Genomic DNA, 69,145 nt, shown 5'->3' on the forward strand with positions numbered 1-69,145 from the left:
ACACGTTCTGAAACTGAGCAACTATAGCGTGCACACTACACAGTATCCAAGACACTAAAAGACAAGTTCGTCCTAAATAAATGTCGAACGTGTCAGCAACAACAGTAAATTCTTTGTATTGTGTCTGTGCGAACGGAGCAAGAGGAGGCCTGGACGTAATGAAAGTGTTAACGCTGGCTTCCTAATAAAGTATCGCAAGGTGATTTAATTGAACGCAAGGTAACGAGACAAGTCAGGGCGCCACATGAATGTATGACATGACATGACATGACATGACATTGCACGTAATTTAAGCCCTCGGCATTTGTACACTAAGAACAGGGGACGCTGTGCTCTGTGGAGGAAACGAGTTCTTTGTACATCACGAGGTTGCATGAAGCATACTTGACGGCATTCGATGAAAATCGTAGTCGAGATCACGGGACGGCGAACCATGCCACGCTTATACGTCGCAACATTTAATACATAAGAAAACGGACCCTTCAGCGAAACGTCCTTAACTCATGTCACGATCGTATATTCAGTGAAGCGTGTAGCGGACTCTTTAGTCACGGAGGTTAAATGAGCACGTAAACTCGTCGCACACGTCCCTGCCCACACACACTTCAGCTCGCCACCAGAGAGGACCGGCTTCAACGTCTTGCAGGTGGGTCAACTGTGAACTGGAGAACCACTAAGCGATTAAGAATCGCGACACCAAGGCTGCATAGGCCGTTTTTCCCCTCTTTTTTTGGTGATGCAAAAGTACATAAAAGAAGGCTGTAACTTACATCTTGTTAAACAGCGCGAAACGAGACAAAGGACGGCAAAAGGGGGAAACGAAGACGAGCTCTGACTTTCATCTAGCTTATATTTTATAAATGAACACATATATGCATGTATGTTAGCACATGCGTGATTTCAGAATGACCTAGATCTGTTGAAATGACAACACTATCGGAAGAATTCAAAACGTTCTCAAGTTTCTAAGTCTATGGGCACATCACTTCCCTCACATCCCCCCCCCCCCGAAAAGATAGGTCCTTATCCGAGAAAGTTATGCAAGAATTGCTTATATACGGCTATGCGATTTGTCATGGTGGCCTATATATATATATATATATAATAAAGTTGCTCGTTTTAAAGTGCACGCCATTTTTTTTCTAACTTTTTCGGCTATAGGAGAACGCGCAAGTGTTGAGCTTTCGGCACGTGACCAAGATAGGCCCCTGTCCTGACCACGGTGTGCGCATCTGCGGCGTCACTTCGTCGCTGCTCTTGCTGCTGCGGTCAGCGGTGGTAATTCTGTCCAACGACGTGCGCGCCGCCAGTCTGCTCGAGGGCCGCCAGGTGGACGCGCACTTCTGGCAGGGCGTGCTCAACAAGACCGTGGAGGATAACATGGAGCAGGCCTTCGCCATGGTCCTCGGCAAGGACTCCGCCGACCTCGCAGGCGCCGTGGGTGAGCATACTGCGAGAGGCCTTTTTGCCTCTTGGAGCGCAAATATACGGGAATGCTTGTCGACGGTCGGTGCATGTCTCATTGTGACCACGTATTGAATATCCGGGCGGCATCCACGATATTTAGCCCGAGTTCTCGCTGAAACTCTCGGCTCTCGCACAGGCTTGAACGAACAGCGGTCTGTCGGGTGGTAAAGCAATGCAAAAAGTGCACTATTTACGAGTGGAGAAGTTTGGGCCAGTTGGTCCGACATGTTTAAAGAAAAAAAAAACCGCTACTTCAGACGGGACGTAAAAGGAGAAAGTGGACAGGACGAGTGGTACCGCTCGTCCTGTCCACTACCTCGTCTTACGGCCCGTCTGAAGTCGTGGTTCCAATGCACTATTTATGGTCAAAATTATGATCGAATAGTTGATCTGTCATAAGGAAATTGGCGGACTATTTCGTACCAGGCACGAGCCAGAAGCATATACGGGCCTGATAACAAATAACAGGCCCGTATATGTTTGAATTCTTTTCGCTCAAATCTATTCCTTTCCTGTAAACTACCGTTCCCGGCCAGCCGATCCCAGCCGCCACTTGGTCCACCGAAGAAGTGCGTGAAATAATAGCATCTGAATAGAAGCGTTACATATTATCCCGCCCTAGCTTTGCTTTGTGAAAATGCTATAGGTGTTACTGACATAGATGTATTGAAACTCCACCGCGACCACATAGCCGCTTAACATGCTGATATATTTCTGAGGAGGACGAATAATACCAGCTGCATGATGCTACACTATGCTGTATGCAAGTATGCATTCATGTACACACAATGCATGAGTATGCACGAGCATACATGATGACGGCGCGAAATGCTTTCGATTATTTAAAGTAGGGGTGTCTGAACCTTGGAAATTTCGAATACGAATGGAATAGTGCTTGTTATTCGGCTCGATCATGTTCGATTTGGGAGTTCGCAATTTGAAGTTGTCAAATATTCTTTTTTTTTTCTTTTTTGTCTTGGAATAGACGACACTTTCATGTATTCTACAGGAAGGACAGATGCAAGCGGGGACTATTTCGAACGATGGACCTTGCAGGGGAGCCGCAGTTTTTGCGGAGAGACACGAGTTTCTGTTCAATGATTCCAGTCATTCAACTAACGACGCCTCGTCCTTAGAGGGCCTGTGAATTTCTTTTATTGATTTAGTCAAAACAGCTTTATTAACTGAAAAAGCTCACCGTGTTTCATTACCGTAATTACCACCAGGTACCATCACCTATTAGTTGTTTCTCATGTAAAAACTCTTCAGATGACGGGAAGTCACTACCCTACTGGAAAAGACACATATGCCTCGTGCCATGATTCTGTACGATCGTATGGGTTTATGTGGGAACGTATAGGTTTTCATACATGCAGGATCGTATAGGATTATGGATACAGGACACATGGGGCGTACGGGAGTTTTCAATAGGGGTTGTAGACGGCATTACATGCATGAGACAGTATAATAATATGTCTTAATAATATGCCCGTCTTTTGATGCACTCGAAACGCAAATTTCATCATGAGGATCTAAAAAAATATTGTTACGTGTAGCTGAAGCCCAATGCTATATACACGTTATCTACAGGGACACTAACGGAAGGCCAAAATGACGACGCTATATCAAGCGGGCCCACGTCGTCTTCCTCTTCCTCAGTGCAGCCACACTGTGGCGGCTGTTCCGTAGCAATATCATTAGTGTTAACCGTAAAAAAATGTTGGAGCATCTTAAAACCAAAGAATCAGTCCCATAACATTGCACTTGTCTATCCAGACGGCTCTGACGTTCCACTTGATCAGCGGGCTTATGTCATGAACTCCTATTTCTCGTCTGTTTTCACCTCCGAAACTGTTCATTATGTACCGGCGCTTCCTAGGCCAAATTTTGGTGCAATGCCACCGGTCGTCATCACAGTTGAAGGTATTTTGTGCCTCATTAACAAATTAAAAATTTCGAGTGCTCCGGGACCTGACAATATTCCTGCAAAGTTCCTTAAAAGTACTAAGGACCTGTCGAGTGGCATCTTGCAGATAGTTTTTGCGCAGTCCCTTTTAGAAGGTGAAATTCTGCACGACTGGAAGACTGCGAAAGTAACCCCGGTTTTCAAAAAGGGCAACCGCTCTGACCCGTGAAATTATCGGCCTATATCGCTGACATGCGTTGCATGCAAACTAATGGAACACATCATATATTCCCACGTTGCCAGTCATCTCGATAATAATTCTTTCTTTTTCCGCAAGCAGCACGGCTTTCGCCCCGGGTTATCATGTGAAACACAACTATTCGAATTCACTAGAGACCTTAACTTGAACTTGGATTTGTCTTTTCAGACCGACGTCATTTACATCGATTTTTCAAAGGCATATGATCGTGTTGCTCATCGTCGTCTCTTGGCCAAACTGAGTTGTCTTAATCTTGAGCCGCTTACCTTGTCATGGATCAAAAGCTTTCAAACAGCACGATCTCAGTTCACAGTCATTGGCGGTAAGCTCTCAACAGCAGCAGTAGTATCCGGCGTCCCTCAGGGATCAGTTCTTGGCCCGCTTCTCTTTCTTATCTTCATAAATGACTTGCCATCTGGAATAACGTCATCTATTTGCCTCTTTGCAGATGATTGCGTTGTATATCGTCGAATCTCAAACAGGCGGCCGCATTTCGATGGGGGCGAAATGCGAAAACACCCGTGCACTTACATTTAGGTGCACGTTAAAGAACCCCAGGTGGTCGAAATTTCCGGAGTCCTCCACTACGGCGTGCCTCATAATCAGAAAGTGGTTTTGGCACGTAAAACCCCATAATTTAATTAATTTTTCGAATCTCAAACAGTAGTGATCAATCATTACTACAACGCGACCTAAACATAATTCAAACGTGGTGCTCGCGCTGGTTGATGGAGCCTAATACCTCAAAGTGCAAATGCATGGTTGTGTCACGCAAGAAAACTAATCTGATTTTTCAGCATTCCCTTAATTCGACAGCTTTATCACATGCTAGCTCTTACCGATATCTAGGGGTCCTCATTAACAGTAAACTGACATGGTCAGCGCATATCTCGAACGTTGTAACTGATACCTCAAGGTCGCTAGGTTACTTAAAAAGAACACTATGTCTGTCCCTCTCCCTCCCGGAAATCAGGAAAATAGCCTACGAAACCTTCGTTAGGAGCAAACTCGAATATGCCTCTCCCATTTGGAGCCCTTACCAAGATTATCTGTCTCGAGTCGCTCCAAAATTGTGCTGTCCGATTAATTTCATCGTACTGTAATACACACGTCAGCGTAACCCCCATTAAATCAACTCTTGAACTACCCCCTTTAGCAGTAAGACGTAGCATCTCACGTCTCAGCCTGTTCCATAAGCTATATCACAACTTTTCTAACCTGCATGGTACACTGTTACTGCCACCCGCTCGAACTTCTCGCCGCCTGTTCAATTCCAACAGCGTACAACGCCTTCATGGTTCGACTCTTGCATTAAATAAATCGTTTCTTCCCGCTGCCATTGAAGACTGGAATTGCCCTCCCGAAGCAGTTGCTCTTGAGAGAAATCCGGAAAAATTCAGGCAGTCCTTAGCTGAGCTTTTTGTTAAGTAACTTGAACTATACGCATTTTTGTTTTCTCACACCATTTTTACGATACAGGCGTTGTCCAATTGATTTACATTATGCTTTGTATACTTTGACTTGTATTTCAATGTCCGGTTGGGTGTCAATCTTTTATTACAAAGTATATCTTCGTTTATTAGCTTATTCCTAATTACTTGCTCCATCCCATCCTTCTATGGAAGGATGTGTGTTCTACCTTCTTTTTTGCCTTGTGTTTTCCACTGCTCTTTACTGTATCCTTCTTGTGTGTGTGCGCGCTCTGTACTTGTAACGTAGTTCACTCATTGTTGCATAGCATTCGCTCCTTTATATGTTATTTCAATACTGTTTCCCACCCCCCTTATGTGATGCCCTGTTAAGGGTCGTTAAGGGTTAATAAATGATAAATGATGATGATAAGCCGACTTCCTTTTTTTTTTTCAACCGCACGAACTCAGCGCCTATTCGTTTCTACTCGGAAATTCCGGCATTCGAACAGCTGGGGTCTTACAGCGCAAGATGAGATATGGGATAAGAAGGATAAAACATGAGCGTTTGTGTGTACAGTGCTTGTGTTGTGTCATTTCTATTCTTCTTTGGGCGCTTGCGCTACAAAACAAGCAAAATGCCACACCGCCGAGACCTAATAGCCCCCCCTTACCGGGAAGGTGTTAATGTGCAAAACGTGACGGACGCAAGTCATGGCCATTGACGTCGCAGGAGGAAGAAAGTAGAAGTGCGTAATGAACATTATTTTATTCTTATGTTCAGCACACAGCAATGAGGAAGAAGCTTCAATATCGACGGCAGCGCAGGCAAGCGAAGTCGCCGATTAATGAACCACGCTGTCAACAATGACAGCGCGCATATACCGTTTAGGAAACCAATGATCGAGGACAACTGACGCCGTTCCGTTATATCGCTACTTCTGAGTACCGCATAGTTTATGACCGGGCATTAGCATGTGAAGCTCAATGTGAATCTGAGCGTCGACAACGTTGCTTTCATGTGGTTGTAGTGGGGTGCACGTGATATTATTAAACCAATATAAAAATAGGTTTAAGAGATTATTAAAGCTAGGCGTCGAAGTCTTTATAACGAAATTATTTTTGAACAGTTCGGATAGCGTCCACGCAACAATGGTTCCCAGTGTACTGTCAAATGCTCATATGCTGCGGCCTAAAGCTCACGGCACGGTGCGAAAACGCGCTCTCAGTGAAAGGAAAACATTGTGCGTGTACATGAATACAGACGCGCAGCGAACCCGTGCGATCCCTGCATTGAGGCTTAATTCTGTTATGCCCCATTTGGTTATACAGACAGCCCACTATGAGAACGTATTTCACATAGTGTACTTTCAGCGTTTGCCTACCTTTCACACAAGAAGCCGGTTCGGGAGACTCCATCGCGGCGACCGCACGTAGTGGCGTTCACTCTATGTATTCGGTAAAAAGATAGCGTCTGTAAACAATTCTGTGCTTTCAGTTTGCCCAAGATTAGTATATCGACAGTAAAAACCTCCCTCGTTTTGAGAGCACCAACATAAATGTCCAGGGAGGCTGCCGCGTGGTGTTTTATTGAGCGCCGTACGCGAAACCTATGAGGAGCGCGCCGCGTGATCTCTCGTACTATATGAGGCGCAAGTCGCGGGGCGCGTTAGTGCTGAACTTAGCGTCGCAAGTTGGCGGCTGGACGCAATTATATTTATTCAATCGTGTTTTTTACTAATTGAAACGTGTCACTATTTCGCATTATTGGCTGCGCCTCCAGGATACCAAAGCGGCAACGGGGACATCAAAAGCTGGATCCCGGACTGGTCCGTGGATTGGGGCTCGCCGAGGCCTGCGCGTGCCAGGGGTATATAAGATCGGCTGTCCGCGAAAGCTGACAGCCAAGTTTTTATGCGAACAGCCCTTGGTACACTTCGGCCTCCGCTGCCCCAACCCACGGGCTGCCCTGCCTCCGGCTTTGAGATCCCCCCGGTACCCGTTGGGTGCCCTGGAGATCCTGCGCCGCTTCTTTATTATAACCTTAGGTGCTCAGCTGAGGCCTCCGTTTGCCTGTTACATGTGCCCTCCTGGAGCAGTGCTTGCAAAAAACGCAATATATCGTCGCGACAAAATAGCGACCCGCGACTAATACAACGCCAGTCGGAACGTTGCCTCTTCAGACACAACGATCACCAAATGGGCCGTCCGTGCCCTCTACCTCACCGCGCGAGCAGCCAGCCTCCGAGCGTAAAGAAACTCGACCGCACTCCGCAATGTCGGCATGTTTATCGGACAAACGCATACAACACGCGCTAAGAAACCTGCTCCGTAGTGTGTAGGCAGAGCCACATATTCAAGGAGCAAAGGCCCCCAGATTTTCTCTCTTGCACCTGCGCAGAAACGTCGCGTGCCGTGAGATACGCCGCGCCCCGCTGTACCTAATAGCAATTGTAAAACGCTACCGTTAAAGTGTTAATGTGCAAAACGTGACGCAAGTCATGACCGTTGGCAACGCCGAAGGAAGAAAGTAGAAGTGCGTGATGAGCATTATTTTATTCTTATGTTCAGCACACAGCAATGAGGAAGAAGCTACAATACCAATGGCAGTGCAGGCAAGGGAAGTCACCGAATAATGAACCATGCTGTGAATGACAGCGCGTTTAGGAAACGATGTTAACGATCGAGGACAACTGGCATCGTTTCGTTATATCGCTAGTTCTGAGTACCGCATAGTTTATGATCGGGCATTAACATTTGAAGATCAATGTGAATCTTAGCGTCGAGACCGTTGCTTTCATTTGCTTGTATAGTGGTGTGTACATATTATTAGACGAATAAAGGTATAGGTGCTAGAGCATTTGCCTGATGATGCATGAACACCGCGTATCTTGTGGAGCGAAGCCGCTGAGAGAATTTACCGGCATGATATTGCAGGAAAGGGAACCCACCCTTCGTAACGACGAAAACGAAGAGAGAGAGGGAGAGAGAATCGGGGGCAGTAAATGCAGCAGCGCCCAAAAATTTGGCCAACCGGATTTACAATATACATACACTGTAATAGCAACAACGCAAACCACCCACGACCGAAAGGACAAAATCACCACCTCGATCATTGTACAGTGCCTCATTGGGCCGAACGCACGCTTGAGAGCAGCACAATACCACTGCGCAAACGCTCCGTCACGTGGCATTTTTTCATATTTCGCGGACTTTCTTCGCAACCCGGAAAAAAGGACCGAGTGAGACGTATCGCAAAGGAAACAAGTCGATCGGTGGTTTCTGAAGGTGCTCTACAAACCTGCGTATCATACTTGGGGTCCTCAGACAATAATTAAAAAGTTGGGTAACTAAACTTAATTAATTAGTGAGTTATGGGGAAAACAAAAAAAAATTGTCTGAGTTACTACAGGTTATTGCGAATAGTATGCGTTCGGTTCAGTTCGTTTCCGACGCACCGTTCATTTTTAAATCCTTAGCTCAAGTTATGTGGGACATCCTCTATATAAACTCGTTTTCCCAAAGCAATGATCCAAACCTGCGCGCATTGCGTTGAATTGTTCCTCTGTGATAAACCCCAGCGCTGACAAAACCCAGCGCTATGACTGACCAAATGTTCTGCGCATAATGCGGGATCAAAGCTTTGGGGTATCCGGTGTGGTTAAGCGGAAACGCACCGTTGATAGGGAAAAGACGAAGCACGTCTTAGGCGGAAGGGGGGGGGGGGGGAGGGGGGCTATCCTGCAAGTGTCCACCTAGTGGACATGTCTCTGTCATTTGCCGCTGATGTTCTGATAGACTGGGCTGGGGTACGCGTCAGAAAGAGACAGGCGCACTCAGCCAATCAGCTCTTCAACAGCGGACGAAATGGACATGTCCAGAGTAGGTGGATGCTTACAGAATACCTTCAAAGATCAATGCGTCCCGTCGGTCGTCCATGACCAACGACCTGCACGTGCGCTTGATCAAACAACAACGGCATGAGACATAAGGAACAGAGAATGTCAGTGCATGGTTGGCCAGGAGCTCGTTATTGCCGCAGCCGTAACATGACCGCGTAGCATATATCCAGACTGTACAACTCACCCTTTGTCGACTGTAGTGACTGATGCGGAACCAAAACCAAGGTTCTTTTCTTTCCTGTAAAGTCCAGAGATCGTGTTTTCACACACTCCTCACCTGTTTCTTTCGCTTCCGTGTTCACCTTTTGTTTCATTTCTTACATTTCAGTCGCTTTCTGCGTTTATCCACAAGCCTAGTAGTGTGGATTGTCATAAATTTTCTTGTGTTAATAAAATGACGTAAATTACGAAGTAAATGATGCATATGCATGTCGAGTCATGCACTCATCGCATACTTGTGTACGAAAACGTTAAACACTAAAAGATTACAAACTTCACGAAATAATACCGCATTCGTGGTGCTCCGACGCTTCGACCTTATAGTGAAGACTCCAGCAGTGGTACCATATACTACGGCTGCAGAATGAAATTACGTACCAGTGACCTTTTCAGTAAAACGTGTCAACGATAAATATCACACACCACTGGTCTTGCACCCATCTGGACGTTCCGCATAAAATGCCAGCTGTTCAAGGGCGATTTGGATTGTAGTGCAATAAGCAGGGCACGGATGGTGTTTGAGCGATTTTGACCAATGCTTCTATGCGTTCCTGTTACGGCTACAATTCGCGTGTTACGCGGCGCATTCAGTGGTTCAATTTCAGCTCCAGTGCTTCGATTCCGACACTAACTAAACTAAGTTGCTGCTTGTGCGCTATTGCGAGTGTTTCACATCCTGCACAGTCAGTGTACACAGACTGAGCACGGGTTCCGTGTACTCATTCTGATAAAAATAAGAAACAAAAATGAAGATGGTTAATGATCGATTCGTTCATGGTATTAGACCTGCCAATGTTATACATGTATGCTAAAGATTATAAGGTATGATTAATGCTTGCGATGGGGATAGTTGTGTTACACTGCCGCTGTGTTCTTTCCTTATAAATCAGTCGATTGAAGCGCTTCATCGTCTGCGCTCGTGTTCGCGTTTTGTTTCGGTCTTAACGCTGTAGCACTGTATTCTAATTATAAGGGATGGGTGCCGCAGTGGAGGCCTGCGGATTAAGTTTGGCCGCTTGATATTGTTTTTTTAGCACACCAACTTTAAGTACATTTGCATTTCGTCCCCATCTAAGTGTGGCTGCCATGCATGACTGTGTATCAAACCCGTGACCTCATGCTAATGCAGCAGAACGCCAGTGAACAACCTCGAACAACCTCGACGAGTTCTAAGATAATGATTAGTAAACGCCTTCATCTAAAAGGTAACGCGGGAAGGCTCTCGCGCTATCACAGAAAATGGTATTTCCGCAGCTATAGTTGCGGAACCAAGCGGGTGGTTTTCTTGCTTTTTTTTTATTTCAATATCAAACGGAACTTTTCAAAAATGTGCCTGTGGCAGATAGCATAATTCTATTTCACTCAGTTGGTTATACGAGCGAATAACTGATGACATTGAATTAGAACTGAACATTTATAAAAAAAAATAACAAAAAAAAGGAATGAAAAGGAAAAAAAAACAAAAGCGTTATTTATGCGCGAATGGAAAGTGAACCCTAACGTTACTATTTCTTTCACCCCGGAACAGAGCCTTTAAAATAAAAGGCATTGCTTTAGTTGGCAGTGGGACATCAACGCCAATCCGCCAAGTTGGGTGACCGCCACGGTCACCCAACTGTCGGTCAGGGTTGAAGCTGAGCCACACTCGGCATCCTGCCAAGCGCGTCTGGCCAGCGACGGCGCACCTGGATCCCAGTCACTTACGAGGCCGAGCACGCACACCATCATCCCACCGGCTAGCGGATTCAAATTCCGGCAACGGCTTTGTGGGTGCGCTACCATCAACACACCCCCTACACCTAATCTAGCTTTGGAATTTAGACCCACCACCTGGCCAGAGCCGAGGAGAGTGCTTGGAATCGCACGGTCGCGGCTCTGGTTATTCTACGACGAGTCAATCTGCTATAAGTTTATGCGGTTCCGCGCGCTATACATGGGAATGGATGAATGGAAACAACTTTATTTTAAATCCATCCAAGTTTAACTCGTCGCTCAGCGAAAAGTTGTCGCTCTCGAACACGCAAATACCACGCATGACGACGAAGGAAGGCGTGACCAAGACGGACCGACGACGGAACGATGATGACGGCATGGCAGCGAAAAGAGAGAAACGAAGAAAGGAAAACAAGGCGGTGCCCGATTGATTTTCCTACACCCGGAGAAGGGGGAAAAGAAAGACAATGAAAAAAGAAAGATCACCGACGATTACGATACCCCCCGATGCGAAATTTGAGCGCAGCTCTATACGTGTTTTCATTTCGCGATATGTTGGCTGGAGCGGACAATCTGTCTCGTGCGGCACGATCCAAACGGAGCGAAGTGTGGAGCGTATGCCTCGCTAATCGGGAGATCGCGAGAGGCAGCGCGTGGGTGACGCGTGGGTGCGATTCACAGGTGCCACCGCATATAGACTTCCGCTCATGTAGCGCTTTGTTTCCGTACAGATGACGCGCGCTACTCTGGCGCCATATCGTAGCCATAGTCGCCGCACAGCCCGCCTTGCGCGGCCCTACGCTTCTCGCGCATTCGTTCCGCCAACGACGAGAGCAGCTCTTCGTCGCGGGTTAGTCTTATCACCTATGTTAGCTGCGACAACACCAAAGGGAGCGTCACATTAAGCCCGACTCGAAGTGGCTCGCCATCGCCCTTTGCAGAAGCTGTGATACCCACCACACACGCTGGTACCATATGCTGGTACCGCGGACTGACCTCAGCAGCTGACGCCGCGGACGAGCGTAGTGCCGTAGCGCTTCCCACCTCACCCCAAACTGGCTCCCCCTCGCATGCGCTGAGTTGCCGCTGGCCACTCAGCGCATGCGCGGGCCGCTATGCGGGCCGGCTCCCCTCCACTCCTCCTCTGCTTGCAGCCTCATACTTCCTCTGAACCCTCCTCCTGCGTAGTATGAGGGATCACGCGGCGCGCTCCTCATAGGTTTCGCGTACGGCGCTCAATAAAACACCACGCAGCAGCCTCCCTGGACATTTATGTTGGTGCTCTCAAAACGAGGGAAGTTTTTACTGTCGATATAATAACCTTGGGTAAACTGAACGCACAGAATTGTTTACAGACGCTATCGAACACGCTTTTGAAAATACAAGTTAGAACCTTGCGCCATGATCATGGAGTCGTTTATAGCGTCATTGTTAATTTCGATTTCGGTCAACTGATAATCTCTGGCCTAGAAAATTCCAAAATATTTAGGCATCATTTCTGACAAATTCGGGGAGCGTCGTACCAAAATCATGACGCTTTGCTAACTTTAACTTTGAGGCAAGTTCATATTTAGTACGTGGAACTGCTGAAGGCAAGGTATTTCCTTTTTCCTACATTGCTTCAGCTTGCGTTTCATTGAATAATTTGGCGACTTATCCTAGGATTGCCACGATTAATACAAATCTAGCTTGTTTTTTCGGTGCTGAGTTAGTGTTATAAAGGTTATAGTTTTATTTTTTAAATATTGTTATATTCAACAATATATTTAAACAAGTTCATAGGCTAAATCACAATTCCGCTTCCAGAAGCCACTAGATTATAGCACTTGCTTTTAAATCCAACAAGCCTAATAAATTTTGGTGTTATGATTGCCGGCAAAATCGATTTCTGTTTTTCCATGTATCTATATAGAAGTGCACGAGCTAAAGCTTCCTAGTTTTGGGCTCTTTTGGAATGCCGTGTAGTTCGTGCCTACCGGTAAAGAAATTAACTAGGCTCGTGTGGACCCTGTCATAATCCGTGACGTCGCAACGCGGCGGTGATTGAATTTCAAGGCAGTGTCGCCACGTGGTCATTGTTTCTTGGTAAAGGAGGTTTACGTTGCATTATGAACAATACCTAAAGACTTATCGAATTTCGAGACGCCGAAACTCCCCCCCCCCTTATTATACAGTATGGGAAGGCACTTCGGAGAGGGGACAGTGAGGTGACATTTTCTGCACTAATAATCAGCGTTTTTACGCTGTGAATAAATGCAAGTGTTATATAAGTCTGTATAATTTACAGCTATAAAGCCGATAAAGTAATCAAGATACGTCTGCGTCGAAGGGCCGCTCTCGTCGTTGGTGGAACGAAAGCGCGAGAAGAAAAGCGTAGGGCCGCGCAAGACGGGCTGTGCGGCGACGACGGCTACGATATGGCGCCAGAGTAGCGCGCTTCGTCTGTACGGAAACAAAGCGCTGCGTGAACGGAGGCCTATCTGCGGCGGCACCTGCAAATCGCACCCACGTGTCACCCACACGCTGCCTCTCGCGATGCCCCGATTAGCGAGGCAGACGTTCCCCACTTCGCTCCGTTTGGATCGTGCCGCACGAGAGAGATTGTCCGCTCCAGCCAACATATCGCGAAATGAAAACACATGTAGGGGGTGTCGCAAGAAAGACAAACTTCGCATTAGGGTGTGTCGTAATCGTCGGTGATCTTTCTTTTTTCATTCTCTTTCTTTTCCCCATTCTCCGAGCGTAGGATAATCAATCGGGCACCGCCTTGTTTTCCTTTGCTTCTTCGTTTCTCTATTTTCGCTACCATGCCGTCGTCACCGTTCCGTCGTCCGTCCGTCTTCGTCACGCCTTCCTTCGTCGTCATGCGTGGTACTCGCGTGCTCGAGAGCGACAGGTTTTCGCTGAGCGACGCGTTAAACTTGGCTGGATTTAAAATAAGGTTGTTTCCATCCATCCATTCCCATGCACATCGCACGTGTACGGCATAAACTTATAGCCTAATGATTCGTCGTAGAATAACCAGAGCCGCGACCGTGTGATTCCAAGCACTCTTCTCGGCTCTGGCCAGGTGGTGGGTCTGAATTCCAAAGCTAGATTAGGTGTAGGGGGTGTGTGATGGTAGCGCACCCACAAAGCCGTGTCCGGAATTTGAACCCGCTAGCCGGTGGGATGACGGTGTGCGTTCTCGGCCTCGTAAGTGACCAGGATCCAGGTGCGCTGTCGCTGGCCAGACGCGCTTGGCAGAATACCGAGTGCGGCTCAGCTTCAACCCAGCCCAGCTGATCGACCGACAGTTGAGTGTCCGCCACGGTGACGCGACGGATTGAGGTTGAAGTCCCACTGTCAATTTTTATTTATTGCGATACCTTCTTTTTTATAGGCTTGGTTCAGGTGTGAAAGATATCATTCAGGTTCAGTTTCGATTCGCGAAAAATGATGCTTTTCTTCTTTTTTCTTTTCTTTAAAAGCGAAAGTATCAGATGGCTCATGGGTAAAAAATTCGGTGTCCAGCGTTAGGGCACCAAAATTCAGGCGAATCAACTTGGAGATGTGGGCGAGAGAGACAAAATGGAAGGAAAGACAGGGAGGTTAGCCAGTGTAAATACCGGCTGGCTACCCTGTGCTGGGGAAAGGGGTAAAGGGAGTAAAAGGAGAATTAGGAAGAGAGAAGAAAAAAAAAACAAGAAAACTGCACACAGTAACGCGATGTTACGCGCAACAATAGTCAAAGTCGTTCGCACAATTCACATATCCTTAAGAACTTGAGCAAGGCCCTTACGGCCTTGAGTGCCGAAACCCGTCTGGACCAATGTCCTAGAACTTTTTCTTCTGTGAAGGGGCGATTGTCCAGTTTTTCGAGCACGGTCACGAGCACTTTTCTTTGCACATTGTAACGTGGACAGTCACAGAGGAGGTGCGCGATCGTCTCTTCGCAGCCGCAGGTGTCGCAAGCAGGGCTGTCGGCCACTCCAATACGGAAGGAATATGATTTTGTGAATGCCACGCCGAGCCATAGGCGGCACAGAAGTGTTGCTTCCGCTCGTGGCAACCCTGGTGGAAGACGGAGTTGCAAACTTGGATCCAATCTGTGAAGACGTGTGTTCGTGAATTCGCTGGTGTTCCACAGAGTTAGCGTAAGCTCGCGTGCGAGGGAGCGAAGACTTGTGGCTGCATCTGTTCTTGACAGCGGTATGGGTACAATCTGGGCACCATCATGAGCCGACCGGGCAGCGTCATCCGCACTGTCATTCCCCGAAATTCCGCAGTGACCCGGTATCCACTGGTAGATGATGTTGTGTCCCTTGTCGATTGCGTAATGGTGGAGTAGTCGGATGTCTGCGACTAATTGTACATTTGGTCCGTGGTTGAAAGGGAACAGCAGACACTGGAGAGCTGCCTTTGAATCACAAAAGATGGACCATGAATGTGGTGAATTGGGACCTATAAACTCCAGAGCAGCACGGATAGCTGCGAGTTCTGCAGCCGTCGATGATGTAACGTGAGACATCTTGAATTTGATAGTGACAGGTTGAGCGGGAAGTACCACTGCTCCAGCTGAACTATTACAGGAGACAGAACCGTCCGTGTAAACGTGAGTGCGTTCGTTGTGTTTTTCATGTAAGAATGAAAGGACGGTTTGTTTGAGGGCGATAGATGACATTTCCGTTTTCTTTTTGATGCCGGGAATAACAAGAAGGGCCTGGAGTGGATGCAGGCACCACAGCGGTAGAGATGGCCGTGCTGCATGTGTCAAGTTTGACGGTAAACTTCCGTGGTTGGCGGCAATAATTCTGCTAAACGCTGAACGAGGCCGAGCGGCAGGAAGGGAGGCGAGATGATGCGATGGAAGTCGGGCAAAGTGCCTGATGTGCACCCGTAAGGATTCGATATGAATATACGAGATGTGGGCGAACCGGCCATTTCTCCAAGTTGGATTGCAATTCACATCCTGAAGGTCGAGAGTCCAACTCACGACCTTTGGTGTTAATTCATATAATGATGAAATATGACATCTAGGGATATGCACAGTTTTAAAATAAAAAGAAATTCATTCACTGCACCTGGGCATGTGCCTTGATGGTGTTCGCAGACTTGCGGCGGCCGTTTTAATGTGCCATTACCCACACATAATAAGTGGCGATGTGTAGGCGACATAAAAAGAGAACAAGAAAAAAGTAATTAGTAAAGAGAAAAACACGTAAAAAGAAAACAAATAATAGGAAGTAACAACACATCTGAATGAGAATGACAAAGCAATTTATTCAATGTTCTGTGAGCGTGCATGCTTTAGCATTGATCCTCATTAGCGCATGGCAAAGTGACTCTCGATTTCTTTCTTCCTTCCTTTTTTTTTGTACCGCTGCCGTGGCGCATATGATAGGACATCCGCCACGGCTTCGGTAGGTGGTTGGTTCGAAACCCACCGACGGACACCCGCCAGAAAAAGGTACAAACGTCCTCCGTACCTGGCGTCCAGTTATGTACGGGGTTCGTGAACGTCTGGTGGAGGTGACGAGGGTCAGCCCGGAAGGGTGGTATTGTTCTAGACGCAAGTGTACGTGTGCCTTAGCTAGCTCGTTCTTCCTTTTTTATTTTAAAAGGATTCTGTTCTGGTTCTTTACCTTGGTTAGTATACCAGATTAAGAAGCACTACAGGGTTGTTGGTCGGACTATCTTATGCATCATAATAGTATTAAACAGCACAAAATTGAGGACGAGAAGCAACGCTGTAGCGTGTTCATTTCTTGTCCTGTCTTTTGCGCTGTTTAACAAGACTGTTTAACAAGACAAGGAGGACTTGGCTGACGCATGACTAAGGTAACCGGAGTTCGCTGGGAGGGGCTGGACCTAAGGGAGATTTGTTTTTCTAGTTAATATTTATTTTTGCTATTATGGGATATTACGTGCCAAAACGACTTTCTGATTATGAGGCACGCCGTAGTGGAGGACTCCGGAAATTTAGACCACCTGGTGTTGTTTAACGTGCACCTAAATCTAAGTACACGGGTGTTTTCGCAATATCGCCCCCATCGAAATGCGGTTGCCGTGGCCGGGGTTTTTTCTAGTTCAAGTCGGCCGTTTTGCTCGAACACGATTCCCTGGTCACCCAAAGCTGTCATGGTTTCAGCATAAATAGACTTCGTACACATTAATATTCAAGCGAGCTTTTAACCGGACTCGCCGTAAATATCGGTTATAAACCATAAGTCGCCAAACGCCGTTCAAGAAAGATTTGAACTGCAAGTTTAGTTCACAGTATATATTTTTTACGTCCTTATGAGTGCGTAAAGTGTGCTTGAGTGGTTGAGTGGATAGCATCCTCCGAACGGGTAAGAACAAATCGTTGATGCCGACAAATGAACATTTCCTTTCTGGCGACTTCTTGTGGCAAGTAAACGCGATAATATAAGTGCGACAGACACGACACGTGAAATAAACATTTATGGCTATTATATTGTGGAGTTATATATTATGCATTGTATGATTATGGAGAGTGCATATTATGGAGTTTCAGGTTCTTCGAGCCCAAAGTTGGAGGATGCAAACCACGGTATGCACAAAAAAAAAAAAAATGGTATGCGACCCTAATATTTGACTTAAGTGTCTCTTAGTGGCACTCGCACATCGGCGCAGGTGTTCTTTAGGTCAACTTTAGGCGAACGCAACACACGAACCTAGCTCGGAGGCAACTCTCTACAATTTATTAATTAGCCGGTTAAATATCATTCCACCTTCTTGTGTGTCATTAGTGACGAGTGACGTAATCTTTCGCTTTCTACTTCGGGATTTGCAGGAATTTCGCCAGAGAATTTGGCTCACGTGGCGGGTGTCTAGTTTACGATTCTGTGCTTTGGTGTGCGGTAATGTGTGATTTCCAATGAACTCCCATTATTGCAGATCTGAACTTGTAGCTAACCTTAGGCTCTGATATATCTATAAGGAGAGAGAGCGTAAACTTTATTTTCAAATCAATAAGATTTGAGTCCGGCGTCTTTTTAGTAGGTCTGGGCACCCGCCGCGGACGCGGTTTCGAGACCTTGTCTCGGAGCGGCTTCCTCGGCTTGCTGGACGGCCCAGAGTTGTGCTGTCAGGTTCGAGCTGAGCAGTGCGGTCTTCCAGCGCGAGTGGAGTATGGCAGTGAGACGGAGGGGTCGGCACTGCCTGACTTGTTTGTTAAGTGCTGACATTCCCATATCATGTGATTAAGTGTGGCAACCTCGCCATACGGTGTGCTTCTAGTGTACATGTCTGGATACATGGCATACATGAGTCTGGGGGTTTCTGTTAGAATACGTTTGTAATTTTCCGAAGTGTACTGCTTGCGTCCTGTCTAACCTAGCGTGAGGGAATGGGTATACGCGTCTTTGTAAGTGGAAGTGTGTCGTAATGTCTTGCAACCTGGTCATACGATCCTCCCACGCCCAGACGTTTGCAGTACCCCGCGGGGGCTGTTCCTCCGATGATGCTCGGTGAGTGAGGCCTGGATATTTATAAAGAAACCGATGAATTTTATACTGAACTGTATTGTTTCAATTTTTCTGATTTATTTTAAATTTTCTCCCGGTCGCCTCAAGAGGTGAACCGGAAGCGCTGCCCAAGAAACAAGTGTCCCTCGGTGCTCGTGCCACCAAAAACGCAGAAAGGTACGCAGAAGAATGCAAGCAAGACGCGGGGCTTTGTGTGCGCAAACATGCTTGGTTGCGGTACGTATTTCCCAAACTCCCTATTTCTTTGCGTACCATGCGATCAGAATTAACACACAGTTTTCATCTATGGTTTCTCTTATACCTCCGGTGTCGTTTGAGCTCGCAATTCGTGTGCAATAAACAATTTTGATGATACGGAAACTCGAGGAGCACAACTGAAATTGTTGTCCAAGAGGCAGCATCATCGCCGCCAATCTCCAGTGACATAAGCAGCCACAACATCGCCAGCTTCCTAGGGCACGTCAGGACCACCACGGACGCCTCAATGGACCCGCTCCTTTTTTTTTGAATAGGTGACGCTGGTGACTATCAACAGTTGCGAGCCAGCAGTTAATGCATCGTGCTATTGCTCGTGCATCAACGCGTACGACGTAAGACACGTACTAAGTATGAACGTTGCCCACATTTTCGTAAGAGGGTTTAGAGTTGGCTTTGCGTGCGTCAGGCTTGAGTGGAGCCATGCAGCGGTGTTCAGTCGGTTTCATTGTGACTATATCATTGTGAGGATTGACTTACTTTAACTTTATGATGGCCCGGCAAAAACCAAAGTGCCCACGTAGACTAGAAATATGGTATTTTGGAGTGCGCTTTATTGTTTTGCGTTCCATAACTTGCAAACTTGAAATGCACGTTCTGAAATTGAGCAACTATAGCGTGCATACTACACAGCATCCAAAACACTAAAAGACAAGTTTGTCCTCACAAAATCTCGAACGTGTCAGCAACAAGAGTAAATGCTCTGCATTGTCTCTGTGCGAACGGAGCAAGATGAGGCCTGTACGTAATGAAAGTGTTGACGCTGCCTTCCTAACAAAGCATCGCAAGGTGATGTAATTAAACGGCGAGGTGACGAGACAAGTCAGGGCGTCACTTGATTGTATGACATGACATGATATTCCACGTAGGCGAAGCCCTCGGCATTTGTACGCTAAGAGCACGGGACGCTGTGCTCTGTGGAGGAAACGAGTTCTTTGTACATCACGAGGTTGCATGAAGTATACTAGACGACATTCGATGAAAATCGTAGTGGAGATCACGCGACGGCGAACCATGTCACGCTTATACGTCGCAACATTTAATACATAAAAAACGGACTCTTCAGGGAAACGTCCTTAACACATGTCACGATCGTATATTCAGTGAAGCGTGTTGCGGACTGTTTAGTCACGTAGGTGAAATGAGCACGTAAACTCGCCGCACACGTCCCTGCCGACACACACGTCAGCTCGCCACCAGAGAGGACCGGCTTCAACGTCTTGCAGGTGGGTCGACTGTGAACTGGAGAACCACTAAGCGATTAAGAATCGGGACACCAAAGCGGTATGAGTCTTGCAAAAGGACATTGAAGGAGGCTGTAACTTACATCTTGTTAAACAGCGTGAAACGAGACAAAGCACGGAAAAAGGGGGATACGAAGACAAGTGCTGACTTTCAGCTAGCTTGTATTTCTTTAAGAGAACACATATATGCATGTATGTCAGCATATGCGTGATTTCAGAATCACCAAGATCTGTTGAATTAGAACACAATCGCAAGAATTCAAGACGTTCTCAAGTTTCTAAGTCCGTGAGCGCATCACTACTCGCGCATCCCTCCCGAAAAGATAGGACGTTATCTGAAAAAGCCATGCAAGACTTATATACGGCTATGCGACTTGACATGGTGACTTAGATATATGTAATCATGTTGCTTGTTTTAAGGTGCACGTCATTTTCTTTTGCTAACTTTTTCGGCTACAGGAGAACGTGCTAGTGTTCAGCTTCCGGCACGTGACCAAGATGGGCGACGGTCCTGACCGCGGTGTGCGCATCTGCGGCGCGACTTCGTCGCAGCTCTTGCTGCTGCTGCTGTCGGCGGTGGTAATTCTGTCCAACGAGGTGCGCGCCGCCAGTCTGCTGGAGGGCCGCCAGGTGGACGCGCACTTCTGGCAGGGCGTGCTCAACAAGACCGCGGAGGGTAGTGTAGAGCAGGCCTTCGCCATGGTCCTCGGCAAGGTCTCCGACGACCTCGCAGGCGCCACGGGTAAGCACACTGCGAGAGGCCTTTGTTGCCTCTTGGGGCGCAAATATGCGGGAATGCGTCTCGACGGTCGCTGGATGTCTCTTTGCGACCACGGATTGACTATATCCTGGCAGCATCGACGATGTTGGGCCCGAGTTCTCGGTGAAACTCTCGGCTCTCGCAGAGGCTTGCACGAACAGCGGTCTGTCGGGTGGGAAAGCAATGCAATAAGTGCACTATTTACGAGGGGAGAACTTCGGGCCAGTTGGTCCGACATGTTTGAAGAAGAACCGCTACTTCAGACTGGACGTAAAAAGATAAAGTGGACAGGACGAGCAGTACTGCTCGTCCTGTCCACTTACTCGTCTTACGTCTCCTCTGAAGTCATGGTCCCAATCCACTATTTATGGTCAATCTTAAGATCGTACAGGCAATGTGTCCAAACGAAATCGGCGGTCTATTTATAACAGTCCGTCGTCGATTTGAGTTGGGCTCAACGTGACGCTCCCTTGGGCGTTGTCGATGCTAACATAGGTGGTACGACTAATCCGTGACGGAAGCGCCTCTCTATTCGTTGGTGGAACGAAAACGTGAGAAGCGTAGGACGGCGCAAGACGGGGCTGTGCGGCAACGGCGGCTACGATATGGCGCCAGAGTAGCGCGCGCCGTCTGTACGGAAACAAAGCGCTGCATGAGCGGAAGTCTATATGCGGCGGCGCGTGTGGATCGTATCCACGCGTCACCCACGCGCTGTCTCTCGGGATCTCTCGGTTAGCCATGCATACGCTCCCAACTTCGCTCCGTTTGGATCGTGCCGCACGAGACAGATTGTTTGCTCCAGTCAACGTATCGTGAAATTACAACATGTATAGAGCTGCGCTCAAATTTTGCATCAGGGGGTATCCTAATCATCGGTGATTTTTTCTTTCATCGTCTTTCTTTTCTCCCTTCTCCGAGCGTAGGATAATCAATTGGGCACCGCCTTGTTTGCCTTTCCTTCATCGTTTCTCTCTTTTCGCTGCCATGCCGTCGTCACCGTTCCGTCGTCGGTCCGTCTTTGTCAAGCCTTCCATCGTTGTCTTGCGTGGTATTCGCTTGTACGAGAGCGACAGGTTTTCGCTGAGTGTCGCGTTAAGCTTTGCGGGATTTAAAGTAAAGTTTTTCCATCCATCCATTCCCATGTATAGCGCGCGGGTACCGCATAATCTTATAGCCTAATGACTCGCTGTAGAATAACCAGAGCCGCCACCTTGGGATTCGAAGCACATCTGCTCGGCTCTGGCCAGGTGGTGGGTCTGAATTCCAGAGCTAGATTAGGTGTAGGGGGTGTGTGATGGTAGCGCACCCACAAAGCCGTTTCCGGAATTTGAATCCGCTAGCCGGTGGGATGATGGCGTGGATCCTCGGCCTGATGAGTGATCGAGATTGAAGTGCGCTGTCGCTGGAAAGACGTGCTTGGCAGAATGCAGAGTATGGCTCACCTTCAACCCAGCGCAGTTGGGTGACCGCCACGGTGACGCGACGGATTGGTGTTGATGTCCCACTGTCAATCTTTCTATTTCTTCTTTTTTAGTTGTTGTTGTTATTATTATTATTATTATTATTATTATTATTATTATTATTATTATTATTATTATTAAGTTTAAACAATGATAAGTTTATTTATCTATTTAATTTATTATTATTTCTTTTCATTATTATTAGGGGCGGAAAGCTTGTTTCACCTTCGCCACGGGTCGGTTCGGTTTTGCATTATCTCCGGATCCGCCCGCGCTCATCTTTTTTATAAAGAAGCAAAGACGCATAAAGACGAAAAACATGGAAATTGTTTTTGATTAATTTCATTTATTATTATTAGTAATTATTATTATTATTATGCGCGAAGTGCTTGAAGCTTGCTTCACCTCTGCCGCGGGTCGATCTGCCCGGTGTGGCATTATCTCCGGAATTGGCCCACATTTTTGCCCAGGGACACGACAGATGCATTCGTGGATAGAGGTACACAGCTTCGCTGTAAACTTCGGGCCCCTAATGAACAATCTGCCTTCAAAATTCGTTCGAATTTAACTTTCTCTTTCAAATGTAACAGATTTCATTCAATTTAGTCCAGGAGCTGTTTCATAAAAGCGTTTCTGTGCGTTTTACATGTATTTGAATAGACGGCATTGGAGTACTATTCGAGATAAAGGTCCTAATAATAAGGTTCAGAGGCATTCACTGAGCCAGAACTTCTCGAATGCGTAGAAGCACTTTAGACTACGTGCCGTAAAACTGACGTCTGGCACTGATGTTTCGGCGTGAAGTTCAAAAATGAAACTTCGACTTTAATTTTCTCTTTTGATAATAAATCGGCTGCCTCGAAATTTACAATACTGGAGTTTTGAAAGAGTACTTATTAGTCTAGGTATTACTTGTGGGCGAAAATTAATTTTTGAAGCCAAATGGAAGGCTAATCGATGACTGCTGGAAGCTGCCTCGAATCGACTATCGAATACGTTTCGAAGCACCACCGCTTTCACCACTGACATAAAACACATATATCGGTTGGTTTTCTCTTTCTTTCTTCAAGACCAAAAAGAATTTAAAAAAATAGCTTGTCGCAGATAGAATAGATAGAATAGTTCTATTCATTGAGCTGGATAAATCAAAGAGGCGGACAATACTTAAAATTAATTAATTTACTCAACATCCTGCAATTTACGAAGGGCAGCTGGTGAGTTCGCAAGGCGTATGCACTTGAAAGTAATTCTGAGGATGACAGTTGTTTCGAAATATTGACTCCGAAAGTGTGCGACGAAATACACATGGGCGTTCGTTACTTTTTTTCTTCAATGCATGAAATGACGGTTTGCTTGAAAAGTGAGTGGAACAACAGTGCATTTTTACCGCAAGTATTACGGCGCATATCTCGAAACGCGTGCGATCCTTAAAATTCGTTCCGTGTGGATGTCTCTTGCAAACTCATTGGCTTGACACTCGTAAATAATTTCAATGTCTGTCGTAAAGAAATGTCTATTAAATTTAGGTAGCATTCTTTTGTTAGTGAATTATGCAGTTTCATTTCGCCTGCGAGCAAAGTCCACAGCTTCGAGTAATCGAGCTCAGGGACAACATTTACGCTATCTGCCACGGGCGATTAAAAAAAATTCTTTATGATCTAAAAAAAAGAAAACATCCCGTATGTTCGAAAGCCATAAATTAGAAAGCTAATTCTTCAGTGTTATAACTGCTTAACGAATTCATGCGCGATCTTTCACTAAATAATTATGGTCTCAACGCGAATAATGTTTTGTCGAAGAAAGGACGCTGTTTATGCCGTCAGATTGTCCCTGAAACACCTCATATGCTCACGCTTTCCTAAATCTGCCACCACTCGCTTATTGCAGACCGGATGAATGAATTCCTTGATGGCGTGAGACGAAAGGTCACGTGTGTCATACAAGAAGGCGTCAAGGTGAGCACCTACTGGCATATTCGTTCTCGGCGCTAGATTAGCAACTGTGTTTAGATGGCGCATCTGCTATCTTTATATCATTTGTAGTGGTCCGCGAACACCTCCACCACGGCATCCTTCATAGGCCGCTGTGCGACTTCGGCACGCTGAACACCACAATTTTGTATTATTATGTAGCGAACGTCGGATAAAGAGCACACGTGAACAAAAAGCTGCACAGTCCTCGTGCGCCGTTTGTGGATGGTGAACTATAGGATTGTAGAGCAGCGCAGAGCAAGGAAGCCGTTGGGAGAGCTAGCGACATCAGACCACATTCGAGTATAAGCGGACAAGCTGTAGCGGATATATTCAGAACACTGTGAAGTGATAGTGCTCATGTCAGAGCTGGCTGGAGGGTGTTCGTTTGTTTTCCCTCAGTTATTGGCTCCTGCCCACTATGGGGCATTGGCCAAGATGCGGATACAGTGACGTGAGTGAGTGAAGAAACTTTATTGTAGGCCCGGCGAGGACGCGAACTCGTCGCGCACCCGGCTTGTCCCACGTCGGGACAGGCAGGTCTAGCCCACCGGCCCGGTCGCGGGCACGCAGTACAGCCAGGATTTGCTTTTCTAGAGCGGGGCTACGCAGAAGCGAGTCCCACTCCTCCTTGATGAACTTGGGGTATGTCGACCCTCACTCCCAAAGCATGTGCGCTAGAGTGGAGGTCTGCCCGCAGGAGAGGCAGCCGTTGCGATACACGTCCGGGTAAGCCTCGTGGAGAACGGTCAGACACGGATACGTGCTGGTCTGTAGAAGTCTAAGCGAAACGGCTTGCGCCCTATTCAACTTGGGGTGAGGTGGTGGAAAGACCCTTCTAGACACGTAGAAGAATTTAATAATATCGTTGTGAGTAGCGGGAGCGTCTCTGTGGCCGTAGGGAGGAGGAGAGTCGGTGCTTCTTGCAGAAGAAGCGCGGTCGGTGAGGTCACGCGCAGCCTCGTGAGCAGACTCATTGAGTTTCGGGGGAGCACCCTCGACCGACCCTACGTGAGCGGGAAAACAGCGGATTCAATGATGCGTGAGAGCATATCGACTCGAGCTGCTAAGAAGACGAGCAGCTTGCTTGGCGATGCAACCCTTCTGAAAAGGCCTAACTGCCGTTTTGGAATCGCTATATATCTCGGACCCACGACCGTATACCAGGGCGAGGGCGATGGCGGCTTGCTCGGCGACTCCGGGGTCTGAAGTGCGAATGGAGGTGCTATTGGAAATCTTGCCGCTGGAGTCGACCACAGCCATGGCAAAGGTCTTGTCGTTCTTGGGCTTCGGCAATCTCCTCGGCAGTGTTATGCACCACCAGCTTGTGGAGATCCTCGGTACGGGTCCTGATGGGTAGCCCGAGTTCCCTCTTGACCACTTTGCGGATGAGAACGTTGAGCTTGTCTCGCTCCGCTCTGAGCCAGTTGTGCATAGAAATTGTGTACGTAAAGTGACATAGTACGAAGGCATTGATAAGCCTGAGGAGATTGTTTTCCTTCATTCCTCGGTGCCAGTTTGCGATTCTGTGAACGAGGTGGAAAGCGTTGTCCGGCTTTGCGATAATCTTGCAAAGAGCGGTTCCGTTCCCGCCGTTGAATTCGACAAACATGCCCAGGACCCGAATAACGTTCACCCTGGGTATCATCCCCCCCTCCCCCCGCGTCACAAGTGCGAAGACTGATGCTGCTTTCGGAGACTGGCTTCCAATCTTTGGGTCTGCCTCCCTTCTCTTTTCTGTAAAGCAGAAGCTCCGACTTGGCGAGGGAGCATCGAAGTCCGGTGGGGCGGAGATACTTCTCGATCACGTCGAGCGCGTCCTGCATGGTTTCTTCGATTCTGCCCTCGCAGCCGCCGGAGCACCATAAGGTGATGTCGTCGGCGTATATGGTGTGCTTGACGCCCTCTACGCGTGCCAGCGTCTCGGAAAGACCAATCATACAGATGTTAAACAGTGTGGGTGAGATGACGGCGCCCTGAGGAGTGCCCCGCCCTCCGGGGGGCACATCGTCGGCGCGGAAGTCCCCAATGGCTTTTTTTCACATTTCCCGTACTTTCTTCGCAACCCGCTACATGGCATTTTTTCACATCTTGCGGGCTTTCTTCACAACCCGGAAAAAAGGACCACGTGAGACGTATAGCAAAGAAAACAAATCGATCGGTGGTTTCTGAAGGTGCTCTACAAATCTGCTTATCATACTTGGGGTCCTCAGCCAATAATTAAAAAGTTGGGTAATTAAAAGTTAATTAGTGAGTTATGAGGAAAACAAAAAAATATCTGAGTTGCTGTAGGCTATTGCGAATAGTATGCGTTCGGTTCAGTTCGCTTCCGACGCACCTTTTATTCTTAAATTCTTGGCTCAAGTTATGTGGGACACCCTGTATATAAACTCGTTTTCGGAAGGAATGATCCATACCTGCGCGCATTGCGTTGAATTGTTCCTCCGTGATAAACCCAAGCGCTGACTGGCCCAGCGAAATGACTGACCAAATGTGCTGTGAATAATACGTTGTGAAAGCTTTCGGGTGTCCGGCGTGGTTAAGTGGATACGTACCGTTGATAGGAAAAGTAATAGTGTGAAGCGCGTCCTAGGGGGAGGGGGGGAGGCTATCCTGTCCCTCATTTGCTGCTGATGTTCTGATTGACTGGGCTGGGGTACGCGTCAGAAAAAGACAGGCGAGCTCAGCCAATCAGCGCTTCAACAGCGGACGAATCCAGTGTAGGCGCACGGATGCTTACAGAATGCCAAAAACAGAATACCTTCAAAGATCAGTACGTCCCGTCGGTCGTCCATGACTAACGACCTGCACGAGCGCTTGACGAAACGACAACGGCATCAGACATAGGGAACAGAGAATGCCACTGCATGGTTGGCCAGGAGCTCGTTATTTCCGCAGCCGTAACATATGCCCGCGTAGCAAATATCCAGACTGTAGATCTCACCCCTCTTCGACTGTAGTGACGGGTGCAGGACAAAAACCAAGGCGTTTTCTTTCCTGTAAAGTCCAGAGATCGTGTTTTCACAGACTCCTCACTTTTTTCTTTCGCTTCCGTGTTCACCTTTTGTTTTGTTTCTTGGATTCCAGTCGCATTCTGCGTTTATCCACAAGCCTAGTAGTGTGGATTGTCATAAATTTTCTTGTGGTAATAAAATGACGTATATTACGAAGTAAATGATGCACATGCATGTCGAGTCGTGCACTCATCGCATATTTGCGCACGAATACTTCAAACGCTAAAAGATTACGAACTTCACGAAATAATACGGCATTCGTGGTGCTCCGATGCTTAGACTTCAGTGAAGACTCCAGCAGTGGCCCCGTACTACGGCGGCAGAATGAAATTACGTACCAGCGACGTCATCAGTAAAACACGTCAACGATAAATATCACACACCTCTGGTCTTGCACCCGTCTGGACATTCCGCATAAAATGCCAGCTTTTCAAGGGCGTTTTGGATTGTAGTGCAATAAGCAGGGTACGAATATTGTTCGAGCAGTTTTGACCAATGCTTCTATGCGTTCCTGTTTCGGCTACAATTCCCGAGTTCGACGGCACATTCGATGGATCAGTTTCGGCTCCGGTGCTTCGATTCCGACACTAAATAACCTATGTTGCTGCTTGTGCGCCATTGCGAGTGTTTGACATTCTGCACAGTCAGTGTATACAGACTGAACACGGGTTCCGTGTACTCATTCTGATAAAAAAAAAAAGAAAGAATGTTGAAGATGGTTAATGATTCATTCATTCATGGCATTAGACCTCCCAATGTTATACATGCATACTAAGGGTAATTATGTATGATTAATGCTTGCGATGGGGCTATTTGGATTTCACTGCCGCTGTGTTCTTTCCTTACGCTTACCGATAAAGAAATTAACTAGGCTCGTGCGGACCCTGTCAATATCCGTGACGTCGCAGCGATCAGGCGACGCAATTTCAAGGCAGTGTCGCCACCCGGTAATTGTTTCTCGGTAAAGAAGGTCTACGGCGCAATATGAAGAAATACCCAAAGACTTAGCGAACTTCGAAAGGCCGAAACTCCCCCTCCCTCCTACATATATGGAAAGGCACTTCGGAATGTGTGATGGGACAATGAGGTGACATTTTCTACACTAATAATCAGCGTTTCCCCTCTATGAATAAATGCAAGTCCTTTAGAAGTCTATATATTTTACAGCTATAGCACCGATGAAGTATTTCTAGTGTCCCTAAAACGACCGGCTTTAACTGTCAGCGAACATTGATCTACGAATGTCTTCGCATTGGCTAGCCCTTAACTATTTCTCTTTTCCTTTTCATGGTGCAGCTCTTGATAGCCTGTTTCTGCGGCGAGCGTCGGCGGCGTCGGCGTAATCGAGCGAACGAGCGCCGCGAAGAATGAACGCGAACGCGGAAGCGAAGAGAGGATGAGGAAAGTGCCAGAGGAGGGTTCAACGGAACCATGAGACAGCAAGCGGAGGAGGAGCGGAGGGGAGACAGGTCGCGTATGCGCAGAGTTGCCGGCGGCCACGGCATCCGCAGCCGCGTGGGCGATCTCATCAGCGCTTCCGAGGGGAAGCCAAGGTGCCGTGAGATTGGGAGGGTTACGCTCGTCCGCAGCGTCTGCTGCTGAGGTCAGGAGATAGGTGTTCTGGGCTACCAGCGTGTTTGGTGAATATCACAGCTCCTGCAAGGGGCGATGGCGAGCGGCTACGAGTTGGGCTCAACGTGACGCTCCCTTGGGCGTTGTCGATGCTAACATAGGTGGTACGACTAATCCGTGACGGAAGCGCCTCTCTAGCCGTTGGTGGAACGAAAACGTGAGAAGCGTAGGACGGCGCAAGACGGGCTGTGCGGGAACGGCGGCTACGATATGCCAGAGTAGCGCGCGCCGTCTGTACGGAAACAAAGCGCTGCATAAGCAGAAGTCTATATGCGGCGGCACCTGTGGATCGCATCCACGCGTCACCCACGCGCTGCCTCTCGCGATCTCTCGGTTAGCCATGCATACGCTCCCAACTTCGCTCCGTTTGGATCGTGCCGCACGAGACAGATTGTTTGCTCCAGTCCACGTATCGTGAAATTACAACATGTATAGAGCTGCGCTGAAATTTCGCATCCGGGGGTATCCCAATCGTCGGATGGATGGATGGATGCAAAACTTTAATGAAGGTCCTGAGGCACGCGACTCAGCGCGCTGCGGGCCGCTCCCACGTTGGGACAGTCAGGCCATGCCCGAGCGCCGCATCGTGGGCCCTCTGGACAGCCCATAGTTGCGCCCCGGCATCGGGACTCTTGATAGCGGAGAGCCACTTGTCCTCATTGATTTGTTCTGTGCCTCGTAACGAGGGGCAACGCCAGAGCATATGGTCTAGGCTAGCGATGGCATTGCAGTGCCTGCAAGAATCAGTGGCATAGGTGTCGGGATAAAGCTTGTGGAATAAAGCTGGGCTGGGATACGAGTCTGTTTGCAATAATCTGAGGGTCAATGCCTGCGCTCTATTTAACTTCTTGTGTGGAAGGGGAAAGTCTCTCCTGCCGAGATAAAAGTGCGTCGCGATTTCATTGTACGTGGTCGGTTGATCTCTGTTCTCCACCACTGCGGGCCGGCGTTGGAGTTCTCCATGGTCGCGGAAAGCGAGACCTCGCGCCTTGGAGTGGGCCAGCTCGTTGAGGTTTGTGGGGCCTCCCATGATGGATCCCATGTGAGCGGGGAACCACGTGAGGGTGTGGGTAGCGATGCTTTTGCCGTCGAGGATGCGACAGGCTTCCTTACACACAGCGCCAACGCTGAAGGCGCGGATGGCTGCCCTGGAGTCGCTGAAGATATGGGCATGTTTGTCGTCCAAGAGGGCCAAGGCAATGGCCACTTGCTCGGCCGCACGCGACGACGTGCTTCGTACCGAAGCGGCGTTAACGGTCGAACCCCTGTGGTTGATCGACACTACTGTGAAATTGTTGCTGTTGCCATACTGGGCCGCGTCAACGAAGCAGCTGCCGCCAGGGAGTTCTGTTGCGCGGCGTAGGAGCGCCACCGCCCTGGCCTTCCTTCTTTCTACGTTGCGCTGGGGATGCATATTTCGCGGGGCAGGCGATATGAGGATGCTATTTTTCTGCTCTTTCGGAAGGCCCTGATATCCTAATCGTCGGCGATTTTTTCTTTCATCGTCTTTCTTTTCCCCCTTCTCCGAGCGTAGGATAATCAATTGGGCACCGCCTTGCTTGCCTTTCCTTCATCGTTTCTCTCTTTTCGCTGCCATGCCGTCGTCACCGTTCCGTCGTCGGTGCGTCTTTGTCATGCCTTCCATCGTTGTCATGCGTGGTATTCGCCTGTACGAGAGCGACAGGTTTTCGCTGAGCGTCGCGTTAAGCTTTGCGGGATTTAAAATAAAGTTGTTTCCATCCATCCATTCCCATGCATAGCGCGCGGGTACCGCATAGACTTATAGCCTAATTACTCGCTGTAGAATAACCAGAGCCGCGACCTTGTGATTCGAAGCACATCTGCTCGGCTCTGGCCAGGTGGTGGGTCTGAATTCCAGAGCTAGATTAGGTGTAGGGGGTGTGTGATGGTAGCGCACCCACAAAGCCGTTGCTGGAATTTGAATCCGCTAGCCGGTGGGATGATGGCGTGGATCCTCGGCCTGATGAGTGATCGAGATTGAAGTGCGCTGTCGCTGGCCAGACGTGCTTGGCAGAATGCAGAGTATGGCTCAGCTTCAACCCAGCCCAGTTGGGTGACCGCCACGGTGACGCGACGGATTGGTGTTGATGTCCCACTGTCAATTTCTCCATTTCTTCTTTTTGCTTATTATCATTATTATTATTATTATTATTATTATTATTATTATTATTATTATTATTATTATTATTATTATTATTATTATTATTATTATTATTATTATTATTATTATTATTATTATGCGCGGAGTGCTTGTAGCTTGCTTCACCTCTGCTGCGGGTCGATCTGCCCGGTGTGGCATTACCTCCGGAATTGGCCCACATTTTTGCCCAGGGACACCACAGATGCATTCGTGGGTAGAGGTACACAGCTTCGCTTTAAACTTCGGGCCCCTAATGAACAATCTGCCTCCCAATTCGTTCGAATTTAACTTTTTCTTTCAATTGGAACAGATTTCATTCAAATTAGTCCAGGAGCTGTTTCATAAAAGCGTTTCTGTGCGTTTTACATGTATTTGAATAGACGGCATTGGAGTATTATTCGAGCTAAAGGTCCTAATAATAAGGTTCAGAAGCATTTACTGAGTCAGAACTTCTCGAATGCGTCGAAGCACTTTAGACTACCTGCCGTAACACTGACGTCTGTCACTGATGTTTCGGCGCGAAGTTCAAAAATTAAACTTTGACTTTAAATTTCTCTTTTGATAATAAATCTGCTGCCTCGAGATTTACAATACTGGAGTTTTGAAAGAGTACTTATTAGTCTAAGTATTACTTGTGTGCGAAAATTCATTTTTGAAGCCAAACGGAAGGCTAATCGATGACTGCTGGAAGCTCCCTCGAATCGACTATCGAATACGTTTCGAAGCACAACCGTTTTCACCACTGACATAAGACACATATATCGGTTGGTTTTCTCTTTCTTTCTTCAAGACCAAAAGGAATTTAAAAAAAATAGCTTGTCGCAGATAGAATCGATAGAATAGTTCTATTCCTTGAGCTGGGTAATTCAAAAAGGCGGACAATATTTAAAATTAATTAATTTACTCAACATCCTGCAATTTACGAAGAGCAGCTGGTGAGATCGCAAGGCGTATGCACTTGAAAGTAATTCTGAGGATGACAGTTGTTTCGAAATATTGACTCCGAAAGTGTGCGACGAAATACACATGGGCGTTCGTTACTTTCTTTCTTCAATGCATGAAACGACGCTTTGGTTGAGAAGTTAGTGGAACAAGACTGCATTTTTACCGCAAGTAATACGGCGCATATCTCGAAACGCGTGCGATCCTTAAAATTCGTTCCATGTGGATGTCTCTTGCAAACTCATTGGCTTGACACTTGTAATTAATATCAATGTCTGTCGTGAAGAAATGATTTTGAAATTTATTTAGCATTGTTTTGTCAATTAGTGAATAAGGCAGTTTCATTTCGCCAACGTGCGAAGTCCACCGCTTGGAGTAATCCAGCTCAGGGACAACATTTCTGCCACAGGCGATCTAAATAAATTCTTTATGATGTAAAAAAAAAACATCCCGTATATTTGAAAGCCATAAATTAAAAAGCTAATTCGTCAGCGTTATAACTGGTTAACGAATTCAGCCGCGATCTGTGACTAAGTAATTTTTCTCTCAGCGCGAATAATGTTTTGTTGAAGAAATACGCAGTTTATTCCGTCAGATTGTCCCTGAAACACGTGGTATGCTCACGCTTTCCTAAGCTTGCCACAACTCGGTTCTTGCAGACCGGATCAACGAATTCCTGGATGGAGTGAGATGAAACGTCACGTCTGTCATACAAGAAGGCGTCAAGGTGAGCACATGCTGTCGTATTCATTCTCGACCCTAGTTTAACAACTGTTGTTCGATGGCGCATCTGCTATCTTTATATCGTTTGTAGTGGTCCGCGGTGACCTCCGCCACGGGATCCTTCATAGGCCGCTGTGTGACTTCTGCACGCTGAAATGCACAATTTTGATTTATTAAGTATAGCGAACGTCGGATAAAGAACACACGTGAACAAAAAGCTGCACTATCCTTGGTTGCCTTTTGTGGATTATGAACTAGAGAACGGGAGCGCAAGGCAGAGCAAGGAAGCCGTTGGGAGAGCGTGTGCCACCAGACCAACCCATTCGAATATAGGCGGACAAGCTGTATAGGATATATTCAGAGCACTGCGAAGTCACGGTGCCCCTGTCAGAGCTGACTGGTGTGTGTTCGTTTGTTTGCCCTCGGTCATTGACTCGTGCCCACTATGGAGCATTGGCCAAGATGCGGATACAGTGACGCGGATGAGGAAAACGAATTTAGAAGGATTGGTTGTTCTGTACTCTTTTTCTTCGACAGCTTCGTAGCTATAGCTGCGAATTCCTGCAAAAGCTGGCTCAAGTAGGAGCAGCATTCTGAATATTGATTACTTTCATTAGCATCAATAAGATAACTTATAAGGGCCCATAAACGAAATTTTCCGTCCGAGATGATAATTCTTTAAACTATATTTACCAAAAATTTACCTTTTTGTAGCGTACACTTGCCGGGATGTTTGCAGGCGAAGTTGCCATAATTGGCTATCTTCAATAGCAAATTACCCCAAAAGTAAAAATTCAGCATTATTTTGCAAACCAGGAAATAGATAAATATGCATCCTAAAACTACAGAGCTAGCAGCGATGCAGTAAGTACGGTATGCTTGTATGCTTGTCCTTAGACATTTATTTCGACATCACATGTCAACTATAAATAAATAAATATATATATAGCCAATAGCGAAATTCTAACCCTTGATCTAAATTACCCAGTGAGGCGTCCATTACTTCTGCGAGAAATCAAAATGTTAACTTGGATAATTAGCAGAATTACAGCAATTAACAATTTATTTACGTAATTTAACGCACAATAATTTTAATCTACGAATCATGGCCGCTGAGTTCGCAATGCGTGTTCACTAGGAACGAGTTCTCTAGACTGTAGCAGTTTCAACATATTAATTTTCAAAGTGTCCGACGAAATCATTAGCGTTTCAGTTACTGTTTTAAGAAACCGCTGTTTTATGCGTTGAAGTGTGTAAACTCAGTTTCTCCCCACGGACTGTTTCCAACTGGAATTGTCTTCCAGGGGCCATTTTCCAGCCATCTAGTTTTGTTAAAGCTCTAGAAACAGGATTTGTTTGAGTTAACGAGTCTGAGTTCGTCTAGACGATAGCTGTTTAACTACTGTGGGAAGCTTTATGTTTAGTTTTTGTGCCAAAGGTTATGCATGACTGACAAACGGGACATTTTTGTAAGTACATTATAGGTAATAGGAGGTGATTGGTTTTCATTAGTATCGTGGGTGAATCTAACCTTTTGTGTTTGTTATAAATGAACCTAATCGCTTGCATTTGCACCATCTCAAGCTGGTAAATATGCTTTTTTATGAACGGCCCCCATAATATCGACGCCTACTATAATTTCTATCTAATAAAATATGTATGCAAGAAGTTTAAGCTTTCTTGGAGTACCTCTAAGCTTCCGTCTCAGAAAGCGCAGCTTGGAAAATGATGAAAAACAAATGTCTGACAAAAGGGGCTGTCCACATGTTAAATTGTTCGTTAATGTGGTGCATGAGTACTTATAATGTGTGACCTCCACAATAAAATGATTTAGTTGGCTGTAAGAGAAAGGAGAAACCTATCTATTACGCAAAATTCGCACGATGACAGTTTTATGTAGGCTAAGTTGCATATTCCATTTAACGCACCATTGATGAACGGCTAATAGCTAATTTTGTAAGATGCAATAATGATCATTCTGTTCGTTTATGCTCTTGAAGAGAATGCAGTCATCTGCCAAACGCCTGACAAAGACATTTTCAGAAATTGTGGCAGGCAAATCATCGACACAAATTAGAAACAGCAGCGGGACTTAGACACTTCCTTGGGGTGCACCTGACGTACGTGGAAGCGTTTCAGATTTGCAACAATTAAGCTCTGCGTACTGTGTCCTTTGTTTTAAATAAGCATTAAACCAAGGTAAGTGGGGGCATCAATACTTTATAATTTATAAATAAATTTACCGTGGGGAAATGTGTCAAATGCCTTGCCGAAATCCAAATAAGTACACCAATCTGCCCTGATTTATCAAGCACAACGGCAAAATCATTACCTGTCCTAACTGCATCACAGTGCACATTGATTTCCGGAAGCCATGTTGCACAGGTGATAAAATGTAAGATAGGAGTTAAGATAGCCAGAGACTATGTGTTCAAGCAACTTGCAACAAGAGGAAGTCATTGAAACTGGCCGATAATTAGATATTGTTAGCTTGTCCCCTTTTTTTATGAATTGACACAACGCGGGCCGTCGAGGTTTTCTTCGAGTTTACGCAGCATAGACAAAACACTTTTCACAGAAATAGTTGGTACTTCACCAGGATCTTCAATGTGAATTCCAGCTGCGATTGCCCACTCCTTAAGGAACACGCTTTGAAAATACAAGTTAAAACCTTGCGCCATGATCATGGAGTCGTTTATAGCGTCATTGTTAATTTGGATTTCGGTCAACTGATAATCTCCGGCCTAGAAAATTCCAAAATATTTGGACATCATTTCTGAGAAATTCGAGGAGCGTCGTACCAAGATCATGACGTTTTGCTAACTTTAACTTTGGGGTGAGTTCATCTTTTAGCACGTGGAACTGTTGAAAGCAAGGTATTTTCTTTTTCCTACATTGCTTCAGCTTGCGTTTCATTGAAAAATTTGGCGACTTATCCTAGGATTGCCACGATTAATACAAATCTTTCTATTTTTTTTCGGTGCTGAGTTGGTGTTATAAAGGTTATAGTTTTATTTTTTATATATTGTGATTTTCAACAATATATATAAAACAAGTTGATAGGCTAAATCACAATTCCGCTTCCAGAAGTCACTAGTTTATAGCGCTTGCTTTTAAGTCCAACAAGCCTAATAAATTTCGGTGTTATGATCGCCGGCAAAATCGATTTCTGTTTTTCCATGCATTTATATAGAAGTGCACGAGCTAAAGCTTCCTAGTCTTGGGCTCTTTCGGAATGCCATGTTGTTCGTGCCTACCGGTAAAGAAATTAACTAGGCTCGTGTGGACCCTGTCATATTCCATGACGTCACAACGCGGCGGTGATTGAATTTCAAGGCAGTGTCGACACCTGGTCATTGTTTCTCGGTAAAGGAGGTCTACGTTACATTATGAAAAATACCCAAAGACTTATCGAATTTCGAGACGCCGAAACTCCATTCCCCTTATATATAGTATGGGAGGGCACTTCGGAGTCGGGACAGTGAGGTGACATTTTCTGCACTAATAATCAGCGTTTTTACGCTGTGAATAAATGCAAGGGTTTTAGAAGTCTGTATATTTTACAGCTATAAAGCCGATAAAGTAATTAAGATACATCCGCGTCGAAGGGCCGCTCTTGTCGTTGGTGGAACGAATACGCGAGAAGAAAAGCGTAGGGCCGCGCAAGACGGGCTGTGCGGCGACGACGGCTACGATATGGCGCCAGAGTAGCGCGCTTCGTCTGTACGGAAACAAAGCGCTGCGTGAACGGAGGCCTATCTGCGGCGGCACCTGCAAATCGCACCCACGTGTCACCCACACGCTGCCTCTCGCGATGCCCCGATTAGCGAGGCAGACGCTCCCCACTTTGCTCCGTTTGGATCGTGCCGCACGAGACAGATTGTCCGCTCCAGCCAACATATCGTGAAATGAAAACACGTATAGAGCTGCGCTCAAATTTCGCATCAGGGGGTGTCGTATTCGTCGGTGATCTTTCTTTTTTCATCGTCTTTCTTTTCCCCCTTCTCCGAGCGTAGGATAATCAATTGGGCACCGCCTTGTTTGCCTTTCCTTCATCTTTTCTCTCTCTTTTCGCTGCCATGCCGTCGTCACCGTTCCGTCGTCGGTCCGTCTTCGTCACGCCTTCCTTCGTCGTCATGCGTGGTATTCGCGTGTTCGAGAGCGACAGGTTTTCGCTGAGCGACGAGTTAAACTTGGCTGGATTTCAAATAAGGTTCTTTCCATCCATCAATTTCCATGCACATCGCCCGTGTACGGCATAAACCTATAGCCTAATGACTCGTCGTAGAATAACCAGAGCCGCGACCGTGCGATTCGAAGCACTCTGCTCCGCTCTGGCCAGGTGGTGGGTCTGAATTCGAAAGCTAGATTAGGTGTAGGGGGTGTGTGATGGTAGCGCACCCACAAAGCCGTGTCCGGAATTTCAACCCGCTAGCCGGTGGGATGACGGTGTCCGTCCTCGGCCTCCTATGTGACCAGGATCCAGGTGCTCTGTCGCTGGCCAGACGCGCTTGGCAGAATACCGAGTGCGGCTCAGCTTCAACCCAGCCCAGCTGATCGACCGACAGTTGAGTGTCCGCCACGCTGACGCGACGGATTGAGGTTGAACTCCCACTGTCAATTTTTATTTATTGCGGTACCTTCTTTTTTATAGGCTTGGTTCAGGTGTGAAAGATATCATTCAGGTTCAGTTTCGATTCGCCAAAAATGATGCTTTTCTTCTTTTTCTTTTCTTTTCTTTAAAGGCGAAAGCATCAGATGGCTCATGGGTAAAAAATTCGGTGTCCAGCGTTAGGGCACCAAAATTCAGGCGAAACAACTGGGAGATATGGGGGAACCGGCCATTTCTCCAGGCTGTTCACATCGTGAAGGTCGAGAGGCGAGCTCACGACCTTTGGTGTTAATTCATATAATGATGAAATATGACTTCTAGGGATATGCACAGTTTTAAAATAAAAAGAAATTCATTCACTGCACCTGGGCATGTGGCTTGATGGTGCTCACAAACTTGCGGCGGCCGTTTTGATGTGCCATTAACCACACATAATCAGTGGCGATGTTTAGGCGACATAAAAAGAGAACAAGAGAAAAGTAATTAGTAAAAAAAGAAAAACACGTAAAAAGAAAACAAATAATAGGAAGTAACAACGCATTCGAATGAGAATGACAAAGTAATTTATTCAATGTCCCGTGAGCGTGCATGCTTTAGCATTGATCCTCATTAGCGCATGGCAAAGTGACTCTCGATTTCTTTCTTCCTTCTTTTTTTTTTGAGTATGGTTCAGTTCTGGTTCTGTACCTTGGTTAGTATACCAGATTAAGAAGCACTACAGGGTTGTTGCTCGGACTATCTTATGCATCATAACAGTATTAAACAGCACAATATTGAGGACGAGAAGCAACGCTGTAGCGTGTTCATTTCTTGTCCTGTCCTTTGCGCTGTTTAACAAGACTGTTTAACAAGACAAGGAGGACTTGGCTGACGCAGGACTAAGGCAACCGGAGTTCGCTGGGAGGTGCTGGGCCTAAGGGGGATTTGTTTTTCTAGTTAATATTATTTCTTATTTTTGCTATTATGGGATATTACGTGCCAAAACGACTTTCTGATTATGAGGCACGCCGTAGTGGAGGACTCCGGAAATTTAGACCACCTGGTGTTGTTTAACGTTCACCTAAATCTAAGTACACGGGTGTTTTTTGGCAATATCGCCCCCATCGAAATGCGGTTGCCGTGGCCGGGGTTTTTTCTAGTTCAAGTCGGCCGTTTTGCTCGAACACGATTCCCTGGTCACCCAATGCTGTCATGGTTTCAGCATAAATAGACTTCGTACACATTAATATTCAAGCGAGCTTTTAACCGGACTCGCCGTAAATATCGGTTATAAACCATAAGTCGCCAAACGCCGTTCAAGAAAGATTTCAACTGCAAGTTTAGTTCGCAGTATATATATTTTACATCCTTATGAGTGCGTAAAGTGTGCTTTTGTGGTTGAGTGGATAGCATCCACCGAACGGGTAAGAACAAATCGTTGATGCCGACAAATGAACATTTCCTTTCTGGCGACTTCTTGTGGCAAGTAAACGCGATAATATAAGTGGGACAGACACGACACGTGAAATAAACATTTATGGCTATTATATTGTGGAGTTATATATTATGCATTGTATGATTATGGAGAGTGGATATTATGGAGTTTCCGGTTCTTCGAGCCCAATGGTGGAGAATGCAAACCACGGTATGCACAAAAAAAAAGAAAATGGTAGGCGACCCTGATGTTTGAATTAGGTGTCTCTTAGTGGCACTCGCACATCGGCGCTGGTGTTGTTTAGGTCAACTTTAGGCGAACGCAACACACGAACCGAACTAGGAGGCAACTGTTTCCCATTAATTATTTGCCGGTTAAATATCATGCCACTTTCTTGTGTGTAATTAGTGACTAGTGTGGTAATGATTTCGCTTCCTACTTCCGGATTTCTAGGAATTTCGCCAGAGAATTTAGCTCACGTGGCGGGTCTCTAAGGTTTACGATTCTGTGCGTTGGTGTGCGGTAATGTGTGATTTCTAATTAACGCTGAATATTCCAGATACTTCAGTAACTCAACTTGTAGCTAACCTTATGCACTGATATCATGTCTATAAGGTAACCGATGAATCTTGTACTGCACTGTTTTATTCTCTATTCTCTTTTATTCTGCGCATGAAACAAAACTTTCCCTCGGTGATCATGCCACTAAAAACGCAGAGAGGTGCACAGAAGAATGCAAGCAAGACGCGGGGCTTTGTGTGCGCAAACATGCTTGTTTGCGGTACGTATTTCCCAAACTCCCTATTTCTGTGCGCACCAAGCGATCAGAATTAACACACAGTTTTCATCTACGGCTTCTCTTATATTGCCGGTGTCGTTTGAGCTCGCAATTCGTGTGCAATAAACAATTTTAATGATACGGACAGCCGAGGAGCACAACAGAAATTGTTGTCCAAGCGGCAGCACCATCACCGCCAATCTCCTGTGACATAAGCAGCCACAACATCGCCAGCTTCAGAGGGCACGGCGGGACCACACGGACGCCATAATGGACCCGCTCCTTTTTGTTGAATAGGTGACACTGTGGACTATCAACGGCTGCGAGCCAGCAGATAATGCCTCGTGCTATTCCTCGTGCATCAATGCGTGTACGACGTAAGACACGTACCAAGTATGAACGTTGCCCACATTTTCGTAAGAAGGTTTAGGGTTGGCTTTGCGTGCATCGCGCTTGAGTAGAGCCATGCAGCGGTGTTCAGTCGGTTTAATTGTGACTATATCACGGTGAAGATTGACTTAGTTTAACTTTATGATGGCCCGGGAAAAACCAAAGTGCCCACGTAGACTGGAAAAATGGTACGTTGCAGTGCGCTTTATTGCTTTGCGTTCCATAACTTGCAAACTTGAAATGCACATGGTGAAACTGAGCAAATATAGCGTGCATACTACACAGCTTCCAAGACTCTAAAAGACAAGTTCGTCTTCCCAAAATGTCGCACGTGTCAGCAACAAGAGTAAATTCTCTGCATTGTCTCTGTGCGAACAGAGCAAGAGGAGGCCTGTACGTAATGAAAGTGTTGACGCAGGCTTCCTAACAAAGCATCGCAAGGTAATTTAATTAAACGGCGAGGTAACGAGACAAGTCAGGGCGTCACTTGATTGTATGACATGACATGATATTGCACGTAGGCGAAGCCCTCGGCATTTGTACGCTAAGAACACGGGACGCTGTGCTCTGTGGAGGAAACGAGTTCTTTGTACATCACGAGGTTGCATGAAGTATACTAGACGGCATTCGATGAAAATCGTAGTCGAGATCACGCGACGGCGAACCATGTCACGCTTATACGTCGCAACACTTCATACACAGAAAAACGGATCCTTCAGGGAAACGTCCTTAAGTCATGTCACGATCGTCTATTCAGTGAAGCGTGTAGCGAACTCTTTAGTCACGCAGGTTAAATGAGCACGTAAACTCGCGCACACGTCCCTGCCGACACACACGTCAGCCCGCCACCAGAGAGGACCGGCTTCAACGTCTTGCAGGTGGGTCAACTGTGTACTGGAGAAGCACTAAACGATTAAGAATCGCGACACCAAAGCTGTATAGGCCCCTTTTTCCATCTTTTTTTTGGTGATGCAAAAGTACATAAAAGAAGGCTGTAACTTACATCTTGTTAAACAGCGCGAAAGGAGACAAAGGACGGCAAAAGGGGGAGACTAAAACAAGCTCTTCCTTTCAACTAGCTTGTAGTTTTTTTAAAAGAACAGACGTACGCATGTATGTCAGCACATACGTGATTTCAAGATGACCTAGATCTGTTGAAATGACAACACAATCGCAAGAATTCAAAACGCTCTCCAGTTTCTAAATCCACGGGCGCATCACTTCCCGCGCATCTGCCCCCGAAAGATAGCTCCTTACCTGACAAAGCTATGCAAGACTTACTTATATACGGTTATGTGACTTGACATGGTGTCTAATACATATATAATGAAGTTGCTTTTTTTTTAAGGTGCACGCCGTTGTCCTTTGCTAACTTCTTCGGCTATAGGAGAACGCGCAAGTGTTCATATTCGGGCACATGACCAAGATGGGCGACGGTCCTCACCACGATGTGCGAATCTGCGGCGTCACTTCGTCACTGCTCTTGCTGCTGCTGTCGGCGGTGGTAATTCTGTCCAATGACGTGCGCGCCGCCAGTCTGCTCGAGGGCCGCCAGGTGGACGCGCACTTCTGGCAGGGCGTGCTCAACAAGACCGCGGAGGGCAACACGGAGCAGGCCTTCGCAATGGTCCTCGGCAAGGTCTCCGACGACCTCGCAGGCGCCACGGGTGAGCACACTGCGAGCGGCATCGACGTTTTTGAGCCCGAATTCTCGCTGAAACTCTCGGCTCTGGCAGAGGCTTGAACGAACAGCGGTCTGTCGGGTGGTAATGCAATGCAAAAAGTGCACTATTTATGAGGGGAGAAGTTTGGGCTAGTTGGTCCGACATATTTAAAGAAGAACCGCGACCTCAGACGGGACGTAAAAGGAATAAGTGGACAGGACGAGCGGTACCGCTCGTCCGTTCCGCTTCCTCGTTTTACGTCCCGTCTGAAGTCGCGGTTCTAATGCACTCTTTATGCTCAAGCTTATAAGATCGGACAGGCGATCTGTCCTAACGAAATCGGTGGTCTATTTCGTACCAGCCACGAGCCAGAAGGTTATTGTCGGATAACAAATAACGGGCCCGTATATGTGTGAAATCCTTTTGCTCGAATCTATTCCTTTCTTATCAACTACCGTTCGCAGCCAGCCGATCCCGGCCGCTACTTGGTCCACTCAAAATGTGCGTGAAATAATACCATCTGAATAGAACTGTTACATATTATCCAGCCCTATAGTTTTGCTTTGTGAAAATGCCATAGGTGTCACTGACATATACGTATAGAAACTCGACCGCGATCATACCCGTTTAACGTGCTGATATATTCGCGAGAAGAACGAATCAGACCAGCTGCATGATGCTACACTGTGCTGTAGGCACGTATGCATTCATGTATAGATGATACATGAGTATGCACGAATATACATGATGACGACGCGAAATACTTTCAATTATTTAAAGTATTTAAATCTGAACCTTCGAAATTTCGAATACGAATCGAATAGTGCTTGTTATTCGGCTAGATTTTATTCGATTCTGAAGTTCGCTATTCGAGTTGATGAATATGCTTTCATTTTCTTTTGCGTCTTCCAATAGACGACACTTTAATTTATTTTACAGGGGAAAAAGGTCAGATGCAAGCGGTGACTATTTCGAACGATGGCCCTTGCTGGGGAGCCGCGGTATTTGCGGAGAGAGACGAGTTACTATTCAATGTTTCCAGTCAATCAACTGACGACGCCTCGCCTTTAGAGGGACTGCGAATTCCTTTTATTTATTTAGTCAAAACTGTTTCATCTTTTGGAAGAGCTCACCGTGTTTCATTACCGTGATTACCACCAGGTGCCATCGCCTTTTAGTTGTTTCTCATTTAAAAGCTTCTCAGTTGACGGGAAGTCCATCCTCTAGGAAAGCTCCCATATGCCTCGTGCCATAATTCTGTACGATCGTGTGGGTTTATGTGGGATTTCAAACATGCAGGACCGTATAGGATTATGGATACAGCACACATGGGGCATACGGAATATTTCGATATATGGGTTGTAGACGGCACTACGTGCACTAGACAGTATATTAAGCCGACTTCCTTCTTTTTTAACCGCACGGACTCAGCACGTATTCGATTGTACTAGGAAATTCCGGCAATCGAACCCCTCCGGTCTTACAGCCCAAGATAAGATATTGGAGAAGGATAAAACACGACCGTTTGTGTGTACAGTGCATGTGTTGTGTCAGTTTTATCCTCCTCTGGGCATTTGCACTTTAAACCAAGCAAAATGCCACACCGACGAGGCCTAATAGCCCCCCCCCCCCCCTTCCCGGGAAGGTGTTAATGTGCAAAACGTGACGCAAGTCATGGCCACTGGCGTCGTCGGAGGAAGAAAGTAGAAGTGCGTGATGAGCATTATTTTATTCTTATGTTCAGCACACAACAATGAGGAAGAAGGTACAATACCCACGGCAGTGCAGGCAAGCGAAGTCGCCGATTAATGAACGACGCTGTCAATGACAGCGCGTATATCCCGTTTAGGAAACGATGTTAACGATCGAGGACAACTGACGTCGTTATTTCGCTTCATCTGAGTACCGTATAGTTTATGATCGGGCATTAGCCCTTGAAGCTCAATGTGAATCTGAGCGTCGAGAACGTTGCTTTTATTTGCTTTTAGCGGGGTGCACGTCATATTATTAAACCAATAAAAGTATAGGTGCTAGAGTATTTGCCTGATGATCCATGAACACCGCATCACTTGTGGAGCGAAGCCGCTGAGAGAATTTACGCGCATGACATTGCGGGAAAGGGAACCCACCCTTCCTAACGACGGAAACGAAGAGAGAGAGAGAGAGAGAACCGGGGGCAGGAAAGACAGCAGCGCCCAAAAATTTGACCAACCAGATTTAGAATATACATACCCTATAATAGTAACTTGAACAACGCAAGCGACCGATGGCCAAGGGACGAAATCACCACTTCGATCGTTGTACAGTGTCGCAGTTGGCTTTCACTGGGTCACCGTGCATGCGTTTGAATAACCTTAATATCATCTGGCAATATTAAGAAACTTACGAGATTTTAAGACAGTGCAATAGACAAGGAGGGTAAGTTTCGAGGGTAGCTATTATACAGGCATGACATCAGAGATTGTGTGGCAATGATGAACTATCTAATACATTCTCTTGCTTCATTACCTATTAGCTTCATATATGTGTAAAACCGCATAAGCGGCTTTTCAAGTCTGGGAAATGTTCTGCGCAGAACTTTAGTTCCAAACAACTTTAAGCGAGAGGGCAGCACAATACCACTGCGCAAACGCTACGTCACATGGCTTTTTTTCATATTTCGCGGGCTTTCTTCGCAACCCGGAAGAAATGGACCCCGTGAGACGTATCGCAAAGGAAACAATTCGATCGGTGGTTCCTGAAGGTGCTCTACAAGTCGGCGTATCATACTTGGGGTCCTCAGCCAATAATTAAAAAGTTGGGTAAATAAACTTAATTAGTGAGTTATAGCGGCCAACAAAGACATTGTCTGAGTCACTATAGGCTATTGTGAATAGTATGCGTTCGGTTCAGTTCGCTTCCGATGCACCTTTCATTTTGAAATTCTAGGCTCAAGCTATGTGGGACTGTCTCTATTTGTACTCGTTTTGCCGAAGCAATGATCCAAACCTGCGCGCATTGCGTTGAATTGTTCCTCCGGGATAAACCCCAGCGCTGACAAGGCCTAGCGCTATGTGACTGACCAAATGTGTTGTGCATAATGCGAGGTCAAAGCTTTCGGGTGTCCGGCGTGGTTAGGCGGATACGCACCGTTGTTAGGGAAAAGCAAGAGCGCGAAGCGCGTCCTATAGAGGGAGGGGGGGGGGGGGGGGGTATCCTGTGAGTGTTCACTTAGTGGACATGTCTGTTTCATTTCCTGCTGATGTTTTGATCGACTGGGCTGGGATACGCGTCAGAAAGAGACAGGCGCACTCAGCCAATCAGCTCTTCAACAGCGGAGGAAATGGACATGTCCAGTGTAGGTGGGTGCTTATAGAATACCAAAAACAGAATACCTTCAAAGATCAGTGCGTTCCGTCGGTCGTCCATGACTAACGACCTGCACGAGCGCTTGACGAAACGACAACGGCATCAGACATAGTGAACACAGAATGCCAGTGCATGGTTGGCCAGGAGCTCGTTATTGCCGCAGCCGTAACATGACCGCGTAGCATATATCCAGACTGCACAGCTCACCCTTTGTCGACTGTAGTGACGGACGTAGGACCAAAAGCAAGGTTTTTTCCTTCCTGTAAAGTCCAGAGATCCTGTTTTCAGACTCCTCACTTTCTTTTTTTCACTTCCGTGTTCGCCTTTTGTTTTGTTTCTTACATTCCAGTCGCTTTCTGCGTTTATCCACAAGCCTTGTCATCATGTGGGTTGTCATAAAAATTTTTTTGTTAATAAAATGACGTAAATTACGAAGTAAAAGATGCCCATGCATGTCGAGTCATGTACTCATCGCATACTTGTGTATGAATACGTCAAACACTAAAGGATTACGAACTTCGCGAAATAATGCCGCATTCGTGGTGCTTCAATGTTTCGACTTTAGTGTGGACTCCAGCAGTGGCACCATACTACGGCCGCAGAATGAAATTACGTACCACAGCGACCTCTTCAGTAAAACGTGTCACCGATAAATATCACACACCACTGGTCTTGCAGCCCTCTGGACATTCGGCATAAAATGCCAGCTGTTCAAGGGAGATTTGGATTGTAGTGCAATAAGCAGGGTACGAGTGGTGTTTGAGCGATTTTGACCAATGCTTCTATGCGTTCCTGTTTCGGCTACAATTCGCGAGTTCCGCGGCGCATTCAATGGTTCAATTTCGGCTCCAGTGCTTCGATTCCGACACTAACTAAACTAAGTTACTAATTGTGCACCATTGCGAGTGTTTCACATCCTGCACAGTTAGTCCAAAAACAAGAAAGGAGCTGACAGATGGAATAGCACACTGTGGTATAAAGTTTGTAAACAGGAATAAGGTGCCTCAGAAAGGCCAGCCTTTCTGAGGCGCCTTATCCCTGTTTACAAACCCTGCACAGTTAGTGTACACAGACTGAGCACGGGTTCCGTGTACTCATGCTGAAAAAAAAAGAAAAAAGAATGTTGAAGATGTTTGATGATCGATTCATTCATGGTATTAGACCTGCCAATGTTATGCATGTATACTAAGGGTTATAAGGAATGATTAATGGTTGCGATGGGGCTAGTGGTATATCGCTGCCGCTGTGTTCTTTCCTTGTAAATCAGTCGATTGAAGCGCTTCATCGTCGGCGCTCGTGTTCGCGTTTTGTTTCTGCCTTAACGCTGTAGCGCTGTATTCTAATTATGAGGGATATATGCCTCATAATTAGCTCATATTCCGCCTCATATGAGGCGCAATAAATTTGGCCGCCTGATATTGTTTTTAAGCACACATACTTTAAGCACATTTGCATTTTGTCCCCATCGAAATGTGGCCGCCGTGCATGACTGGGCATGAAACACGCGACCTCGTACTAATGCAGCGGAACGCCACTGAACAACCTCGAACAACCTCGACGAGTTCCAAGATAGTGATGATTAGTAAAGGCCTTCATCTAAAAGGTAACGCAGGGAGGCTCTCGCGCTATATATGGCAGCAAATGGTATTTCCGCAACTATAGTTGCGATACCAACCGGGTGGTTCTTTATTTTATTTCACGATAAACAGAAGTTTTCAAATATAGCAGATAGCATATTCACTGAGTTGGTTGTACGAGCGAATAACTGATGCTATTGAACCAGAACTGAACATTTATAAAAAAGAAGAAAAAGAAGTTATTTTGCGCGAATGGAAAAGTGGACCTCAACGTTACCATTTCTTTCACTCCGTACCCGAGACTATAAAATAAAAGATATCGCTTAAAACAAAAAGAAGAAAAAAGAATGCGAAGGTTGACAGTGGGACATCAACACTAATCCGTCGCGTCACCGTGGCGGTAACCCAAGTGCCGGTCTGGGCTGGGTTGAAGCTGAGCCGCACTCGGCATTCTGCCAAGCACGTCTGGCCAGCGACAGCGCACCTGGATCCTGGTCACTTACGAGGCCGAGGATCCACGCCGTCATCCCACCGGCTTGCGGATTCAAATTCCGGTAACGGCTTCGTGGGTGCGCTACCATCACACACCCCCTACACCTAATCTAGCTTTCGAATTCAGACCCACCACCTGGCCAGAGCGGAGCAGAGTGCTTCAGCTCACACGGCCACGGCTCTGGTTATTCTATGGGGAGTCATTCGACTATATGTTGATGCAGTAGCCGCGCGCTATACATGGGAATGGATGGATGAAAACAACTTTATTTTAAATCCCGCAAAGAAAACCTGTCGCTCTCGAACACGCGAATACGACGCATGACGACGAAGGAAGGCGTGACGAAGACGGACCGGCAGCGAAAAGAGAAACGAAGAAGGAAAGGCAAACAATGCGGTGCACGATTGATTATCCTACGCTGAGAGAAGGGGGAAAGAAAGACAATGAAAGGAAAAATCACCAACGATTACGATACCATTTGATGCGAAATTTGAGCGCAGCTCTATACATGTTTTCATTTCGCGGTACGTTGGCTGAAGCGGACAATCTGTCTCGTTCGGCACGATCCAAATGCAGCGATGCTGGGAGCGTATGCCTCGCTTATCGGGAGATCGCGAGAGGCAGCGCGTGGGTGACGCGTTGGTGCGATCCACAGGTGCCGCCGCAGATAGGCTTCCGTTCATGCAGGGCTTTGTTGCCATACAGACGACGCGCGCTACTCTGGCGCCATATCATAGCCATCGTCGCCGCACAGCCCGTCTTGCGCGGCCCTACGCTTCGCACGTTTTCGTTCCACCAAGGACGAATGCGGCGTTTCGTCGCGGGGTATTCGTAAAACCAGTGTTAGCGGCGACAACACCCAAGCGAGCGTCACGTTGAGCCCAACTCGTAGCCGCTCGCCATCGTCCTTTCCAGGAGCTGTGATACCCGTCACACACGCTGGTACTCCAGAACACCTATCTCCTGACCTCAGCAGCAGACGCTGCGGACGAGCGTAGCCCTCCCCACCTCACGGCACCCTGGCTCCCCCTCGGAAGCGCAGATGAGATCGCCCACGTGGCTTCGGATGTCGTGCCGCCGGAAACTCAGCGCATGCGCGGGCTGTCTCCCCTCCGCTCCTCCTCCGCTTGCAGTCTCATGGTTCCGCTGAACCCTCCTCCTGTAATTTCCTCCTCCTCTCTTCGCGATAGCGTGTCTTCCACGTTCGCTTTCATTCTTCGCCGCGCTCGTTCACTCGGTTACGCCGACGCCCCGAACGCTCGCCGCAGCAACAGGCCATTAAGAGCTGCACCGTGAAAACGATAAAAGAAATAATAAAGGGCCAGCCAGTGTGAACACATTCGTAAATTAATGTTCGCTGACAGCCAAAAGTGTTTGCTTTAGGGACACTAAAAATACTTTATCGGCTTTATAGCTGTAAAGTGTACAGACGTCTAAAACACTTGCATTTATTCACAGCGGGATAACGGGGATTATTAGTCTAGAAAATGTCACCTCATTGTCCCGTCACAGATTCCGAAGTGCCTTCCCATATTATATACAGGGGGGGAGGGGACTTTCGGCGTCTCGAAGTTCGCTAAGTCTTTGGGTATTTTTTCATAATGCGCCGTAGTCCTTCTTTAGCGAAAAACAATTACCGGTTGTCCACACTGCCTTGAAATTGCCTCGCCTGCTCGCTACCACGTCACGGATATTGACAGGGTCCGCTGGAGCCTAATTAATTTCTTTATCGGTAAGCATGAATTACACGACATTCCAAAGAGCCCGACTGGGAGACTTTAGCCCGTGCGCTTCTATCTAAATACTTGGGAAAACAGAAATTACTTTTCCCGGCAATCATTACACCGAAATTTACGAAGTTCGTTGCCTTTAAAAGCAAATGTTAAAATATAGAGACTTCTGGAAGCGGAATTTTGGTTTAAGGTGTCAACTTCTACTGTAAATATTGTTGAAAATCACAGTATTAATAAAAAATGAAACTATCACACTTATAACTCTGTACCTCAGCAACGAATAACGACATCACCATGCTGTACATTTCACCTAACAATAAATCTAAAGCGGACGAAATTGATTGATTATACACAGCTATAAAATGTACCAATCTTAAGTGAGTAGGATATTTGAAAAATGCCGGTAGATAGTGTAACCAATTCACGTAAACTGTAAACTCTAGTGAAGAGGAATGTCCGGCGCTGCAGCCACATCGCCAGTCGTCCGGGAGGCGCGAGCTCGAGATGGCCTGAGCTCCTCTGGTTGAGACACGCTGCCTGCTGCTCTTTGGTACTGCATTGATATTAGACTCTGGTGGAGGTGCTGCGGTTTTCCCCCAACCTGGAATTACGCACCCGAACCCTGCCATCCGTCATGCCTGACGAACCCAGCCCGACATCCCCACCGGTTACTCCAGCCATCGTATGTACCGGTGCCCAGCGGTGGTGGTGGTAACAACTTTATTGAGATTCTGCTCAGTTATCTGGCAGGCCCAAGTCCTAGGATGGCCCCTCACGAGGAGCGACCCTTTCGGCCCAGGCAACGAGGGCTTTTTGTAGTTTTTCATCCGGTGTTCTGAGCAGCTCCTCCCACGTCTGTTGTGAGGGAGCTGGCAGGAGCGACCTGGGAGGGGGTAAGCCCTCGCACCCCCAAAGAATGTGATTTTGGGTAGCCAATGTTTGATTTGTGCAGTTTTGACATATTGGGGGGTTCCATTGCCCGTTGGTAGCGGGATCCTGATATCTTCAGCGGCACATGACGAGAAAGACGTTGAAGATTGGCTGGAATCGTATGAACGCGCCAGCAACACCAACAAATGGCACGATCCCCTCAAGCTCAGCAACGCGATCTTCTATTTATCGGGCGTCGCCAAGCTGTGGTTCAAAAACCGCGAAGCCGATCTCCGCACGTGGGCTAGCTTCAAAGCCAGCATCGCTTAAGTTTTCGGCCGCCCTGGCGTACGCAAACTTCGCGCTGAACAACGCCTACGAACCCGATCCCAGCAAACTGGTGAAACGTTCACCAGCTACATAGAGGACATCGTCAACCTCTGCCGGCGTCCTTCGCCAGGTCATCCAGGAGCAAGTTTGCGCAGGTCTCCCTTCTGCCCGCGAGACTCCGCCGGTGCCGACTTTCGTTGCTTTTCCCGAGGTGGCTGCATATCTCAGCTATGCCGAGGCTCTCGCGCGGTCACCACCTCTGACTTTTGCGCCATTTCCATCAGTCGTGCCACTGCGTCCAGCTCCACCCTTCGTTCAGCCGCGGTACCCACACATCAGTGGACAATGGTGCACCCCTGACAACCGGCCAATATGTTTTGCGTGCGGTTTACCTGGTCACGTTGCACGATTTTGTCGTCGCCGCGCAACGTCCTACCGCCGTAGCTTCGACACCGAACCATACGTTTCCCCATACCCGTCATCCTCCGCGTCTCAGAACCCTGTCCAGATGTCTTCCTACTCGGACCACCGCCCTCTTGTTGACCGCCGTTCGCCATCGCCTCGACGCCGCTCGCTTTCGCCGATGCGTGCTCGTCCTTCTTCGCCGGAATGGGAAAACTATTCGTCGCAGTTCCAGCGGCAAGAACCGCGTCACCCACGAACAGACCAAGGCCTCTCCCTTCTCCAACTAATGTTATTGATGTATATGCGGATGGCGTCGCTGCACTCGCCCTCGTTGACTCTGATGCCGCAGTTTCAGTTATCAGTGCCAAACTTTGCCGTTCGCTCAGAAAAGTTACGACGCCACTGTCAAACGTGTCCCTCCGTACTGCCAGCGCAGACCGCATCTCGCCTGCAGCTGCGTGTACTGCTCGCGTTGTGATCAACGGCCTCCTCTACATCGTCGAATTTTTGGTGCTGTGTTCTTGTTCCCACGATCTTATTTTGGGCTGGGACTTCCCTTCCGCTAATAAGGCCGTCATCGACTGTTCTCGTGCTGAAGTGGAATTTCAAACGCTGTATCATGCCCCACTCCTTGACGCTCGTGAGCCTGAAGATAAATTATTTGTTGCCGAAGATGTTACAATTACACCGCACTCATCTGCCCTTGCCACAGTGTCATGCAACATTGTTGCTGATGCCAGCGCACTTTTTACGCCATCTGCAATTTTCGCTCGTCGCAAATGTTCCCCGCTGCCTTTCGCTCTTTCGGACGTTCATGCCGGCGTCAGCAGACTGCTCGTCGCCAACCAATTGTCCTGTCCTCTCACTTTGCTTCGTGGGGAGTGCGTTGGCCGTGCCCAGTGTGTCGACACTGCTGCCATCATTGACATGCCAACTGGTCCCATCGCCACTCATGAGGTCACCGGAGTGACCTGTAACCCCGCGCATGAGCCGACTTCGCCCGATGTTTTGCATAGCTCCATCGCCGACACGTTGACTGTTTCTCATCGCATCCAGCTTCTACGCCTTCTCGACAAGTTCTGTTCGTCTTTCGACGGCCAGCATGTTGCCTTGGGCCGCACGTCAACTTTTTATCATCGCACCTACACGGGTAGCAGTGCGCCACTGCGACAAAGACCATATCGTGTATCTGCGACAGAGTGCCGTGCTATCGACGACCAAGTAGCTGACATGCTCAAGCGCGGCGTCATTCAGCTTTCGTAAAGCCCCTGGGCATCTCCCGTTGATCTTGTTAAGAAGAAGGATGGATCGATTCGATTCTGTGTCGATTACCGTCGTCTCAACAAAATAACTCGTAAAGATGTTTACCCTCTTCCGAGAATTGACGACGACCGCGGAGTTCTTCTCTTCTATCAAATTTACGCAGCGGCTATTGGCAAGCCCCCATGGCACCCGAAGGCCAACCTAAAACGGGCTTTGTAACACCATATGACCTATATGAATTTCGTGTCATGCCTTTCGGTCTTTGCAACACCCCCGCTACATTTGAGCGTATGATGGACAACCTGTTGCGTGGTCTCAAGTGGAAAACGTGCCTATGCTACTTAGATGATGTGGTTATTTTTTCGCCCGATTTTCCCACCCATCTCTGTAGGCTCGAATAAGTGTTAATGTGCCTAACTGCCGCCAGCCTTCAGCTCAACCTGAAGAAATGCCACTTCGGCGCAAGTCAGTTCACCATCTTTTACCATGTAGTATCTAAATACGGTATTCTTCCTGACGCCGCCAAGCTCCGTGCAGTTGCTGATTTTCCCAAACCTTCCTCCGTAAGAGAACATCGCAGCTTCCTTGGCCTGTGTTCTTATTTTACCCGCTTCATTTGAAATTTTGCGTCCATCACCGCTAGCTTGAATCAGCTTCTACGGAGCGATTTGAACGATTAAGCCTGGTCGTCCGTTTGTGACGATGCCTTCCAAGAGTTGCGTCGTCTACTGACCTCGCCGCCTATACTGCGTCACTTCGATCCGACAGACCCAACCTAAGTACACACCGACGCCAGCGGTGTTGGACTCGGCGCTGTGCTCGCGCAGCGCAAATCTGGATTCGACGAGTACGTCGTTGCATACGCAAGCCGCACCGACCCTCACCAAAGCCGAGAATAATTACTCCGTTACGGGGAAGGAATGTTTGGCCATAATCTGGGCACTTGGTAAATTTCGACCCTACCTCTATGGCCGCCCTTTCGATATGATTACAGACCACCATGCACTTTGTTGGCTGTCCACGTTGAAGGACCCTTCAGGTCGATTAGATCGCTGGGCTTTGTGGTTGCAAGATTTCAACGTGCGCGTTGTCTACAGGTCTGGCCGCCGCCACACCGATGCCGACGCGCTTTCCTGTTCGCCCGTGTTAACCGAAAGCGATGCCTGCCTCTCTGCCGTTGACCAAGTACTTCCGTTCCCAGCAGGCTGCGACATGGCTTCGGAGCAACACAAGGACGCCTGTATTAGTGCTCTTATCCGCTTCCTTTCAAACCCGTCGACTGTTCCTTCACCTTCTCGAGCTTTGCGCCGTCAAGCATTTCAGTTCGAAATTCGGGATGGACTTCTCTATCGCCGAAATAACGTCTCTCATGTCCGCAAGTGGTTGCTGGTCATACCTCGACATCTTCGTGGTGAAATATGTTCTGCCTTCCATACTGACCCGCAGTGTGCACATGCGGGTGTCTTCAAGACATACACCCGGCTTCGATCCAGGTTTTATTGTCGTTGCATGTACACCATTGTGTGCAAGTACATTCGGTCGTGCCCTCAGTGCCAACGCGGCAAGGTTCCTGCTCAGCATGTCTCTGGTCCAACCAGCCAATCCCGTGTCCTGCCAGGCCCTTCGATCGCATTGGCATTGACCTGTATGGACCCCTTCGGAGCACGGCTTCCGGAAACCACTGGATAGTCGTCACCATCGACCATTTGACGCGATACGCAGAAACAGCCGCTCTGCCTGCTGCCACCGCTCGTGATATAGCATCCTTCCTCCTGAAAAGCTTTATTCTCCATCACGGTGCACCTCGCGAGCTTTTGAGTGATAGAGGACGTGTATTCCTCTCCGAAGTCGTAAACGCGCTCCTTGCTAAATGTCGCATCGTTCATCGCACCACCACCGCCTACCATCCTCAAGCTAATGGTCTGACGGAAAGATTTAACCGCACCCTTGGCGACATGCTCTCAAAATACGTCGCCTCTGCGAGCCAAAGGTCTACGGATACCTACAAGCTTGTCGTTTGCGTATATGGCAATGCCTCCTACTCGCGAGTCCATACATACCGCTCAAATCGGCCCACATTTTTGCCCACGGTCACGACAGATGTATTCGGGGGTAGAGGAACACAGCTTCGCTGTATGAATTTCGGGCACCTAATAAACAATCCGCCTCCAAAATTCACTCGAATTCACGTTTCTCTTTCAAATGCAACAAATTTCATTCGAATTGGTCCAGGGGCTGTTTCATAAAAGCGTTTCTGTGTGTTTTACATGTATTTAAATAGGCGGCATGGGAATTTGCCTCGAGCTAAAGCTTCCTGATAATAAGGCTCAGAAGCATTTACTTAGTGAATTTCTCGAATGCGTAGAAGCACTTTGGACTCCCAGACGCAACACTGACGTCTGGCGCTGGTGTGGCGGCGTGAAATTCAAAAATGAAAGTTTGACTTTAATTTTCTCTTTTAATAGTAAGGCTACTGTCGCGAAATTTACAATACTAGAGTTTTGAAATAGTACTTTACTAGTCTGAGTACTGCGTGTGCGCGAAACTTAATTTTTGAAGACAAATGGAATACGAATGGAAGCGTGCTGGAAGCTCCCCCGAACCGACTATCGAATACGTTTCGAAGCACAACCGTTTTCGCCACTGACAGAAAAAACATATACCACTTGGTTTCCTCTTTCTTCTTTCAAGATCAAACATAATTTCAAAGAATTGCCGTACGCAGATGTCATAATTCTATTCATTGAGCTGGATAACCGAAAGAAGCGGACGATACTTAAGATTAATTAATTTACGGAACATCCTGCAATTTACGAAGTGCAGCTGGTGAGTTCGCGAGGTGTATCCACTTGGAACGAATTTTCAGGATGGCAGTGGATTCGAAATATTGATTCCCAAAGTGTGCGACGAAACACATATGGGCGTTCGTTACTTTTTTTCTTCAATGCATAAAACGACGGGTTGGTTGAGAAGTGAGTGGAACAGCAGGGCATTTTTACAGCAAGTATTACGGCGCATATCTCGAAACGCGTGCGATCGTTAAAATTCGTTCCAAGTAGATATTCCTTGCAAACTCCTTGACTTGCAACTCGTAATTAATTTCAACGTCTGTCGTAAAGAATGAGTTTTAAAGTTTGTTAGCATAACTTCATTGATTAGAGAATTGTTTCGCCTTCGAGCAAAGTCCACTGCTTCGAGTAATCCAGCTTAGGGACAACATTTACGCTATCTGCCGCAGGCGATATAAAAAAGAAAGTTCCTTACGATTAAAAAAAAAAGCATCCCGTATGTTTGAAAGCCATAAATTAGAAAGCTAATTCAGCAGCGTTATAACTGCTTAACGAATTCATGCGCGATCTTTCACTAAATAATTATAGTCTCAGCGCGAATAACGTTTTGTCGAAAAAAGGACGCTGTTTAATCCGTCAGATTGTCCCTGAAACACCTGATATGCTCACGCTTTCCTAAATCTGCCACCACTCGCTTATTGCAGACCGGATCAATGAATTCCTGGATGGCGTGAGACGAAACGTCACGTCTGTCATACAAGAAGGCGTCAAGGTGAGCACATGCTGTCATATTCATTGTAGGCCCTAGTTTAACAACTGTGTTTAGATGCCGCATCTGCTATCTTTATATCGTTGGTTGTGGTTCCCGGAGACCCCCGCCACGGCATCCTTATAGGCCGCTCTGTGACTCCGGCACGCTGAACACCACAATTTTGATTTCTTGTGTAGTGAATGTCGGATAAAGAGCACACGTGAACAAAAAGCTGTACAGTGCTTGTGCGCCGTTTCTGCAAATCTTTGCATCCGCAAAAAGCCTGACAAACACATTTTCGGGAATAGTAGCGGGCAAATCATCGACACAAATTAGAAATAGCAGCAGGCCTAAGACGCACAACACCTGACGTAACTGGAAGCGTTTCAGATTTGCAACCATTAACCTCTGCGTACTGTGTCCTGTGTTTTAAATAAGCATTAATCGAAGGTAAGTGAGAACGCCAATACTTTCCAATTTATAAATATGTTTACTGTGGGTAACTGGGTCAAATGCCTTGCGGAAATCTAAACAAGTAGATCAATCTGCCCTGATTTATCGAGCACTACTGCAAACTCATTAACTGTAACTGCATCACAGTGCACATTTATTTCCGGAATTCGTGTTGCACAGGTGATAAAATGTACGAGAGGAGCTAAGATAGCCCGAGACTGTGTGTTCATTCAAGCAACTTCCAACAAAACGAAGTCATTGAAATTTCAGCTTTCTTTTACGAACTGAACACCGTTCAATTAAATAGTTGGGGCTTCGATCACTAGGATTTTCAATTGCAATTCCAGCTGTGGTTGCATACTCATTAAGGAACACGCTTTGAAAATACAAGTTCGAACCTTGCGTTATAAACGTGGAGTCGGTTACAATGTTATTGTTAACTGGGATATCGGTCAACTGATAATTTCGCAGCCTAGAAAATTCCAAAATTTTTGGGAATCAGTTCTGATAAATTCGGGAAGCGTCGTACCAAAATGATGAGGCTTTGATAATTTCAACTTTGTGGCAAGTTAATCTTTTAGTACGTGGAACTGTTGAAGGCAAGGTATTTTTTTTCTACATTGCTTTACTTTGCATTTCATTGAAGAATTTGGCGACTTATCATAGGATTGCGACGATTAATAGGAATCTTTGTATTTTTTTTCGTTGCTGAGTTAGTGTTAGCACGGTTATAGTTTTATTTTCTGAAATATTGTGATTTTCAGCAATATTTATAAAAGGAGTTGATAGCCTAAATCGCAATTCCGCTTCCAGAAGTCACTAGATTTTAGCACTTGCTTTTAAATGCAACAAACCTCACGAAGTTTGGTGTAATTATTGCCGGCAAAAGACATTTCTGTTTTCCAATGTATTTAGATAGAAGTGCGCGAGCTAAAGCTTCCCATTCTTGTGCTGTTTTGGAATGCACTGTAGTTCATGGTTACCGATAAAGAAATTAACTAGGTTCCAGTGGACACTATCATGATGCGTGACGTCGCAGCGCGGCGGTGAGGGAACTTCAAGGCAGTGTCGCCACCCGCTGATTGTTTCCAACTGACTTTATATATGCGTACGTGTACTGAACTAATCCACAAAACTTTGCGACTCATGTACTGTTGGACTGTATATTTTTATTCGTCAAGTGTTCTACTGAGTGTCATACTTTGTGTCGCTATTCTCCCTTTTTACGCAAATTTTTTGCTTTGCCAAGTGACAAGGAGTAGCCGGTGCCATCATGAAGGCGCCAACCTCTCCTAATATTCATTTCAATAAAAAATAAAGGACTGCGGCGCATTATGAAAAATGCCCAGAGACTTCACGAACTTCGAGGCGCTAAAACCCCCTTAATACGGGAAGACACTTCGAAATCTGTCACAGGACAATGAGGTGACATTTTCTCCACTAATAAATCAGCGTTTTCCGGCTAAGTGATTAAATGCAAGTGTTTTAGAAGGTTGTATATTTTACAGCTATAAAACCGAAAATGTATTTTTAGTGTCCCTAAGACGAACGTTTTTGACTACCAGCGAACATTATTTACGAATGTCTTTACATTGGCTGGCCCTTTATTATTTTGCCTATGTTGTTCATCATCTTTCTTTTCCCCCATCTCCGGGTGTAGGATAATCAATAGGGCAACTCCGCGGTTAACTTCCCTGCCCTTCCTTCATCTCATCTCTCTCTTGTCGCTGCGATGCCGCCGTCATCGTTCCGTCGTCGGTCCGTCATCATCATTCCGTCGTCGTCATGCGTGGGATTCACGTGTTCGAGAGTGTCAGGTTTTCGTTGAGCGACACGTTAAACTTTGCGGGCTAAAGGTTTTTCCATCCATCCATTCCCATGTATAGCGCGCGGGTACCGCATAAACTTATAGCCTAATGACTCGTCGTATAATAACCAGAGCCGTAGCCCTGTGACTCGAAGCACTCTGCTCGGCTCTGGCCAGGTGGTGGGTCTGAATTCCAGAGCTAGATTAGGTGTAGGGGGTGTGTGATGGTAGCGCACCCACAAAGCCGTTGCCGGAATTTGAACCCGCTAGCCGGTGGGATGACGGTGTGCGTCCTCGGCCTCGTAAGTGACCAGGATCCAGGTGCGCTGTCGCTGGCCAGACGTGCTTGGCAGAAAGAATGCCGAGTAAGGTTCAGCTTCAACCCAGCCCTGACCGACAGTTGGGTGATTGGGGTTGATGTCCCACTGTTATTTTTTTAAGCTATACCTTTTATTGGTTTGGTTCCCGAGTGAAAGAAATGGTATCATTCAGGTTCAGTTCCGATTCGCGCAAAAAAGACGCTTTTCTTTTTTCCCTTTTTTATAGGCGAAAACCTTAGAAGGTCCACGGGCAAAAAAGTTCGACGTCCACCGTTATGGCACCAAAATTCAGGCGAACCAACTTGGAGATATGGGCGAACCGGCCATATCTCCGAGCTTTATTCTAATTGGCATCGTGAAGGTCGAGAGTCGAACCGACGACCTTTGGTGTTAATTCATCTAATGATGAAATATAAGGTCTCCGAGATATGCACAGTTTTAAAATAAAAATAAGTTTATTCACTGAACCTGGGCATGTGCCTTATTGGTGTTCACAGACTTGCGGCGGCCGTTTTAATGTGCCATTAACCGCGCATAATTAGTGGCGATGTCTAGGAGACATAAAAAGAGAATAATAGAAAGATAATTAGTAAAGAGAAAAACACATAAAGAGAAAACAAATAATAGGAAGTAACATCGCATTTGAATGAGAATGACAAAGTAATTTAATCAATGACGCGTGGGCGTGCAGGCTTTAGCCTTCATCATCATTAGCGCATGGTAAAGTAACTGCCAATTTCTTTTTTTTTAGACGGGTTCAGTTCTGGTTCTGTACCTTGGTTATTATACCACATCAATTTGCACTATAGGGTTCTTGCTCGGGCTAGCTTATGCATTACAACAGTATTAAAGAGCACAAAAGTGAGGACGAGAAGGAACACTGTAGCGTGTTTATTTCTTGTCCTGTCCTTTGCGCTGTTTAACTAGACTGTTTCAAGAAGCAATATTCAAGCGCATGCTAAGAGTCCACAGAGCTCGGTGGATCACTGCCGCTGTTAAGTGAAGCGCTCTTCCTTCCTTCACAACAAAGCGAGCCACAGTACAGTGCAGTGGCTATGACGTTGCGCTCCTTAACACGAAGCCGCGCAGGTTCGACGCCTGCATGGTGCGGCGGTCCCGTTCCAATGGGAGCAGAAAGCAAGAAAACGCTCGTCTTCCGAGCAATGGGTTCAAGCTACGATAAAAGGTGGTCAAAATGAATCCCTGAATTTGCTCTACGGCGTTTCTCATAACTTACGGTGCAGTTTCGGAACGTTAAAACGCGCATTTTTTCGTATTATTAAAAGGCTGTATGAAACTTGTTTTGCAGAACAAAGCTGACTCTCCGGTGGAGGAGACCCGAAAATGACGAGCAGTACTCCACCCGGGCGTGACGCCACAGGCTACGTGCTTCCAGTCGTCCGACTCCTCGCACGAAGCGGAACGTGCACTATTACGCATTGACGACACACGGCGACACAGTGGCCAGCTTTCTTGCCACTGAGATTCTGCGTCGACGCAAAACAATTCCCGTCGTTTGTTACTCGTTCTCGAAATAAAGCACGTAGTGCGCCAGATATGTTGACTCCATAGCAGTGCATTCAGTACCCGGAGAACAGGTATACACTTGGTTAATTAGTATAATAGAATCGGAATCCAGATGCTGTCCGCAGTGGATCAAAGGCAACCGGAGTTTGCTGGGCGGGGCCTTCGTTTTGCAGCGGGTCTAGGAAGTTTTGCTTTACAGCGAAGCTGTATATGGCTAGCCGATTAGTCCGTCCGTCTGTCACCTGTACGCCGAAGACTCCTCCGACGCAACCCCATGTGCATGAGCGGAAATGAGAAGATAAAGGCACGCGATTGGCTGCGCCAGTTGTGTCGTCGTTGCTCACCCTCGCAGTGGAGCGCGCGCAGTGGTTTCTCTCCGGCTCTGAAATGGGGAGGCCTCGCGTCATACGTACTCCTGAGGAACAGGCAGTTTTCGATCAGCAACGCCGCGAGCAGAACCGGGAACCAGCTCGTCTACGCCGTGCCGATGCTGCAGCCCGGGCACAAGAACAGGCTCGTGCAGCTGAGCGCAATCAGCAACTGCGTACCCAGGATGCGGCAGCCTATAAAGTCGTTCAATGAACCATCGGGATTAAACCAGCGATAAATTCCGGGGCCACTCGTTTCAGCTTTGCTGGTTAACCATCTGCACGGAGTGCTTGGGCAGTGATTTTTATAAAAGGAAGCAGTGATAGTAAAAATTTTAGAGGGACTGCTGCTAATAACGGCAGAAAGGCAGCGGCCAGCGCAACGCAAGTTATCTCTAACCTACGTTGGTCCAGACAATCATGCATTTCACGGGGCTTCTGCAGTCAAAGCTTGTAAGGTGTTGCGTGTAAGGCTGCTGCTCGTAACACCAGGTGTTTCATATGACCCTGCGAAATAGAACCATGCGTAGTACCTTTGCAACAGCTTATCTCTGTTTAAATTTCTGTCGTAAGCGCGAGTGTAATACCCATGTTTTTTCTAGGTTAAGTCGCCTATTTTGCTCGAACACGATTACATGGTGACCCATAGCTTTCATGGTTTCAGCATAAACAGATTTCGTACACCTTAACCTGCAAGCGAGCTTTGCACCTGACTCGCTGGAAATTTTGGTATTGAGACATCGCCGTTCAAGAATGGTTTGAAATGCAAGTTTAGTTCACTGTACACATTCTTAATATACTTGTGAATGCGTAAGTGTGCATGAGTTGTCCAGTGGATAACAACCACATTCTGACGGGGTAACAACGACTCGATGATGTCGACAAATGAGCATTTCCTTTCTGACGACTTTTTGTGGCAAGCAAACGCGATATTATGAGTGTGACAGACACGACACAAGGACTACGTGAAATGAACATTAATGCCTATCGCTGTTCAATACTCGCGTCAGATATTAAGGAGCTTCAAGTTTTTCGAGCCCAATGTTCGGGGGATGCAAATCACGGCATTCGCAAAAAAAGAACGAAAAAGAAAATTGACGCAGAAAGCTATACAACAGAATGTAAGCAAGATGCGGGGCTTTGTGTACGCAAACATGCTTGGTTTGCGGTACGTATTTTCCAAGCTACCTATTTCTGTGCGCACCAAGCAGTCCGAGTTAATACAGTTTTCATCGCTACGCATTCTCTGATATCGCCGGTGTCGTTTGAGCTCAGAATTCGTGTGCAATAAACAATTTTAATGATACTGACACTCGAGGCGCACAACTGAAATTTTTGTCCAAGATCCAGCATCGTCGCTTCCAATCTGCGATGATATGAGCAGCTACAACATTCGCCTGCTTCAGAGGGCACGACGCGACCACCACGGACGCCACAATGAAATCGCTCCTTTTTGTTGAATAGGTCACGCTGTGGACTATAAACGGTTGCAAGTCAGCAGATAATGCCTCGTGCTATGCCTCATGCATCATCGCTGCGCATGCACCCTTACCAGAGCACGTGACATCCTACGCAAGACAGGGCATGTAGACTGAAATCGTTGTCCAAGTAGCCAGCATCATCGCCACCAATCTTCAAGGATACAAGCTGCCACAACATCGCCAGCTTCAGAGGGCACGGCGGAGCCACCACGGACGCCACAATGAACTCGCTCCTTCTTTTTGTACAGGTTCGTATAGCCTATGTATCATCGGGCATAATAGGTTTATAATTGACCTGCCGTACCCAGCAAGGTTTCTTTCGTTGTTCAATGAATACTGTGATATTATTTGAGTATTGCTCGACGGGGAAATCCTGGTCCATCGCATGAAATCAAGACGTCGTTAAAAACTATGCGGACTACATTCCAAGCTTATTCGATTGATAAAATGAGTTCCTTGCAGGCAGAACGTGAAAAAGATAACGAATGCGCAGCTTAGCGAGTAAAGTCACACATTAAGCATTTCAACGAAACGCATCGAAGAAATTGCACAGCTTAGGGCGGAAGTTTCCCTCAGGAACGTAATATACGACCAGCAAAAGACACCGAATGACTTTGAAGAGAGAAGTAGACGTCGGAAACATTTTATTTTTGGCTTGCCTCAGAAAACCGACGAGAATGAAAATCATCCCAAAGGCATAGTACTTGGCGATATTTTTCAGAATAAGCCGTGAGTAACGGCTCTAGGACTCTCGAACAGACACGCTACATAGGCAGAAAGCGTGTTGACTATCCTAGGACAGTTATTTTGTACTTCTACAACTACAAGGAGAAATTCAATGTGCTACAGTATCGTTTCACTCAATTAGTGACGACTACAACAAGGCCCCTTTAATTAGGCGTCGAATGTAGAGCGTAACGTGGAACAATTCAAAGCACAAGGCCGCAAAGTAACTCTGGACTGGTATCGCTTGCGCGTATGTAGATAACGACGTATACATGTGTGACGAAGCTAATTCCATGGCGGTGCAGCTAAGCCAAGCAGGTTCCGATTCAACATCTCTTTGATACGACGAACAGTCGTCCAAGGTTCTTTCAGTGAATGCCAGAAGTCTCGTTAACAAGACAAATAAATTCGAAGATTTGCGATTTTTATTGCCATAGCAATTATATGGACACTCCAGGCGCATTTCTGCCGTCGTCGTGACGTTCCGTATAAAGTCCAGGGACGATAACATCGTTACCGCGCGCCCTACGCTGTATGTACGAGTGAAACCGTGTGCGGGGAGTCGACAATCGCGGGTCAATCTCGCCTGCGCGAAAGGGCGGAGAGCGAGGAGGAAGCACGCCGTCTTTCGTCGCGCGCGCTAGGCACCGGGGGGAGGGGGAGGGGTCGGTGTTCTACTCCGGCTGCAACTGCGTATGTGGTTGTGGTGATCGCGCGGTCACACGATCTTGAGCGCGATCTGCGGTGGGAGCGGTGTCTAGGTGCGTCGACTGCTCGTAGCCTTGCGCGTGCTGTGTGTTCTCAGTGCTATACTTTGCGTTGAAGCAATAGACAGCACGAAAATCAATTCGCTCGCTGCTGCTGCCACGCTTGCTCACGCCAGCATTTCGACAGCGAGTGCCCGCGGTCCTCGAGTGTGATGTGTTCGTGTTTGCTGTGCGCGCTGATGCTGTGCTTAATTTAGTTAGCATGCGAGTGTTTGCAAGTTGATACGGCCGATAAAAGTGATATCCTTACTTTGTATGGCTGTCTGCTATTTCGCTGTCGCAATCGATGCTTCACCTTTCTGGCGAAGCTGCGAATTTTATATGATCCTCATGTCTGGACTGTCAGGGAGACTTTCATCAGCCAAGATTAGTGACGCGGAAATCGTTCCACCATCCCACAAAAGTCTCGGAACAAGATGGGCGGGGGTGTCGTAGTGATTATGAAACGCTGCATTGACTGTGTTGTGCTGGACGACATTCATGAACACGAAAGCATTTGTTTTCGATTTAACCACCGCACCTTTTCAAGTCGTGCTTGAGTAGGGCACAAGTTCCTCAGGAGCCCGCTATTATACATGCAATGAATATCTGAGCACCTGCAGCGCATAGTCAAGTGAAAAAAGAAACGCATTATTCTTGACAGGGCACTTCAACTTGCCGTGCAAAAGCTGGACCAAATTTGGTATATCATCTTCGCATGAGCTAAAAGCGCAGGCCTTTCGGATATTGCGTTTTTTTCGTGATTTAAAACAAGTGGTGATGGCCACCACACGTGTTACTGATACAGCCCAGTCTGTTCTTGACCTGGCTTTTGTGACGAATTTAACCCTACGAGTGTTGCGTATATATAACCGACGGAATTTCTGATCACTAACTGGTTTAAATAATTTCAAACATAAAAGCAGACGTCACACCCTCTGCCAAGCAAGCGCATCCACTGTGAATGGGGAGCGAGCGCGATTGCAAAATTAGACCGTAACAAGCCTGCTATCTGTAACATAAGCTATAGACATGCAAGTCTACTAATGTTTGAATAAATGTAACTTACGTATGTGTTTGTTTGGTTGCGTAATTTCTGCATCCTATACTGCCCATGTACACCGTCTGCAGCACGCACAAGACGTTTCACGTTCCTCACTGCGGCTGCGTCCCTGATATAGCTTACCATATTTTATTTGTTTATTTTGTAAATTTTCAGATGTTGGGAGGCGGCGTGCTTTGGTGTCATAGATTTTGAAGATGCGATTAGCACATTGTGATAGACGCACCACGCTTGTGTGCTTGCGAACTTGGTGAGGTGCCATTTAAGCAGGAAAAAAGAAGGAACAAAAGGAGATGCTTATTTCGTAATGCTCTAACGCTGACGGTCATAATTACAAACTTGAATACGGGGTATACTATGCCCAAACCGCTGCAAAAAAAAAAGGTTTTCGTCACTTTTTGATTATCAACTCTGAATGGGTCATAAGGATAGCTAACGCTTTTTGCGCTCGTTACGATGTAATGATCGTGGTTCGACACAAAAAAGGCAGCACACCCAAAGCAGGATAAAACGTATCCTACTGAGACTGAGAGTGTAAAAAAAAGACGAAAGTTGCTTATCTTCTTCAAGGCAAAATGATTCGTAAATCGCGTCTTCCCACCGTGATGGCAGTGTAACGACGCCTTCTAATTTCTCTCGGCTTGGAGAAGGACAGACGAGCTATACCGGCACTTCGACCTCAAACTCGCGGCATCAATTGAGCTGTCGCTGTTGCTTTTTAGCGGAAGGAGGAGCCACTTCGCGTCTCAACAGCCATCAGCGCAACGAGCGGCATTGAATTAAGGAAGGCCGGGCACTGAATGACCACGCGTTCGCGAAGAGTATATTGCCTGCTATGTACGTAGCCAAGTTCGCCACATTGCCGTGTACACTCAAGTAAGGACTGCACACAAATTTTACGAAATAGCGAAACTTTGCGGCGGTTGAGTGCTAGGTTAGTTTTCATTGAGTGGTACGGTTATCGTTGGAAAGGGTCAAACGAGCAGTTTTTTTTGTACTAGTTCAAGTGAAGTAATCAGATTAACATGACTAGGATAACGGTAGGCCAGTAAACCTAAGGGATAACAAGAAAAAAAATAGTAAGGCAAGACACAGAGAAAGGAACACGAAGGGTTCCTTGCTCTTTGTACTGCTTCACGATTTTTTTTAGTTATCGTTTCCGTTTGCTGGCATACCCTTGCCATATACCAATACGCCCAACAAGCTACCCGTGTGACCAATATCCCATATTGCAGACGCATATTCAAGTTCGGGCCCATTAGTCTTGTAAAACAGTAGTTTTAGGGTAGGCTGTGCTTTGGAAAAGTTATGCCGTAAGTATCCGAGCATGCGATCAGCATTGTTAATGTTCTCAACATGAAAGATCCAATTGAGATTGTTTGTGAAGCGCACACTAAGATGAAATCTAAGGGGACCTTTGTCAAGAGGTAGGCGCTAGGATTAGAATTAGTCCTGGATACACGCTTTATCTTACATTTGTTAATATGCAATTCCATTAGCCACCTCCTTCACCAGCCAACTGTAGCATCCAGATCAGCTTGAAGTGTTATAGTATCATCAGCGTTAGTAATTTCCCAAAGCATAGCACAATCATCTGCGAACAGATGTATGTTCCAATATATCGGAACAGTCAGATTATTAATATAGATAAGAGGTAATAGGGGTCCCAGCACGGACCCTTGTGGTGCACCTGATTGAACGTCAGTGAGTGGAGAGTTACGACCGTTAACAGTAACGAATTAGAACCGTTTAGCAAGGAAATGTTCTATCCATTTCAGAAGGTTAGGGTTGATACTAGTAAGAGAGAGAGAATAAACATTTTTATTGGGTGAATGCAGCTTTGGAGAGGCGTCCTCATTCCAGAATGCCTTGAACTCAGGCCGCGTCCTGGGCCCTCGCAATCAGCCGTTGCTGATCCTCGAGGTCGGAGCTGGCCAAGGCTCTCTCCCAAAGCTCGTTAGTGGGGTAAGTTTTAGAGAATTTAATGGTGCTGTTCTGCAACCCCCTACTATGTGCCTGAGGGACCCGGGCTCTGCGCAGAAGCGGCATTGCGGAGAGAATTGTGTAGGTGATTTCTGGTTGGGTGGGGGAATATATTAACCTGCAGAGCTCGGAGGAATCGCTCCTGCTCTCTAGGTAGTGACTTGTGTGGGGGTGCATATGTTCTGCGGGTTAGCTTGTTGTGTTGTGTGATGTCTTGGTACGAGATTAAAGGGTGCATGCGCTCGGGTTCAGATTCCTCGGCGTCGGCTCGGTGGGTCAGATATCGAGCCACGTGGTTGGCGACCTCGTTGCCAGGAATGCCTTGATGAGCTGGCGCCCAGATGATCGTGACTGATCTCATTGGCGCCTTTTGATTGATGATCCGGAGCGTAGTGGTATCAATTCTGCCGCTAGCAAAGTTGCGGCACGCCTGTTGGGAGTCGGTCACTATGCCTTCAACCTTTGTTTGGGAGAGCGCGAGGGCTATGGCCGCTTCCTCGGCTTGGAGGGGATTGTTTCGTGTGAGCGAAATGCTGCTCCGATGTTCTTTGTTGACGACTACGGTGGCTGTTGTGGCTGCGCGTCTGGGGTAAGAAGCCGCGTCCGTGTAGGCTGTAGAGGGTAAAGTCCCGTATCGCTTGTATATGGCCAGGGCGCGGGCCTCCCTTCGCTATGCCTGGTGCACTGGGTGCATATTGCTAAGTAGAGGACGTACGGTGATGTTGCTCCGGATAGCATGGGGTAAGCTCACAATCTGAGGCGGCGGATGATTCAGAGGGGCAGAGAGCCCCAGGCGTAGGAGAATGGACCTCCCCGCTTCCGTCACCGCAAGCCTTGTTCGCTGACTGGATAAATGTGCCTCGATCAGCTCCTCGGCCGTGTTGTGCACACCTAGTCGTAGTAGGCGTTCTGTGGACGTACTGATCGGCAGGCCCATCGCCTGCTTATATGCCTTTCTGATCATTGTGTTGATTTTCTTGAGTTCCGTCGCATTTGATAAAGTACGTCATAAACAACTGCTGTTTAATCTACTGTTGATACTAGTAACAGTAGATTAAAGAGGAGTTGTTTATGGCGTACTTTATCAAATGCTTTACTAAAATCCAAGCAAGGAGACACAGTGCAGGATGAGCGATCCAGGATGCGATGCAACTGAAGAATGAAACATGCAAGTTGGCTTTCGCGGGAATACGATTTTCGAAAACCATGCTGTGCGTTAGTGCAATATGAATTTGACTCTAGAAAGTTAGTGGCATTCGGTAATATTACGTGCTCTAATAATTCCCAACAATTACCTGTAAGGGATATGAGTAGGTAATTAGGAGGAGAATCTATATTTAGTTTAATCTGGAGGTGGAAAAAATGTCAGCTCGAACGCACATATTGTAATCTACATGAAACGAAGGTTTAGTGAAGGGGTAATTTAAATGCTTCACAACTAACGGCGACGCGTACAAGTGTTTGCTTTCATCCTACGCAGCGTGCAACCTCACGTAATGCTTATGTCTGTCCACTACCAAAGGTGACAACATTTTATGTTTAAGCACTATACCGCTCACGAGTGATGCCGAAGTGAAAACGCCAGGTTAGACGGATGCACAGTGTGAGACGATTGTGCAGCGACGTCAGGAGGACGAAGGCGATGTATGACGCTTGTCGAGGGAAAGTTGTTGATAACAACTGTGTACGCGCATGTATCTTGCTACATTTAAAGATGGTGTACTTTGTATGTCACATAGGCACATGACTGTCTAAAATTTAGCACACACGTGGCCAGTCGGACACACCGAATGGCTAAATCAAAGAAAACCAAATAGTATTCGTTGAATATAACGCTATTCTCCCAAGACGTCGGTCTGTTTTAAAGATACCTTTAAGTCGACATTCTATGCATGTTCAGGTTCCATGTAGGAATTTATTATTATTACTGTAATTATTATATATAATTACATATTATATATATCAGCCACGCCAAACCCGGCAATGTAGGAAAAAGAAGCTTCGTTTTAAAATTGAAGCCGAATAGTAGTGTAGCTACGTCTGCTTAGCAGGATTTCTAATACTAGAAATAGTATTTGGAGAGCGTTCCAGCTAACACTTTTCCAAAAGCCTCCCTTCAGCAGTTCGGGGCGATCCTAACTGGGACACCACTCAGTTAAAGCAAAGCTTTCTTTGCCTGCCTTCCCGGATTTCGTGTGGCTGCTAGCTGGGTCGCTCAGTATCTCAGCCGATATATTTGTGCATATACGTACATGCAAAAGTTATATGCATGCCGAATGAAAACACCAGCGAACCGGCTTATATGAAGGGCAACTATGCGCACATCCTGCTCCGCGTAACAAAAAAATAAATTCCTATATAAAACGTTAGCATGTAATTCCGGCTCAGATATCTTTAAAGCACACCAAGCTGTTACTGTAGTGGTGATTTATATCATCACGATAAACCGAAAACAGGAGACGAGGTGACGTATTACAATAACAGCCTGTTTAGGAGACCAAGCGTAGAGGCGTCTTCTTCGTCATCGAATCTTCCACACCACGAGACGGAGTGTGCTAAAACTCCCGTCGTTGTCCTTGTCGTCTGCATGGAGAAAACGTGGCAATATTTAAGTGATTCTTTGATTTACTTTATTTTCTTTGATTTAGCCATTTGGTATGTGCCACTGGGAGTGCGCCCGTTCCCTGCGAATCCTCCATAATTGGTATGTTCTACTGTGACACAAGAGGTACAGAATCCCTAAATGTTGCTTGATACTTGTACTTTTATGTGCACATATTTGTCATCACCATTCTTACCTCGACAAGCATCCTTCGTCCACGTGACATGGCTACGTCTCACACTGTGCATCTGCCTAATTTGGTGTTAGCATTGCGGCATAGCTTGCGAGTGAAACATAAAAAAATTGATAAGGATAAACTTGCGACCGTCGGGGTGAATAAACACAAACATTGTATGACATTACACGTTGCATAAATAGGAAGAAAGTTAACAAAAAAATCCCCAACGATTACGATACTTCCTAATGCGAAATTTGAGCGCAGCTCTGTATACGTGTTTTCATTTCGCGATATGTTGGCTGGCGCGGACTGTCTGTCTCTTGTAGCACGTTGCTACGGAACGTAGTGTGGCGCGTCTGCTTCGCTAATCGGAGAGATCGCGATAGGCAGCGCGTGGGTGACGCGCGGGCGCGATACACAGCAGCCGCCGCAGAAAGATCTCCGCTCATGCAACGCTTTGATTCCATGTGTCTGACGCGCGCCACTCTGGCGCCATCCCGTAGCCATCGTCGTCGCAGAGCCCGTATTTCGCGGCATTGCGCGACGCTTTTCTTCTTTACACTTTCGTCATACCCTCCTTCTCTGCTTTCCTCCTCGCGCTTTCTTCGCTATCGCCGTCTTTCATCCGCGCTACGCGTTCACATTTTCATATTTCTCTGTGCTCGTTCTCTCGGTTACGAGCACGCCGAGGGACGCCGATGCTTAACGCAATACGGGCGCCTAAAAGCAGCGCTCTAAATGGTACGTACCAACGTTAGTTGTAAAGTATCTAATTAACCACTTTACTTAGACTTCGCTTCCCATAGATATCAACAGGGGCGCTGAAGGTGCATATTTTTCTGAAATTTCGCGGACCGATATACTTTGGAAATTCGGGCTGATATCTCTAAATTGCAGCATCTGCCCCGATGTAAATAATTGAAAGATTAATTAGTGAATATCTTCATT

General features: G+C 46.9%; 1 protein-coding gene across 2 annotated transcripts; it reads left to right on the top strand.

The window, feature by feature from the left end:
• The first annotated feature begins 20,348 nt into the window (after positions 1-20,348).
• Positions 20,349-59,079, top strand: LOC126532016 (uncharacterized). 2 transcript variants are annotated; one of them, XM_072288094.1, is made up of 3 exons: positions 20,349-20,606; positions 54,897-54,964; positions 58,833-59,079. In XM_072288094.1, exons 1-3 carry the CDS (start codon positions 20,363-20,365, stop codon positions 58,869-58,871), a joined length of 351 nt encoding a protein of 116 aa, XP_072144195.1. In that variant the 5' UTR covers positions 20,349-20,362; the 3' UTR covers positions 58,872-59,079. The 2 variants fall into 2 exon arrangements, with proteins under 2 accessions (XP_072144195.1, XP_054926342.1); XM_055070367.2 differs by lacking the exon at positions 20,349-20,606 and adding an exon at positions 40,975-41,387.
• Positions 59,080-69,145: the final 10,066 nt, after the last annotated feature.

This window comes from Dermacentor andersoni, chromosome 5 (assembly GCF_023375885.2).
Source record: "Dermacentor andersoni chromosome 5, qqDerAnde1_hic_scaffold, whole genome shotgun sequence".
NCBI lineage: Eukaryota > Metazoa > Arthropoda > Arachnida > Ixodida > Ixodidae > Dermacentor > Dermacentor andersoni.

Bases quoted from the DNA above. Each gene is read 5' to 3' on its own strand.
- LOC126532016 (XM_055070367.2), top strand. From the start codon at position 41,138: ATGACCAAGATGGGCGACGGTCCTCACCACGATGTGCGAATCTGCGGC. The intron at 41,388-54,896 runs GTGAGCACACTG...CGCTTATTGCAG, and splicing joins CGACCTCGCAGGCGCCACGG to ACCGGATCAATGAATTCCTG. The intron at 54,965-58,832 runs GTGAGCACATGC...CTTGTTTTGCAG, and splicing joins TCATACAAGAAGGCGTCAAG to AACAAAGCTGACTCTCCGGT.